A 72,089-nucleotide genomic window follows, 5' to 3' on the forward strand; every position below is an offset into this window, starting at 1 on the left:
GGTTACTACATTTAGCCTTTGATAATAATTTATTTTACTTTAATTAGTATGTGCATTTGTGTAAAGAGTGATATTAATTTGTTCTTGTGCGGAAATACAGCTAGTGTTTAATGCTAACACAAAGTGAAAATATACATATATACTTATGTTGGTAAAAGCGGTCTGTGGAAAAGTAAACTGCTTTTCTTCAAATTTGACAAAATAGCCTCACTAGCTAGCTACTAGCTTTCTAACCCCTTGTGAAACCATCTTTTCGCAACACCGGACACCAGACAGAAAACTTCTCTAACTTTAAAGTAGACCAGAAAAGACCAGAAAACTGAGAGCAGTCTCCAACAAGCAGCTTCTACACAATCTACATAAAACACAAGCTAACGCTATAACATGCTCAGCAATGCAGTCTATCCCTAGCACTAAAATTATGTGCATGTGTTAAGGGGAGTTTCCAGTATGAAAAGTGAAATGAATATCTGAGGTGTCTATGATGTGGATGTATATGAATGTGTGTGTGTCACATGTTCCACCTTCCACAGAGAAAATCCACCAATAGGAAAACCCTCTGCTGTTCAATAGCACCTGTGCAACTCGACCAATCCAATGGTATGAATAAAACACACACACATACACACACACACAGTCAGGCCAGAGATGGAGGGATGCAGGGAGGAAACAGGCAAATGCATCAAAACGTACGGACTAAACATTAACCTGCTAAACAATGTCAGGCCAATAAGCACGGACGCGTCACACACGCACCAAAACAGCAGCACCACGGAAACAACGAAGCAACAAACGTTCCCATCAAATAATAAAACAGCAACGATATCACCGCAACACTCACGTAACCAGGGCAACCAGTGTCTTCAGGTTTCCTACATTTTCTGGCTTGTTTGTTAAATTCATATTTTATTTTTCTTCTTCACTTTTTAATGTGTTCTCTCCATTTTTTTAGAATCTTCCGGAAGAACAGCTGTGACAGCTTGGAGATGACGCCCGGCCGCGACTACCGTGTTTTTCTACATGCGATGTGCACGTTGTTACGGTAACGTGAATCCCTGATCCTCATTGGCTATCTTGGTTTGGGGAGGTGGGACAAGTAGTTTCCTCCTATCGTAACTGCATAGATTAACTGTCCATCTCCTCCCACCCTCCTTTTAACCCTCCTACCCCTCTTCCTTCCTGGCGTTCACCAGTTAGTCAAACTTTTTTATTTGCTGCTGGCCAGTCATATTCAGCAGGACAACGAGAGGTCCTCCCTCCCACTGCTCTTTGGTTAGATAGGTGTGACAAGAAGGGGCAACTATTGTCGTGGAAACCTGTCACATTGCAGTGACACCCCCCTCCCCCCTCCTCTACTCAACGTTTTCCCAGCCAGTTGGCTGGCTCTGGAAACATCTCAATGGGAAGCGTGTCACATTCTTTCCTTGTTGATTTCTAAACGGCATGTGGCAGGTCGGGCTTTGCCAGTTTAAGCTAATTTAATAGGCTAACTAAGGTGAATGACAGGAGTGGGCAACCAATGAGAGGTGGTCTAAAGAGGCTGAGCCAACGGCGAGGTCGGTCCCTCCCTCCCAGAAACAAGGGAACAAATCTGGTTCTAGCACAGCCGGAGGGTGTTCGTCCTGCAGGGCGACCTTTTGCGAAGCTCCAGAGTTACTGGTAGCATTCCAGAACCCCTGTGTGTTCCAGAGCCAACCCCTCTGTTCCAGAACAGAACTTCGGATGGTTATAGAGTTTCGGAATGTTCCATAAAGTTTTTTTTTTTTGCGTGTGTTTGAGATCAATGTGTTCCAGAAGGCGCAACGAGCGACAGAAGCTAATGGACAGATTAGCCCTGCAGAACTCGCACCCAGCAGCCGTCACCATCACTGCCCTCGGAGACTCCCGAAAAACGAAAGAAACCGTTAAAAAATAAGGAAAAAGGCAAAACAAACAAACAAGTAAATGTTATATTATAGGTCATCAGTTTTTACAGGTAGCTAACCCATGTGTTGTTTCATATGTTCAATACATTTACATGTACATCTGTAATAAATAGGTTTATTTGTACCCTCTTTTGTATACGTTAAGTAGTTAAGTCAGCTATAATGTGATGGCGTTTATTGTGTTTTTTTTTCTTTGTTTTTTGAACCCCACCCAGACCCGTGGTGTTTCCTCTTAGCTGTGATTGGATTGTTTTCTCTTCCTAGCTGATTGGTTATCTGTCTTGCATTTGTGTTTCAAGTTTTTGTGTTGTCGTTGGTGTTTCTTTTCTCTGCTGGCTGTCGGTCGGACGGTCGGTCGGTCGGTATAGGTCGTCACGGCAGCGGGCGGTGTAGCGTCTTACATGCCCAGCGTGCCTCCGATGGACGACGCCAGGACCACACCGAGGATAACACAGCAGATGATGATCATGATCTTCTTCTGCAGGGAGACAGGAGAGAAGACACATACATGGGACGTATTACATTTCTGGAAGGTTGGAACTTTCCAAGGCAAGGAACTAAAGGTTCCTTCAGCACATCCAGACCTTCACATCAAAGATCACCACTGGATGTCTCCTTATGCATAAATACTTAATAAGGACTGAACCTGGTCGAACTCTCTGAAGCTTCACCTTGTTGTGTCAAAGCTCAGTGAACCAAAAAATGAAAGCTATTTGCAGTTGCAGGTATTTAAGGCACTGGCACAGGACCTGAGCTCCTCAGGAGCTTCTAGTCCTTGAGGAAAGTTAAAGACGTCTTAAAGGGCAGTGTTCATCTTCAGAGGGTTACTCCCTGCAACAGGTTTACTTGGCTGCCTTCCCTCTTTAACAGTTTTCATGCCGCTGTGATGAACACGTTACCTTGCGAGCCTGGCTCTGGTATTTGACGGCCTTCTTGGTGTCTGAGACGGCTCGCTCCACATAGTCAACGGAGTGCTCCACGTTGTACTCAATTCTGTCAATCATCTCTCCCTGAAACAAACACACGCATGACACAGTTTAACACACACTGTCCAAACTACGTCCGACACGTTGCTGCTGTAATTCCTTGTCGTCACCTGGCTTTCGACCAACATGGCCATGTCGACGAACATGTCGTGCAACTCGCGGATGCTGTTTTCCAGCTTGATGATCTCGGTGTGTCGGGTCTCGATCTCGTTCAAGGCCTGTTTGGTCATCTGTGAGTCCATTTTGATCTGTGGGAGGAGTTTGGAACATTAATTTGCTCTGACACTTTCAATTAAAAGAAAAAAAATGAACACAACAATAAAGTGAAATCAGACATAAAACAAAAAATATATGAAGCTGACGTTTAATATGATGTGACATGATACAATGCTTTTCATTTGAAAGTCTATAACTACAGGTCTGCCTGTGAGTATTTGGGGTTCGATTGTATGTTCAACTGTTACAAATGCGTATGAGGTACTTTTAACCTATTCTTAAAAACGGCTTCAATACAGCCCCTACATTAGGTTCTGGTTGCTGTGACATACTTTAATTTTGAAGGAGTAGTTTGCCGCATTTAATTACAAAATCTGACATACCCATTGACCCATCACTTTTGGGCAATTTGGTTAATTTCTGGATTCATTAGAGCCTGTTCACCAGCTCCTGTTTGCATCCTGGTAATTTTATTTTGAAAGTTTAGCAGACTTTCAAAATAAAAGGTGTGAGTTACACTTGTGTACATGTCTGTGTATGCCATGGTGAGTGTCTCTTTTACAGAAATGCCACCAAATTGACTGTAATGTCTTCATAGTTTGGTGCTTTTATTTTGAAAATCAGGCTTGCACACAATGTCTCTCCTCGTGGTCCTCGCTAGGTAGTGTGTTGTGTATTGTTGTATATGTGCATATAAGACTGGGGGTATGTCTGTCAGAAACAGAACCTATTTATTCTCATGTCCTCATCAGTCATATAAACGTGTGTGTTTCAGTTATGTCCATGAGTCCCAGTGTCTTGTGTGTGTGTGTGTGTGTAGGAATGTGTTGTGGGGTGTGTTTGTATGTCTACCCAGTCAAAGGAGGGGAGGGGGAGGACTCTGTCCTCCTGTGTGGATGTCAGTCTTTGCTTTTTGTGGCAGCCATGATGGATTTCAAGACTGATCAAACAGAGTCCTCTCTGACTTACCTGTTGACCGAGTAACTTCACACCTGCCGTGAACCTATGAACTCCGCTGGTTGAAGCACAATGTGCCGTCGCATCTATGGGTGTGGCTTTAGCCAGAGGAGCTCAGTTCTGGTTTCCAGCTGGGTGTCCAGTTACATCACATCATATGAGAGCTTTTAATTTGAAGTACCACATGAACTCCTTCAAAATAAAAGCTCTGCTGTCTCACCCATCCTCCCGTTGCCCCCTCCCCACTGTCATGTGACAAAGGCCGTATTCACTTGATGTCTCAGCGCACCTCGTGGCCATTCTGCATCCCCTGATGGCGACCATCGTGGGATGCACAATGGCACAGGTTAAAGTGACCCGTAGCTACAGCAGGGCTCAGGTGCGGTGCTTACATCATCGGTGAAGATGGCCAGTTTGCCACTCTCCAACATATCCTCTAGCTCCTCGTTGGTGGTGGTTCTTCCAGCTGCGGACAGAAACAAAAGACAATGTTTAGAGCCGGGGACGTCTGAAGAATCACCTCACATGGAGTATCATGTGACTGCAACTGGAAAACACCTAAACACTGACCAAAGTATGAGTGCCGCCTTCCTCGTTTGCGGCTTAAATTGTTTCGACACGTGGCTACAGTCTTGGGCTGTCCGCACACTTTTGGTCATGTAGTGTATTCCTAGCAGCTGTGGATATGTGTGTGTGTGTGTGTGTATGTGTGAAGGTCAGCAATCGACTGAGAGGAAAATAGCTGCACTACCTCTGCAGTGATTACAGCGTTTATCTGTCTGCATCAGTGTGTGTGTGTGTGTGTGCGCATCCACTTTTTCCTGGGTGTGTGTCCTGCCTGATAGTCTAATTTGTGTGTTGTTCTCTGATGTTTATCTGCCAACTGAATCGACCTCGCTTATTATTAACCTCTGTGATTCTCGGTACCTGCGGGACGAACATGGAACGGTGAGTAAGAGCTCAACTAAAAGAGAATTATTATTTAATTCTAAAACGATCCACATGTTGTGTTTGTGAAGAAAACCATCTCAGACAAAGAGGTTACAACAGCCAGTTACTCATCTGTGCATATAAACCTCTTCCAGCCTTTTCCTCCTTCTTGGTCTTTGGTAACATTTGAGTTTTGTCTCTGAGCAACTCCGTGTTCACCGTTAAACAGCGTGTTTAATGTTTTTGTGCTACGTTGGTTCAATAGAGTAATTATTCATCACTCTCCAGTGACTTCGGATTGTGTGGAGTTGCTCCCTGTTCACTAAACCCTGGAACCATGGTGGAAGCAGGAAGAATAAAGGTGGTATGCATCTACGTGTGCAGCAAGCATTTGACAAATACACTGACTGGCCAAAAAAAAAGGCCACACTCTAATCTTTCGTTGGACCGCCTTTAGCTATGATTATAGCGTGCATTCGCTGTGGCATTGTTTCGATAAGCTTCTGCAATGTCACAAGATTTATTTCCATCCAGTGTTGCATTCATTTTTCACCAAGATCTTGTATTGATGATGGGAGAGTCTGACCACTGCGCAAAGCCTTCTCCAGCACATCCCAAAGATTCTCAGTGGGGTTAAGGTCTGGACTCTGTGGCGGCCAGTCCATGTGTGAAAATGATGCCTCATGCTCCCTGAACCACTCTTTCACAATCTGAGCCCCATGAATCCTGGCATTGTCATCTTGGAATATGCCCGTGAACATCAGGGAAGAAAGAAATCCTTTGATGGAATAACCTGGTCATTCAGTATATTCAGGTAGTCAGCTGACCTCATTCTTTGGACACATAATGTTGCTGAACCTAGACCTGAGCAACTGCAGCAACCCCAGATCATAGCACTGCCCCCCAGTTATCCAACAGGAGGCTCGTACTAATTTGCCTAGTTAAATCCAGGTGGCAACTTTTTTTTGGCCAGGCAGTGTATATAAAAAGTACAGTTTTAGACTGTTTGAGTAGAATGTGGATGGATCAGAAAACTCTACAGTTACAGTATGCCTTTAAGGACCTTATCTAAATCCAGTAGCTTGCTAACCCTGGTGGTGGTGGCTTCCATGAATGATCTCCAGCTCTCTGTGTTGTGTTGCATGTTGTTAGCACGTTGTGTACTAGCATGTTGTTAGCAGGTTGTGTACTCACTGATCTCCAGCTGTCTCTGGATACGATCCTTGCAGCGGTCACGGTACTTGGACTGCGTGGTGTTGTACTCAGTCATCACCTCCACAAACTTACGTGACAGCGTCGAGTGCTGCAGGAAGACGAGAAGAAAATTTAAAACACCTGCACACCTTCCTCTTTTCATTCCTGCTGTGGTTTGTGTAACTGAGAAACATTAGCTCATTGATGTGTCTCTAGCAGCAGGTCTAAATCTTCACCTCAACTTCATCTCAGGCATAAATGACTTTTAAAAATCTGTCTTTCTATAACTTGATGTATCTAAAAGAGTTTTTGTTTTCTGCACCACTTTATATCATGTATGTTTTTGTTTTGGTAGTAACTGGGGCCGTGAAAATGCCTTCCTTTAATGCTGTTATTTATTTTTGACGTGTGAATTACGCACATGCATTCTGTTTTTAATACCTTGGCCAGCAACATGGGGAAATTGGGAAATCAGGAAGTGATCAAAACAACAGAACCCCAAGCAAGCAGAGCCCTCTTTCCCCATGCCAAGGTCAGACCTGGATTTATGCAAAGGAGATGCGGCATATTTCTGAGCATGCTTGTCCTTTAAGTTATGCTGGAGAATGTTCAGCACTCGAGAAAAATAACCTGTCTGCTGAGCTGCTGAAGACCTTTTATCATTGCACCATCAAGAGTGTTTTAACTTCTTGCAACACAGTACGGTATGCCAGCTGCACAGAGAATGACAAGAAATGCCTCGATCTGCTTCCGCCAAGCGAGCGATATTCTGCAGGGTAGAATATACCCGTCACCCCACCCTTTCTCTCTGCTCCCATCTGGCAGGCATTACGTGGCCTTCAAAGCTCGCACCACCAGGTGCCCCTCGGTCAGAACAACTGCACCATTTTTATTGTTTTTAATCACAACAATGTGCAATATGTGTTTTTAATTTGTGATTCCTCTTCTTCTTAAGTATTTACGTATTTTATATGGGTGTGTGCGCGTATGTTTGAATACTGTTTTAGAGGCTGCATGAGCAAAATTCGTGGTGCTGTTTTTTTACTGTGCAGTAACAATAAAGGTAATTCTAACTCCGGACACTTTTGCAAAAATAACAACATATATTTGCATAAAGCAAGCATATTTGTCCACTCCCATGCTGATCAGAGTAATACAAGTATGAAAATAGCCCTTTATGGTACACTTAGAACAGATTAAAAACATGTGATTAATTTGCGTTAACTATAGAACTCATGCAATTTATTGCAATTAAATATTTTAATATATTGACAGTTTAAACAGTTAATTTAAATTTTCAGTTTGTTACACCCCTCTGCACCCCCACTGGCCTTGCAGTGGCAGTGCTTCTGCTTAATCACCTTAACCAGCCACACCTGAGAAGATGTGAATAAAGGGCGTTGCTGCAGAGACCTCAGAGATCACTTTTCAGCTGCAGAAGCTCACCATGTCTCACCTGTCACCTTTTTGTTTTTATTTTTAATAAAATAAACCCTTATCTTTGTTACTCTGCCATGTGTCTCCACTCTATGTTGTGGCCCTCGAGCCACGTCGCAAAAAGTTTAATTTCTTGATGTGGATTTGCTTTATTTAACTGATGAAAGCATAGCTGAGCAACATTATTTAAACATAAATAACTTACATGACTATTTTGGCTGAAAATACAGCTTTGTGACAGTGTTTTCATGATACTGTTTGTGTGACACATGCACCTTTATTTTTGTATCTGCGGACATAGAGTGTGTAATTTAATCTCTTGTGTGTGGAGGTGTCATCTTGACCAAAACACACACACACAGATCTGTAGTTGTGTAAGCTGCTCCTGCTGCTGATGTTGCAGCTGTGAAGCGCTGCAGCTCTCCTTTGCCCACTGGGAGGCAGCAGGGAGCAGACCGACAAAGTAAGGGAGGCAGCAGCCAATGACAAAGCAGAATGCTGCAGGGTCAAATCACACATAGAGGCTGCGAAGGAAAACTGCTGCGAGTCACATGTCTCCTGCTCAAATAAATGATCAGACGATAAAGCTCTGCACATGCTCAGTAGAGACTCTGAGGAAGGAAAACATATGCCAACTAAAAATCCATGTTGAGGATAAAAATGGCTTAATGAGTTCACGCACAGGGCCTCAAGTGGTTGAGGGGTCCCTGGAGACAAACCCCTCTAAAATTACTGCAAAGAGACATGACACAACTGCAATGTGTGTTGTTGAGAGCCTTCAGTGACTCTAAAAACATCCATCATGTTAGAAATTGCTAACACTCCCTTAAAGCTGCCGCTGTGTTGACACTCAGCCTGCGAGATATTTAATCCTTTGGTCATTTGAGCTTTTAAATTACTGTGAAATGTCTATATCGTTATAATAAAGGGGATGATGGACGGCTAGTCAGTTGTCTCACCTGTGTCTTGCGGATCCTGAGGTCCGCTGATGATCTGTTGAGGCCCTCCTCCTGCTCGATGCTCTGCTCGATTGCTGCAGGAAAACAAAGAAGATACGTTGAATAAAGTTGGTTCAAACAGGAGAAAACATCCTCTTTGCATGTCAGCCGATGTCTCTCACATTATGGTGCTTCCTTAAAGCTAATAATTCCTTTTTGCTGTTTTAACCTGTCTTTCTGGAGGATCTTTTACTGCGGGACATAGAAGCCATAACTTACACATGTAGCCTGCGCCAGTGTGAGCCATATATAGTTGTGCACTAACAGCGTCAATTTGACTCAGAAGTCTAAATCTCCTATAAGTCTCGTATTCGGTTTCCAACGTGCCCTCCTCTGTCTCTGAGGAAGGTAAAAGACTACACCTCCCCCCTCTTCCTCCTCCTTTCTCCATCACCATCGCCTCAACACTCACGGTTTAATAATGTGCATGGATATTTTTGTCCGAGGATGCCCGCTGAGCTGAGATCACTGCAGCTCTTCAAGAAAACACAACAGGTCTAAAGCCTCGCAGACTCTGATTAAAGATCATAACTTATCATGTAAACAGCACATTTAATTAAACACTTATTGTCTTATTTTCTATGTTTTCTTTTTCTGACAGTTAAAGGATTTTGGTGACAGGTTTATTTTTATTTAAATTTTGCTTAATAAGAGATTAATTAAAGCAGCGATGCTCCCCTGCCTTAATCAAATTAAATTAATTAATTAAAAGCCTTTAACGATCAATAACAGTTTGTCAGTGTGTTTGTAATGAGCTCTGCAGCCTGTAGGAGGCGCTGAGGGACGTCTATTTGAATCACTGAACGTAATGACAGACAGAGAAACATGAAGGACTCATCTGAACTGATGAACATCCAGGTGTTAGAAACCTCCAAGGAGCACATGATGATGGGACGACCTGCGTCACAGACATGTGTGTGTGTGTGTCTCTGTGTGTGTGTGTGTGCCAGTTTGTGTGTGTGGACACCATGGCAACAGGTCTGTCCTGGTGTCATGTGACTCTGATGTCAGTTTGTCTCCAGTGTGTGAAGAGACCAACTCAAACGCTTACATAATGTTTTCCACTGAGTGTGTATCTTCCTTTAGTCACGTTGTGGGGACCTGCGTCTGATTGGCAACACTGTGAGGACTCGATGTCCTCGTAGTGTGAATCCGTGAAAATCGAAGACTTTAATGTTTGATTATGTCCCCAGGAAGTGAATGCAAGTCAAAGTAACATCCTCTGAAGCAATGAGTCTGTGCGTTTGATAGCTCATTGCTGCTGGATCCATGATGACTCAGCAATATCACACAGCACTGTGTGTGTGTTTGTGTGTGTGTGTGTGAGTGACAGTGAGATGAAAACTGGGTGAGTAAGCAACAGATTGTGAGTCCTCGTGTGTGTTTGCCTTTAGCATCTTTAGTTATTTTTTTTGTTATGTAAAAATCTGTCCTATCCAGACCACAGACTAAGCAATGAAATACAAAAATACAAATATATATTGATAAAAATACTGACCTGCTGTTGTTCTCTTACTTTTGGAAACAGGAAATATAAAGTTGCATTACGCTTGGTTTCTGCTTTCTCAAAAACTGACTATCTATTTTGGGACCAAGGAAACATTTTTTTGCACAGGGAGGACATTAATACGACCATGTTTGTGTTCATTTAGTCCAAATGTCAAATTAAAAGTCGCTGAATTCAGACGAACATCACTGATCTTGAAGAGGCCGAAGAAAATTACAAACCGACATATTCTGAACCATCTGTCCCTCTGAAGGTTTACTCTGAAGGACATATGCTAATTTCTGCATTTAACCGCTGGACTGAGGTGATGATTTAAATGTACTGTCTCTTTAAGAGCTGCACGACTCCACAGCCTGTACCCGACAGTCGGTCAGACATGCTGACTTTTTAAGAACACGAATCTGTTGTGGGCGGAGCCTCTCACCCCGCGCAACACACACATACACGCACTCCTGAGGATGAGAAATCTACAGTGGAAGATGCTGCAGTGTGTGTGTGTGTGTGTGTGTGTGTGTGTGTGTGTGTAGACAATAACACTGGAGGCCTCGTGGGGATTCTAATTATAGCTTCATCTCCAGCATCACTGCTATTCTCAGACTGCCTATGTACAGTCTGTGAGTGTGTTTTCACACACATTTTAACATGGTGTGTGTGTGTGTGTGAGTGAGTGTGTGTGCACAAGTGTCTGCAGATCTGCTTGTGTGTGTGTTTGTGCAGTGCATCCTCTGGCTGTTCAGATTAAAGCAGTGATGTCCTTGAACCCTCAGCATGAACCGACTGTGTGTGTGTGTGTGTGTTTCTATAGCTTTAAGCTCATTGGAGTGTGTACGTATTTGTGTGTGTGTGTGTGTGTGCGTAGCTGTCCCAGCGATTACAGCTTGATAAATTGCCACCACTGTTCCTGAATATTTTCTTCTGAAGGTCAACGCTCGCTTTCAGTAGCAAAAAAAAGAAACATAAATCCTCTAATAAAAGGGCACTCAAGAGTGAAAAACTGGTGGCTTATAGAAATAACCAGCGTGAAAAGATATTTTTACTGACATTCTGGCATTAGGGAAGTGTGGACTCTCCTCCTCTCACCTCCTGACTCACCCGTTTTCAGCCTCCTATTTCTTGCGAAGGCTTTGGTTGAAGGTCACCAACAGCAAAGTTTGCCTTCTGTGCTGGGACATGTTTCATTTAGACGTTCAGAATGGTAAGGAGCAGACTAATGAGTTAATGGCGGAGGTCAAGGTGGGCTGAGTGTTTAAGGGCTGGATATAAACCAGGGTGTGCACCGATCAATTGATAAATTCTCAACCAATCACAGCGACAAATGGAACGAGCTTCTCTGGGAAATTATGTCATTGCTATAAAAGGAGTTTTATTTATATTGATACAGTAATGAAGGAGCCGCTTATATGATTCAGTTTCTTAAATGAAGGAAGCTGCCGAGTGTCAGTCTTACACACGATTTAACAACGTTAAACTCGGTGGACGCTTGTGTTTATTGTCCTGCTGCTTTCAGACGCTACAGAGCTTTAATGAGCAGTATGAAGGAGCTGTGGACAACAGGCTCTTACACTGATTTCACAGATCAATACAGACTGATTCAGTGACATCCTCCTTCAAACACTGTTGAACTCGCTGCAGTGTTGAGATGTCGAAGACAAAGCCTGAGGCATGCTTCTGTCTAACTGATCAACAGCGGCCAGAGTCTTCTGCAGCGTCGTTTTACTGAAAGACGTCCGGACCAAAATTAACCTTGAAACAAATTTAATGTGAATGTCACAAGAGCAGGAACAAAGATGTCTGCGCCAGGATTAAAAGATGCCTTCTAAACTCCCTGTAGTCCTCCTGAATCTGGATCCTTTTTGAAAGTTTTTAGGGATAAGTGTGATTCTAAATGAGAGCGTACCTTTTAATTTTGAGCGAACTTTATTGGCTGTCTTCTTGATGTCAGCTGTGAGGTCCTCCAACTCCTGCTTGGTCTCTGCAAAGGAAGAGAGAGTTTGTTGAGTGTTTTCCGGTCACATCTGATCTGAACGTTGACACCAAAGATAACGACAAAGCTCTTTATGAGCAAATCTATGTTTTATGTTACAGCTTTTATTCACTGGAGCCCAGCGGAGTGATTCAAACATGAAGATCTAGGAAATTCAATTAATTTATGAAATCACTGAAATCGTCATTCTCAGTGATAGCAGATGTACTCTAATCTTTTACTCAAGTATGTCTGCAGAAATTCTCAACTAAAAAGGCAGAAAATTTTATCTCATTCAACATAATTATTTTAATTTTGGACTCCTTCATAACATTTGATTTGGTCAAACTATGACACACATTCTGCTGATAACTGTCTCAATGAAACGTGACATTTTTGTACACTTTTTCCAGAGCATAAATTTCTCATTTTTTTAATCCAAAGCCTTTGTGGACGTCTTCGGTTCTGACGCCGTGAACACTGAAAAGCCTCAAGAAGAAGCTGACTCGTCCGGGAGTGCAGCCTGCGAGGAGGAGGACGATGAGGAGGAGGAGGAAGGAGCAGTAGCATCGCATCATGTCAGCCATGTTGGAGGAGGACGTGCACTAACTGCAGCAGTGCAGTCAGATTTACGAGCGCTGCAGTGCCATTCAGCCTTTTTTCCACCTCTGACTCACGCTGCTCTCCGTCTGACCACTGCTGCAGCTCCACCTTCACACCCGCAGCCCTCGTTAGCATCTATTGCTAAGCTCAGGGACGGAAATCTGCTTCTTTGACATGAATATTAATGCACAAGGAATGCTGTATAATCAGCCTTATAGACAGAGCTCTAGTCAGCATTTTCTAACTTGTTAATTAAATTAAATAACTGATAGAGGTGTTGATGAGTGCAGTTTATCCATGAAATTATAAGTAAATTTGCGATAATTAAAAGAACATTAATCTGATTTGATAATGTTTCTATTAAACGATAGGTGTTACTAAGGCTAAACCGACCTGTTGTGTATTTTATTGTCTATTGATTATCACCTTTAGTGTCATTAAACACCAAAGCTATCAGTCAGTAAACATACTCATTAATAAATAGACGGAAAATGACTATCAGCTGAGTTGATAACTGTTATTTTTGACACTAAAAAGGAAACTGGTTTGTCTCGTCCCTCATAAAACATATTCTGTTGAAGATATTTTGTTGTTTCGGAGTCTGCAGTTCAGAACCACAGGCACATTTAAGGAGATTTTACTGAGATGTTCCAGCTCCGCAGGCGTCAGACGACACGACGCCGCGGGAAGTGTGCGCTTAGCTTGTTGTTCATTTCTGACCAGTCTACGTCGGTCAGAGGAAGAGGAGAATAGTGTCGGAGAAATGAAGCGATGGTGTGAGGGCAAACAGCCTGGTCTTTATGAATGGCTGCGGTCAAGAGCGCAGCGCTCTCACTACAACTCCCATCATGCATTATTCAGGCAGAAACACTGGAATGCATTTTGTATGACGGCCCGTTGGCAGCTGAGAGCGAGCTGACCCAGAAGTGAGTAGAAGAAGAAGAGAGAAAGCGACATGCTTTCACCAGGAGGGAGAAGACGGGTCCGAACGTCGACTCCGATCAACACGACAAATATCTTTTCCTTTTATTCTTCATCTCGCTGCAGTCTTCATCAAAATATCTGATATTGTTTTACACCTCCTTTGTTAACCTTTCTCATTATTTGCAGCTGATTCCTCTTCAGATCACTGTGAATGAACCTCAACACTTCCTCAAGAGGTTTTTACAATAAAAGCTTCCAGAATGGGCGACAAAGAAACTGGAAGAGTTTTAACAATCCTCTATGAGAAACATGCTGAGGCATAATAGCTCTAACGCTAATATCAATTAGCCATCACTGGTTTATTTGTCAGATACTGTACACTCCTAAAGAGGAACTGCATGTTCCCCCCAATGGTTTTACATTGTTATGTTTCCAAAGCTCAAATTGGCCCCTGAGGGACGAGAGGAGTTTTCCAGTTTTCTACATAAACTTACAGAAATGAAGCGAGAGGCTCGTCACTCACATGTCCTCAGTGGTTAACCTCGTCTCCTCTGAGGTTAACGTCACTTCATGCAGTTTAAATACAGCAGCATGCAGCAGACACAACACAACGGCCAGAGGAACGATGACAAACAACACAGGAAAAGAAAGAAAGAAAGAAAGAAGAGGGAGGGGAAAAACAGAAAAAGAAAAAAAAATCACTTGTCATGCAACACCTAAACAAAAACGTCAACATGCAGAGACGTCAAATCATCGTGCAGAAAAAAAACTGAACATGAACACAGAACATGAAGATGGGTTCAGGCTTAAACCTATCGATACTTCCTTTAACTTCAAGTAAGAAATCTGAGCACATTTCACAAAACTGTCCTCAGTCAGAGTTAAAAATAAAAACTAAATCAGATGAAAGATCTCATTGATCTTAGTGTGAAACCTTTTTGTGCTGAAATTTTAATTAGAAATCAAATTTTAACTCAATATGACTGAAAAACCACATGTTGATGAACTATCCCTGTAAGATTTTAGTTTTGACATGACATGGACTCAGAGGTTCAAAGACTAGGTAAGACTGAAACCTGATTGAAGCCTGATTGAATTGAAACTTGCCAGGAACCTGAGTGAAATCTGATTAAAGCCTGACTGAAACCTAATTGAAGCCTAATTGAAGCTTAATTGACATCTGATTGAAATATGGTATATGAACGTGTTCGAAACCTAATTGAAACCCCATTGATGTCTGATTGAACACCTGATTGAGGCCTGATTGACATCTGATTAAAATCCGACTGAAGCTTACCTGAAACCAGACTGTAAAGCCTGATACATAAACCTGTTTGAAACCTGATCAATCGAAGCATGACTGAAACCTTAATGAAACCTCATCAAAGCCTGATTGACATGTGATTGTAACCTGGTACATGAACCTGTTTGAAACCTGACTGAAGCCTGAGTGAAGCTTGCCTGAAACCTGAGTGAAATCTGATAAAAGCCTGGATGAAACCTGATTGAAACCTGACTGAATCCTGACTGAAGCCCAATTGGCATCTGATCGAATCCTGGTGTATGAACCTGTTTGAAACCTAACTGAAACCCCATTGACGTCTGATTGAAAACCGGATTGAGGCCTGATTGACAACTGTTTAAAATCCGACTGAAGCTTACCTGAAACCGGAGTGTAAAGCCTGATTGACATGTGATTGTAACCTGGTACATGAACCTGTTTGAAACCTGACTAAGGCCTGATTGAAGCTTGGCCAAAACCTGAGTGAAATCTGATAAAAGCCTGATTGAAACCTGATTAAAACCTGATTGAAACCTGATCGAAGCCTGATTGACATGTGATTAAAACCCGACTGAAGCCTGATTGAAGCCTGGTACATGAACCTGATTCTCTCTCCGATGATGAGGACGGTTGCAAATAAGACTGTTTGCCGTGCAGCCCTCCGTCAGCACAGACTCTGCTTCAGGCATCAGCGCTGACATTGAGTCATTGTTGCTGAGTCACAGTATGTCGGGGTCAGGGTGAACGCGCACACACACACACACACACATTCTCCGACCAGAGACACTTTTATTTTTTGCTCATGTGTCAGGAAGAGTGGCGGAGTGATGGATGGCAGCGCTCCACAGAGAGCTGCAGTCCTCGTCAGGTTTAGGTTTCACTCTGAGTTACTTTCTGACACAATATTCAACACTTGATGTCTGAGTTTATAGTCCGAAGGCGTCTACTCATCTCTGCACGTCTAACCTCAGCGCCGACACATACGTAGCATACAGAAACAGCTGAATGACATAGATTAGCTTGGCGGATGGATACGTGGTTTCTCATCAAGAAATAGTTCCAACATGTGACTTATTTTTACATCTGTTTTTATATAAATTAAACAAATAAGAAGGACAAATTGCCTGCTACCAGGTAGTGACAGAAACTTTGAGAAGAAGAAACAACATATTATTCCCGTTTCTGCTTCATGATGTTTTAAATGTATAGTTTTTTTCATTTCAGGAGAACAGCTTTTTAGATTTTCGAAGCTATCGCTATTAGATCAAGACATCAAGCGCTGCTGCCACCATCTGTCCCGTTGCTGATATGACAGCGTCCCTACAACCATCGATCAGACACATTTCTACGCTCGGAGGACATTTAGGAAAATCTCTGTTTCTGGGAAAAAAATAAAAATCTTGGCAAAGACTCTGCTTTAGATTGCGCGATAACAGCTGATCGATTCTCTGCAGAGAGAGAGAGTCCGGTGATGACTCAGTGTTTTTCTGGGTTTGTGTCTTACTTTCGTCAGGGTTGGGTGCGGCCAGGATGGCGCTGTGCTGCTTCTTGACCTGCTCCACATCCTCCGACAGCTTTTCTATACAGCCTCTGATCTCCTCGACCTGAGCGCACACAAACACAACAGAGTCGCAGTTCAACGCGGCGCACTGCAGCACGCCTTCCTTTAAAGCTCGAAATGACTTTAAGATGATGTCAAATACAGGAACAAGCGCATCAGACAGACCACATTTATATGTTTGTGTCTACTGTTTGTCTGTGCAGTCAAATCACTTCAATCATGTGGATGAAGATGCTGTTAGAGTTTTTAGGGCAACTGAATGCCCAAAATGATGTTTAAGTTCTTGCACCGCTGGAATTTTCTGACCCCTGTATTAACCTCAGGAGCTTCGTGACTTGACGGCAGGTCCACATGTACCCGAGTGTGTGCGGTCATGTCTCACCTGTTCAAAGAACTCATCCATGAAGTGGTCCCTGTCCACCTGCACCACCTCCTCATCATCGTCGCTGTCCTTAGCCTGCAGACAGGAAACAGTTGTTAGTATCACAACTCTGCAGAAACATGGAGGTTTCATGGATGACGGGCGTTACAGATGGATACACAAACTTGTGCTTTGACATGATGCATTCCCTGGCCCCTTAAGGCTCACTTAAGGTGCTGCGGGACATAGACGCCGTAACCTACGTACATAGCCAACGCCGGTGCGAGCCATTTATACTTGTGCGCTCGTCAGTCTGGCTCAGTCTGTAAAAATGCCACCCAACGCTAGTCGGCTTTGTGTCTTTTTTGCCAGTCGGCTTAATTTTTGTCTCTGCTTCCTGTTTCACTTTCAGCAATGGCGACTGAAACCTTCGCCGAAGATGAGTCGTACAAATGTCTTTATCTCCGAACCTCCTCAGTTAACCTTTCCTTAAAGGGAACTACTGTTTTTTACAACCTGGACCTTATTTCTGGCATAAAATCGTTAACTCACCCATATAACTTTTGTGTAATTTGTAGTCGTTCGGGAGATATTTAGATCTGCGTTTATCCATATAGTGGGAGTGACTGGGCACCGAAACGCATCGTATTTTATGCCAGAAATAAGCTCCAGGTTGTAAAAAATAGTAGTTCCCCTTTAATGTGTTCCATCTTTGTTGAACCAAAACAATCAATTCAAAAATTGTGGAGATGGAGAAGCAGCCGGAAATACTAAAGCGGAAATATGCTACTACCAAGCGGACCAATCACAGCTCTTGCGGTCTGCGTCGCCGCGGTGTGTAGTTACATTTCTTGGGAGATGCACGTTAGCTACAGCGTTAGGGTCTGCGCTGACACCCTAGCTATGGCGTCAAATTGACGCAGAAGCCTAAACCGCCTTTTACTCTAATTCTAATATCTGTAACCCTTAACCTAAAGAAAAGTCTTAACAAGTTTTAGCCGTCACAAAGTTACCACTTAAACCCACGTCGTTAGTATTCCATAAAAAATTGTCCCAACAACTCAACAAAAACAAGACCACACACACAAACGCGACCATCTTGTTCAGACAGTTTCCACATTTCTAATATCAAATACAAATGAGCTGCTCAGACTACAGAAATGTTTCCAGGGGAAACTAAAGACTGATGGACAGTTTGTTGTTGCCACTGTTTTCTCATGTAGTTACCCAAATCAGCTGTTGTCGCGTGCTTTTTTTCCAATCAACAAAAACTTGTCTGTCTACAGGTTTGAATTCAGGGCCGCATTGGATATCGATGTCTTCAAAACTCTCTTACAAATGGGAAATACGTCCATAATGATTTTTATTTGTCAAGTTACTCGGAATAAAACATGCAAAACAGGACCATGGGCATTTTCAAACAGCGCTCCAAAATACTGAGTTCACCACAAAAAGAGACAAAAACCACCAACGAAAAGAGGCGAGACACGTTTCCACATAAATAGTAGAAAATAATTCCATACTACAAGACACAACAGTGACTGTGTGAAGAAAGGAAAACAGAAAAAGGAAAGAAATGAGTGGACGAAAGAAATAATGCAGCTTTACAGTAAATCGTGCTGCCATAGAAGAAATACCGAGCAGGGACTTCTTGATTAACTTGAGATTTTGTTCATTTGTGAGTCTTTTGCAGTGTTCTGCCTTTTATTGTTCTTTATTTTTTTGCATTTTTCCTTTTTGTTGTTTGTGTGTTTCTTCCTTGAACTGACCTCTGCTGTCACGTCCGTTTATTATCCGTATCTGTCTGGATTTTGTTGTTTTCTAAAAGCAGAAATCTGCTGCACTCTGTCTTTAAAGTGTCTCTCTGCCCGAATTCAGTCTGAACCTTACTTCATTTTATCTTTAATGTGTTGACGTATTACTGGGCACAGTGACGTCAGCATCAGAAGTTCTCTCGTACACATTTAATGTCAGTCATGTGAACAGTATATTATATATGTTCAATTCATGTTCCTCGGTCTTCACTGTTACCACGTTCTCAACGTATGCAGCAGACGTTTCACAGTTTATAATAATTATTGTTATTATTAATATGCAGTCAGATTATCATTAGTTGAATTTGAGGGGGATCAAATCAGACTGATCGACGACAGAAGATTGACAACCGCTGACTTTTAAATGCAGGACAGAAGAACTGAAGGTGTCACCTTAATGTCACTGTTTCCTGAGTAAAGGGCCATCGATTAGACTTTAGTTTCCTGGTTTCACCTTGCTTCACATGGACACTAGTATTACACTAATAGTCAGAATAAAAATGCCTCAGTAGAGCTCCCCCTGGTGTCTGGCTGCAGTATAGGTCATAAGCTCCGCCTCCTCCATGTTAGTGGATGGGACTTGGGCTGATGGTTTCTGTCATTTTAGGTAGTTAATATAACGCTAATGCATGTTCAAGAGTCAATTCTTTGGATAAGTTTAGTCTCAAGATGGTGCTGCCCGTATCCCGGGAAAATAGCGTCAGTTTGGCCAATGCAAGGAAGTGGTAATGTGATAAGTAATCTGTTCTGGCTCCTGACAATCATGTAAACACTTGATCTGATCATTTCTCTCTGGTTGAAATAAATCCTTGTGGACAGCACCGTTGGAAACGTGGCTCCATCTTCTTCTACTGAATGAATTCATTGTCGTCAATGACCGACCTTCTTCTTCTGTTGTATTTCCAGTTGATCTGATGCGCCACATCGGGCAGCACCAGACTAAGACCAGAGTCAGCCTTAACTAGAATCATCCTTTTAGGTGTAAACAAGTCCTCTGTGTCCCGACCAGGTGTCTCCACCTGTACCAACCCCCCAACAGAGCCTGATGGCAGCGTCCTCTGTCCTTCCTGCCAACAGCCCTCACTGTGTGTGATGCTAATGATGTCAGCTTACTGCGGGCGCTCACTCCCGATGCCCGGCGACAAAGCGATGCCAAAGACCTGAGGCCACAATATTCCACACAAACACACTGAATACACACTGGAAGCACACTCACACACTAAATACACATCAGATCAGGAGAAAACACGGTGGATATGACTGTGCATGAATAGACTGAGCCCTGGTTCTGATCAAAAGCGAAAAGCGAACACAGCTGATCAAAAGTTATTGTTTGTTATTATCGGTCAGTTTCAGACACATGCATCTGTCCACATGCTTCTGGTAGGACAGGACAAACAGCCGCCGAGCATCATGGGAAAACCCAAAGACACGTCTGCTCCCAGCTGATAAGGTCGAGCGGCTCCCGTCCGCCAATCAGCCGCTGCCATCAACACAACAACAATGACCAGGACGCGCGCACACCTGTCACACCTGTCAGAGTGAAGTTATCTCATGCGACGCTCGTAAAGGTTTCAGCACCTCGGGAGAGGAGCAGGGGCTCATGGGAAATATTTCAGCTGCGCTACATAATATTCCTCTTTCTTCTAATTCTGTTTCATCGCCTCACGTTAGAAGTTCTCAGACCAGCGGTGCTCATCATGCAGATGGTTTGTTATTCCTGATCCCTCGCGGCAGAAAAACGCAGCTCATGTCTATAAGTGGGTCAGCGAGAAAAGAAAAAAAAAAAACACTACAAGAGGAAAATAATAAGAGGACAGAAACAAGTTCATTGATCATTCAGCTTCATGAAGCTCTGTGCCCTCTTCTTCTTACTGTTTACTTCGACTGCACTCAGTTCACATGCAGAACACATTAAAAAGCTTCCTGACCTCAGAGGAGGCCAGAGATCAGTTTGGGTGTTCGGGTCAGAATCAGGGTTAGGCTCTGGGAATGGGTTAGGGTTAGGGTCCTCACAAAGATAGTAGTGTGTATATATGTGTGTGTGTGTGTTTGAATCAGACATGGTCCTTGAAGGCATCGCAGGGCTCCTCCCTGTGGAAATCCTCCACAGAGGTTTGTTCTCTGGATGTGACAGCAGAGGACTCGCTGACCTTCGGAGAACCAACTGGTCTGGGAGACGCCCAAGAGGCAGACGAAGCCCTCACCAAATACAATAAAATTAAATTAAATTAAATTAAAAACAATTAAAATAAAATAAAACACAAAATAGCATAAAATAATATTTATTGTATTGTATACTACCTTTAATTTAATTTAATTTGTTTTAATTTATAAAGGAAAAATACAATATAAAATAAAATCCTACGTAGGCTGAAATCAAGATATATAAAATAAAATAAAAAATGTAACAATAAAACTAATTTTAAACTTAAATCTTACAACATACAAACACAAAGCTTTATAAATATTTTTTTTAAAAAGTGAGTTATCCATCATCCATCATGGGACTCTGGCTCTCTGTGACAAACCTGCCTTCAGTTCAGAATCACAATCATGTGATCAGAGATTTCTGTCACGTGTCCTGCAGCATGCACACACCCACCCACCCACACACACACACGGTAATGCAGAGGTCAAAGGTCAGGGGCTGATGGAGCTCTGGAGGTAATGGAAGAAGTTTGATTAATAATAGATCAGAGTGAAATGTTGTTCAGCGAGGAGCCGTATAATCGTGCAGCTCTGAACTGTGAGGGTGGGCCTGCTGGTCTGCAAAGAGAACCAGGTCTACATGAGAACCAGATCTACGTTAGAACCAGTGTGCGGTCGAACCATTCGTCACTGGAGCTGAATCAGTGGTCGGCTCCAGTTCTGGTTTGTGTTCACACATTTACTGTAAATACTGATCTAAGTACAGCAGATCAGAGAGACGGCAGCTGCACCATCTCTGTGTGATCACTTCATTAATATTTAATCAGCGCTGCACCACATCATGCCTCTGTATGCTTTTACGTTGTGTCCAGGACGTCCTGCATGAAGCGCTCAGACGGCAAGATGCAGTCGCAGCGGCACAAGTTCTTCCAGGAAATAGCCACAAAGATGTCAGCTCTGGTTCCTTCAACTTTTAGCAGCAAGAAATTAAAGAAATTGACATTCAGGGGCCTAAAGATTAAGGGGCCGGGGCCACTACCTCTGCTTGGTGTGATTTACCAACAAGATCACAAAGAAACACAAAACAGCTAAATCAACCATTTCTCTAGAAATAAATCAACCCGATGAAGCCAATTAAAATAAGAGGTTGTTCTCAACCTCACTTTGCCTACTACTGCACTCCACCTTTGACAGGTGTGTCAGCGAACATCAGTTGCAGAGAGGCCGGGTTTAGTCTGTGCCGCTTTGAAACCTGACATTTAAAAATCAGACAGCGGTGAGTCCGGTTAATCCACTCAGAGAAGAGTCTGACTGATCAGATGAATGAGAGCTGCAGTCAGAGCTCGGTTTCTCTTCAGGGTGTAGTTCTTACTGTAATGAGGGGGACGGCACTGACTAATATCTGAACACTGTTACATAACATCAGAGACACACTGCTGTTTTCTCTTCATTCAACCATCTGAGGACTCACTGAGGAGGAGGAGGAGGAAGTGGAGGAGGAGGAGGTGGAAGAGGATGAACAGGAGGCAATTGATAGAAAGCGGCTGAACATCCAAAAAATAAAACATATTCATATCATCTGTCTAAATTCCTTTTAAATTTTTATATAAGATATATTATTATTATTAAATAATACAAATAAAACAATTTATATAACTATAAAATATTAATTAATATAAAATAATATATGATGTTAAACAAGTTATTAATTACAAATTTAACACTTCAATGAAATATATAATATACAATAAGTACAATTAAAATACAGAATATATAAAGCTCAATATTTTAAACTATATAGCTAAACCTATAAATAACATATTAATAATATGTCATAAATATTTTATTATTTGTATTTAAATATTAATGAAACTAGGCAGCTTTGAAATGGCATATAGTCTTTTATGTATATATATTTTAAAATACATCAGTTATAAATCAAATGAAAATATAAATGAATAAGCCACATAACACAACCCAAAACACAAGACTCGTCTTTCAGTTTGGTTCAATGTTAATGCCAGTGATACGAAGATAAAACCTGATAACCCTGTTTTCATGAGGTAAAGAGGAGGAGGAGGAGGAGGAGGAGGAGGAGGAAGGTAACTGAGCGTTTGTAGCGGCTGTTAACACGTCTGTAATATATCAACATGACTGTGTGAGTGGGAACATGTTCACAGTCTGTCAGCATGTTACATGTAAATAAGCAACACACACACAAACACGCTCGCACGCGTCTCCATTACTCCAGAGCACACTGCAGTGTTTTACGTTCACATTCTGGATGAACAGCAGGATGATGCAATGTGATGCGATTCAGTATGATACGATACGATACGATACAGTAAAATACGATAAAATACGATACGATATCATTACTGTATTGGTTTATTGGCTAACAGAGACTTTCCAGACACACAAAAATACTCTTTTAATCTACTCATGCGGGCTCAAATATGTTGATATTAGTTTTATATATTCATTACAGTAACAGGTTTGAATAACACCGCATTTGTTCCATAGAAATGAACTACAATCAGCTACATTCAGAGATTCTGTAAGAAGCAACCACAAAGAGACACAAGTCATGTACACAGAACGATACTTGATATGATTCAACATGACACAACACAATCTGATACGATACGATGCGATGCGATGCGATACGATACGTGGATCCTATAGTACAAACCTGATGTGGATAATGTCTCAGGTTTTTTCGAGTCCTGAGAACTCTGATGAATCTTTTACAGTGTTTATAATTCCGAGAAAATAAAAATTTGCCTTAGATGAGCAAGACAAATGAAACAAACACACTCTCCTGTCAGTGTGTGTGTTATTTATACTAAACTCTGAGGCGAGTCTGGATGGAAAATATTGCAGTCATTGTAACCCTGATGCTCTACCATAGATTCAACCTGACAGCTGAACAGACGCCTAATTTCTGGAGTCCTTTTGGAAGCTGAAAACGAGGTCAGAGGTCAAACGAGGTGAGTGACGATTAAGCACTTTATCAATAAGAGACATGTTTTTTAATTAAAGCCAAAGAGAAAGAGGCGGCGTGTCACTATTCATGCGCCCCTATTGTGCTCTTTACGTCAAATGAGTCAATGTGAAAACACACATGTGTGTTTATGAGCAAATTAATTTGATTAATGTGAGTGAATGAACAGTGACGCCCGGCAGCTCTGCACACTGTGCAACGATAGAGAGAGGTAGAAATAACAGGGAGGGTGAAAGGAGAGAGAGAGAGGAGATGAAGACGATCCAGAGAGACTGGGAGAGATGGGGGAGGGGAGGAAGAGGAGGAAATGATAGGGGAGAGAGAGGAGAGAAAAGGGGGGGATGGGCAGCGGTGGAGAGAGCTGTGCAGGGTGGGGGAGGGGGGAGAGGAAATCTGGTGCTGCTGTAAAATCATTTAAAAATAACAGTTTGAAGACAACTAAATACATTTAAATAATTTAAATTTAACTTTAATATTCAGACACTGAAAAAAAATCTATTTAAATTCTGTCTTGTTTTGTAATTTCAGTTATTTTCTGCCATCATAATAATAATAGAAATTCTCTGTAACAACAAAGTTTCTTATTATTATTATGATACTTTCCCTCGTAGAGGTTTATTCTCCCTGATACAATGGTTAGAATACACAAATGTAGTAATTTATAAATTAATGAATAAAGATAAAGTGACTTAAAGTGGTAAACATGAGAAATGCCTCTTTAAAATCTAATAATAGATTTGTTGTAATGATGTGAAAAGTTTTAATTATTCCTTTTAATTCTGCTCTTCTTCTCTTCACGTTTTATTCATTTAATTCCTTTTCGTCTTTTAATTTGTATTTTTTAGATGCTTTTTATTCTTCTTTCTTCTCCTTCCATTTCTTTTTTCTGCCCCCCCCACCATGTCAGGCAGACTTAAATCAGGACGTTGACCTCAGGTGTCAGAGTGTGTTCTCATGCCAGCAGTGTGTTTGTGTGTGTGTGAGTCTTTGCATGCATGAATACACACACTGTATTTCTGTGTGTGTGTGTGTTAGCAGTAAACCATGCCAGCAGCGAGCCGTGTTACCCACAATCCACTGGGATCTCTGGCTGTACCCAGAGTCCATCTGTGCTCCGTGTGACCGACCGACGCTCGCTCAGCTCAGACTTAAACAGAAATCTTATCTTCGGCGACCGAAAAGCTATTTTAATGTTGTACTCTGATCTTCTCTTGTCACGTGATGCTGAATCAGCAGCACTCAAAATTCAGAGGCTCTTGTTAGCGCCCGAAGGCAGCGTCAGTCTGCAGAACTGCATCAGGATTCGAATAACCAACGATATGTGTGTGGCTGAATCTAAACATGTCATAGCTTCCACTTTATTGTGGAAATAAAAAGAAACATGAGTCCTACATGTGGCTTTACATCATTAAAATGCATTAATTTGTTAGAAGACACTTTTCTTGGTAAGAGTAACGAAGGATTTTCATTTTACCAACTCGTCACTATCTGTCAGTGAAGATTTTTTGACCTAAAGGAATTTTGAATTGCTCTTTGGTCTGCCTTACTGCTTCCTCTTGTCTCTTCATCACTGTCTTCAGGACAACATATAAAATAAATCATCTTATCCCCTGCAGGAACATATCTGTTGTTTCTTACATGCTTTTCTCACTGTCAGCTTTTCACTTTTTGATTTTAGCTCTTCATCTTGTGTTCAGGAATATAAACAATATGCTCATTATCACCGAAGCAGGTCACTTTAAGACTGTAGCCAAGGGTTTGCTTAAATTCTCACTGAATCTCAGGCAGTCAGCAGGAGGAGCTCTGGGTGGATGGAGGGCATTCAGCGTCCCTCCTTGGTTTAGCTGAGATAAAAACTAGACTGTCCTGGATTAAACCAGACCTCATCACATTTGAAGAGCTAAACGACTCTTAATTAAGACAAGTCAAGATGAGTTAGATTGAGATGAGTTAAGATTAAAAGTTACGATGAGTTACGTTTAGATGAGTCAAGTTAAGTCTAGTTAACTTGACTTAATGTTTGTTGTTGCAGTTCAGTTGCAGAGACAACGAGCTCTCTGTTACGACAAGTTTGTTAATTATTGAAGCTCCTTCTTGACCAGTTGTTCTGACAGAACTACACAAAAAGTTAAAACAGCAGACACACACACAAGGCCTGTCGTGTTTTTCTTTAAGTCTATAAATAAACAGTCAGACGGCCGTCGACTTGTCGTTCCCAGCTGAGGAGACGCCAGAGGGACAAACGGAGTTGAATAAAGAGACGGAGGAGAAAAGAAAAGGAAGGACATGGAGGAGGCTGGAGCTTTTATAGTTTGGTAATGGACAGAGGCAGAAGAGGATGACGAGGGAAAGGAATGAAAGGTCTGGGAGGAAGACAAGGAGTTCCTTAACTCTGATGAAAGCAGTAAAATCCTGCGAGAACAGAAGTTAATTTACTGTTGATGAAAAGATATCAATGTGTCTGTCGTGTCTCTATGGGTCAGGCTCACTTTACACTCTCGTGTGATTCACCATGAATCCTTTAAACTTCTGATCTCACTTTATCCCCGTTTGTTTATTAAAATGCACTTAGAAAGAAGTCACAGACTAAAACAGCACACAGTGTCACCACTCTGAAAACATACGTGAGTTTATGATGTACAAGAAAATCATCTTCGTTCCACCCCTCCGCGGTGCTGAGGCACTCTGGGTAATCTAGTCGTTTTCCCAGGGTGCACTGAGTCATGGAATCAATAGATAATCTTCTTTTAGTCTCATGGCGGCTGGCAGGCGGCCTCACGCTGGATCTGTGTGTCCTCACAGCAGCACTCAGAGGCTCGTTACCGTTTCCTGCATTCTTTAAACATCCCCGCACTACAGAAAAAATACATCCTAACATCTTATTTCAGGTCATTTTCATTAAAAGAAACAAATTACTGAGGTCAAAGAATCGGATCAATTTATAGACGCTTTAAAGCTGAAAGAAATTTATTTTATTGTTTTTGCTCAGACTAAGGAGACGCTTGACCACCAACATTCAGAGCAGCTTTGATCCAGTTTTTTCTTTATGAAACAACATCTAAACTGATTGCTTTCATTTAAGAGGCCTCTGGCTGCTGCTGCTGATGTGACTAAAATGGATGCAGAATGGTGTTGCATCAGATTTGGTTGATTTGGTCTGATGGAGACAGATTTATTTTATTTCCAAATTTTCTGTAGATTTAATTTTTTTTTTTGGATTTACAGTTAGTAACGAACCTCCCTTGTTCATACTTGATATACATTCTTAAATTTAGTAAAATGTAAAGACAAACTATCTTATCTGAAGCATCTTTAATTTAAATATTGTTGTAGTTAAACATTCTGAATTCTGCGACTCTATGTTTTGATCTTTCGTTGCCTCGCAGCATTTCAATAAAATGTATTGAGGACAAACGATTTTACACATTTTACAGCCAAAGCCAAGACAAATCTCCATCTCAAGTCTTAATTAGTGAGTTTTTTCAACAAGAATCCAACAGAAATAATGTTTCTTCACTGAACTTAAGGTGCGGTCTGTAAGAGGACAGTGACTCCCTGCATTAAAACAGGAAACTTAAAAATTATCGCAACGCCACTGATTTTTACTGAAATGCTAAATATCTAACCAGAGACCTCCCCTTGTGCCTTGTTGGATCTGAAAACATCTGTTACATTCATTTTGCAGCACACCTGACACAGCATCAATAAAGTATTGATCAGGTATTGTCACCAATAAGCGGAGCCACACAATCAGAGCTTCTCCTCTGAGTATTGATCAGTGAACGTGGTTCAATTATTTAAAGCCGCCAATTTAAATGTACTGAGATTACGTCGCAGTTTAATTTTACCAACATTTTGTTCCAGTTCTGTTTTAATATCTTAAATAAACATTTGTTTTATCCGAGTCAATCTGTCGCCACTTTCCTGATGAACATCACAACTACCGCAAAACAAGTAACCTTACAAGACTTTTGAAAAACTGTAGCTTAACGCTGAGCTCACCTCTGAAAGCAGAAAGTCTTTTAAAAAGCTGCAGTGAAGATTAATAAGAAGTGTCGGTTTCTAATGAGGAGAGAAAGGCCAATTTACAAGATGAAGCTGTATTGGTTTATTGGCAAACAGAGACTCTCCTCACTCACACATGTGAAGACACGCCTGTAATCTACTCATGTGGGCTCAAATATATTGGTAATTGTTTTATATATTCATTAAAATAACTGGGTTGAATAACGCCACATTTGATATGTGGTCTGATTAATAAAGATAAAATAGAAATCAACTACATTCAGAGCTTCTGTAAGAAGCAACCACAAACGTACAGAGAGCGATATTCGATATGTTTCAATACGACACAACACAACCTGATACAATGATACATATCACAACGAAAACCATCTACAGAGAGCCACTAAAAAACTACGGAAACACAAAGTGACTACAAAGAGATGCAAGACATCCAGAGAGATGCAAAATGACCAATATGGCTCCAAAAAGTTGCTTAAGGACTAGAAAAATATGAAAAATTACTACAAAGGGATGCAAAACTACCACAAAGAAACACAATGCGACTACAACGAGATGCTAAACAACCAGAGATGCAAAATGACTACAGAGAGAGATGCAAACCGGCCACAAAATGACACAAAAGATACATACGAAAAATTACATGACTACAAAGGAAAGAAAAACATAATAAATACTACAAAGACGAACAAAATGACTACCATGAGACACAAAGTGACTGCAAGGAGATGCCTATAATTGATGCTGCTCATCTGTAGGAGGTCTGGCGGTCTTTAAACCTGAGTTTAACTAAATCCAGGCGACAATAAAACTGAAATGTTAGCTCGCAGACAACTGAACCTTTGTCTGAACTAAACTAAGCTAAGGTAAACTAAGGTCAACCAGAGGTGAATACAGACTTGTGTATCCTCAAGTGCCCAGGTTTCACACAGTTGGATTCCTCATTAGCAGTGAGGCAGCTCAGGTGATGATGGTAAATGTTTCCTGCCATCTCCCCCAATTTAAACCTGTAAATTCAGATTGATGAGAGGATGTTTGATTCATTCATCTGAAACCTCTAAACAGGTCTTACCAACTAGGTCACCTGATTTCTGTTCCATTAAGTCATTCATCCTCTGCTTCCTTCACTTTTTCATTTATCCTGCCTAGATAAGATGCACAGTTATACATAGTACAAAGCACAGTGAAATGCCTCTATCTGTGTTTAAGAGTATTCAGATGGTTTTTGTTGGTGAAAAATATGAAAATGATTTCATCATCACCAGTTGGACGTTCATAAAAAAAATCTGATGATAAAGAACTAAAATTAGCAACAAACTATTGAATTAATTCTATAATTTATGAATCTGATGACAAGTTTCTATCTTCTTTCACTCAAGTAGCAAGTATTTGGGTAAATCTAAAATGTTAATGTGGCCTTGTTCTTTTTGAATCAAACGTCCTTCAGGATCAATTTCCTGTGTTCCTGAAATGTCCTGATTCCACTTCCTGTTCCCCAGAGAGTGGTAGCATGTTAGTACGTGTGTGTGTGTGTGTGTCGTGTTTCCATCTGCAGGTGGCATTGACCCAAATCTGATTTTTCTCTCATGCGTGACACAGATGTGATTTTACTTAATGATGGTTTGAGCAGAAAGAAACACTTCTGTTTGAATTTGAGTCAGGTTGTTTGTATTTATGACCAATAATCTACTTGTCTTTGACCACAGACATTTCAACTTCTCTTCTGGTTCTAAAAACTACACTGCTCATGAGCCCCCGATATTGGTGAAACTGCTGAAGCCGGCAACCTTGTCTCACAGAACCTGGAGTGTAATTTTGATTATGAGTCCTAAACACGACCAAGAGCTACATGAATCATTTGTCCAATGTTAAACAGAAATCTCAACTGAAAGAAGTCGGAAATCAAATACAATTTGAGTCAGGAGTCAGTCAAAGTCATTTGGCTAAGCCAACTTTGTCACTGAAAAAGTCACAGTGCAGAGTCGATTGAATCAAAGAATTAAAACACAAGACATATCCAATTTCAATAAATTAATTACCCCAAGTCCTTTTAATCAAGTCTATAAAAATTCTTGATTAATTTCAACTTTGATTCAAAGTTGAACTCTCCAGTCAAAACAAATACAAGTAAAGTCTCTTTAGAAAGTCCAAATCATTCAAAACAAGTCCAAGTCACCGAAGTTATTCAGATGAAAAGTTCAAGTAAAGAAAACTCGACATGCAATCACTCACAAACAAGTCCCAGTCAAGTCGAGGTCATTTGAAACAAGTTAGACTGGTGTTTCCCAAGTCTTTCAACATTGAAATCAAGTCCAAGTCATATCTTATGCATCAATTCCAGGACACTCAAAAATAAACGAATCCAAGTTCAAACTCTTCAATAATCAAGTCTGGATTCTTTCAACATCTGAAACAAGTCGAAGTCAGAGTCCCTATTGTGTTTCAGCATTTCAAGACTTTAATCATTTGAAAAACAATCTCTTGAAATCTGTTCAAATTAATTTGTATATCATGGACTGTTGCGTCTCATAAATAACACTGGGTTGATTCATTTTAATTAAGGACTGGATATTCAATCAGACTCAGCAGTCATCATTCCAGTCATCAATCTGTTTGTTATGAGGTAATGGCAGCACGCAGCTTGGCTTCCTGTCAGGCTTTTGCTGCAGGAATCTGTTTAAAGGAAAGAGGTGAGGCAGCGTTAGTGCTTCTTACTTCAGCCGCCCACTAAACCTTTTAATGGCTTAATTCAATTCAATAACTGCTCCTGAAATCACTTTGGCTCAGGACTATTTATACTGCACTTCCTCCACTGGATCTAACACAGGACCTGGGGCAGACAGAAGTAACAGCTGCCAAAGTACCCATGAGCAAGACACCAAACATTGACTGTCTGTGGATTAGACAAATAGAGACTTTTTATTTGAACACAGGTCATAAACAATTATAATATTTTGTTTGCAATTGTTTCCATTCACCTGTATTTATGCAGACCTTCAATGTATATTTCAAAAACTCGAACAATTAAAATCTCCAAATTATGTTTTTGTGATATGACTCAACTGGTTTTGAGGATTTTTTTGAATTTTTTTGTATTTAAAATTATGTAGATGATAATTAAATGCAGTTAACCTGGTCTGGACTTACCGACCTGGACTTCCTGCCATAATCAGAAACCCACGAGACATGAGATTGGTCATTAATTAAAGAATTTCTAATTATTTAATTAATCAGATCATCTGACCTGAACAAACTGTTTAAATTCACCACGATAAAAAGCTCTTCTGACTTGGCAGACAAAGAGAGAAATAATTTAAGGTTAATAAAAACAACACTAATACACAGTGAAACCGGTGACTCAGAGGACACACATGTGATGTCAGGATCGCATCACTGCCTCGCCTACATTTCCCATCAGTCTGCAGCACAAGGACAAGCTTATCCTGCCTTCAGCATCCTGCCAAAAGCTGTCTCTGATTGATCAGAATAAGCTGCCATCTGATTGGTGATCAGGTTCAATATTTATTTGTTTAACGAATAAAAAAATGAGGAGAAGAGGAAGGGGAGGATGTCTGCTGCTGTTACGAGGCTGCTTGCCATGCTATACGTGGGGGAGGGTAACATCTATAATACATGAGGACACACACACACATAAGCAAACACATAAAACGCACACACAAGGAGGAGATAGCAGAGCCATTAAATGGAGATACAGCCATAAATCACATGACCAGCCTCCTACTGACCAATCATCCCACACACACAGACACACACTCAGGATTGTCTTCAGTCAGCAGATACTGCACGGTCAATATTACGTAGGAGGAGTGTGTGTGTTCGTACAGTTGTCATTGTGAGGACTGGTTTTTAGACCTGGTATGTGAGGACATTTTGGTGACAGAACAGACACCATCAGAACAAAAGGACGTCTTTGGAAAGTGAAGATGATTACAACATCATTTATTGTTTTTCAACCTGTGAGGACATTTTCTAAAAAATAAGAGCCTTTTTTGTACTTAATCAAATGTCAGTTTAAAAATGATAAAAATGTGACAAAACCTTGTCTTCAGACAAGATATCTAAATCTAACTTTTTTTTCCAATACTTTTTGCAAAGTTATCTGTAGACATTTCATTTTTAGAACTAAAATCCCGACTATTAAATTTCAGCTTCTTCAAAGGGAATGGAGAAACAAATATTCTATATAATTGTGTGTTTGTGTGTGGACTAAGAGGAGGAAATTGCTAATCTAATCATACCACAACCATCTACAACAACTGCATTTCACCTCAGAAACATTGAAACCCATCAAACGAAACATGTCACGGTCAAATAGCTGAGAACAGCAGAGGTCAGAGGAGGGTTAACTAGTAGAACTCAGTAGAGATCAGTTGAGATGAGTAGAAAAGTACAGCAGAGACTAGTGTAAACAGTGGAGATCAATAGAACTCAGTAGAGATCATTACAGATTGGTAAGGAACAGTAGGAACTAGTGTAAACCAGTAGATACCAGTACAGATCAGTCCAGATGAGTAGATAACCATTGAGATTAGAAAACAGCAGAGAACAATAGAGACCAGTAGAGATGAGTAGAGTAGAGACTATGTGAGCAGAGAATAACGTGACGATGTGAAAGTGACCTCCTGTGTGCAGCAGTAATGGTGTGTTTGTCCTTGACTTGGCTGAAGGAAGGATGGCCTTCGGCACATCCAAACGCACACACCCTCTCACACACACACAGACCTTCAGACTGATGAGCTAGCTATCATTAGCATCAAGCCTGTAGCCAGGAATGTATTTTCAGAGGGAACAGCGACAGCTTCCTCCAGCTGCAGCTCATCCTGCAGTCAATGTCTGAAGTTAAAAACTCCCGTCTTCAGTAAACGAGCTAACAGGAGATTTCACTACCTGAAGTTCAGGTAATCTGCGGGTGGAGCGTTTACCAGACCTGAGGGCTGTTGTTGTCAGCTGATAATAACAGCTACATGTTAGTGAACAAAGCATGAACTCATTAGGACAAAGAAGACCACACAGTCTGTCTCTGTGGTCACTGTGCAGGACTACAGTAACAGTCTTTTTTCTCTGTGTAGTCATCTTATGTCTCTTTGTTGCCACTTTATGTCTCTTTGTAGTCGTCTTGTGTCTCTTTATAGTTGTCTTGTATCTTTTTATAGCCATTGCATGTCTCATTGTAGTTGCAGGTCACTTATTCTTACTGTATATCTTTCTAAAACATCATGCCTGAACAGATTCACACAGACGCTCAGATTCAAGCACAAACTGATAGCAAACTATGAATCAGATGTTAATGAAACATCTTTATATTGTAATCTGTGAATAAAAAAAAACAAACAAAAAAAAAAGCTTTGGTTTGTTCATGAGTCAAAAGTACAAGAGTGCTCTGATACCGTTCTCTCACCATGCAGGTAACTAGAGGCGTGTTCTAACACACCTGGTCTGATGTGTTTCTGTTTCACCAGTTAATTCGTAATAATGTAGAGTTTTATTGTCTGGAAACTAAAAACATCACAGACGACACGTTTTCAGGCCTTGTGCTGTGATTATGACTCATTATTTTAACATCTCATGAACATAACTAAATAAAACAAAATAGACATATTAAGAAATTGCACAAAAAACATGGTAAAATGTAGAGACTTCAATGAACAGGGCTGATTTTCAATTGCTTTTGCAGCATTAATGTGGTTTAATTTTAAAGAGTCACACAGCAGGAAGTGGAGCTCAATGGAACTTTAATTTGAAGGCCATCAAGGTGCCCTTGAGCAAGTCACTACAGCAGGTGTGGGTGTGTGGGTGTGTGTGTGTGTTTCTTTGTGTGTTTCTGTGTGTGTGTGTGCGTGTTCTCTGGGTAAATAAAGCCAAACAAACACAGTCCCGCCCACCTGGTGCTGCCAGGAGGATGAAACAAACACACACACACAGAAACGTGACAGCAGCTGTCTCTGAATAGGAAAGGACAGAATAATGTTGTCAAACGAGGTCCTGATCAGTCTGTTTTCCAAATGCCAACAAATACGATGATTTCTCTTCGAGGCGTGTGTGTGTGTGTGGCTGCAGTGATACTTGGCTTTTCTATTAATCTATACGAAGCCACTGAAGATGAATTATGTTCCTACTTAGAGCTCCACCCAACCCCCACCTGCCTCCCCTCCTCCTGTTATAATCAATGAGACTGAAATGGGATAGGCTAATACACACACATACACGGCCTCTCTGTTTCTCCATTTGCACAGAAAATAAATCTGGCTCTTTAAAATGATGTCGAGGCTCGGCGACAGCCAACAGCATTCTGCAGCAGAGCCCCTGAACGCATCATCAGCAAGCTACTTCAGCACATTTCCTCTACTATTAACTGACTTGTCAGACGATCAGTGAAGCCACTATTTCTCTTTCCAGATGCAGTGACTACACATGCGTTCACAGAGCTGATCTCCTGAACCTTGGGAGCCAGCGAGATGCCCTGAAACGTGCGACCGAGCCGTGAGGCGGCGAACGCCACGACAACGTGACTGTATCCGCCGCTGAGTGAAGCTCTCTAACGTGACAAAGCGTTCTGCTGCAGCAGGTGGAAGAATGATGCAGCACTTTTTAATTCCCTCAGTCGTTGTAGTGACGCCGCTGAATCTGCTCTGCATCGCATCTGTTTGAGTTTTATCTCAGTTTCTGGTCCGGCTGTGAAAGAACTGAGAACCCCTTTAGCACTTGAACTCATCAGATTCATCCAGATTATAGCTCGGATCGACAAAAATACGAATCAGAAATTTGGAAAGTCGTGAAACTACTGAGGGAGCTGAACGTCACGAGAAGTTAGTGCGTTTTACACTGTTAAAAATAAAGATCATTTAAGAGAAAGAATTAATGTCAAAGTTTAAATCAAGCATAAAGTGATTTGAAGGTGATTTTCTCTGTGAATCTGTGTGATAATATGGCTTCAGTTAGAAGGATTATTATTATTTTTTCTTGAAGAATCTGTATAATATATTATAGTTTGCATTTTATTTTCACAGCCTGATGTTTAAAGTGCACAACAAGCACAACATCATGCCATATAATAGAGTCAAAAGTATGATACTTGCATTTTTGTGTCCTGTTTTAACTATGTGAACGTGTCACAGCAGCTTTATTTTTGTTTCTACACACTCACAGTGTTCGGTCAGATTCGGAAAAGCTCGGCGGCAGAGGAGGAAGAGGAAGAGGCGGAAGAGGAGGAGGAGGAGGAGGAAGAGAAGGAGTGGAGGCAGCGTCACTGTGATGTGTACGATTACATAAAAATATAATTATTACTACTGAGCTGCTACTGCATGATACAGCAGCATCTGTTACCGGCAGGATTACGTGAGCCGGATTTCACTCCGGTGATCATCCAACATGGCCGACAGGAAAGGAAGGATTCGGTAACAATAAAAAAAAAAGAAGAAGAAGAAATAAAGAAATGCTGCTGACACCGAAGGAACAAAAAGATTTAGTTGTCAGGAAGCAGGAATAAATCAGGTATGGAAATAAGTGGTAAACAAGAGAGGTAGAGTGATGGAGGGACTGATGATAAAAGGATGGAGGAGGAGAGGGATGAAGAGATGCAAGAAGGTTAAAAAAGGTGGAAATAAGTAAGCGTGACAGGAGGAAAGCAGAAAGGGAAACAGGAGGGAATGTGGAGGAGAGTGATGAGCAGAGGGACGGAGGAAAGGAAATACATGATAGATGGATGGAGGAAAACTGTAGTAAAGGAAGGGTGGAGACGGCAGAAGGGTAAAAAGGAGGCGGGAGGAATGGATGAACGACTGGGGGATGGAACAATAAGATGCAAGAGAGAGAACAGGAGGCAGGAGGATGAAGAGAAGGAATGAAGGGGGAGGTGATGGCAGGATGGAGGAATGGGAGACAGGGAGAGAAGTGGAAAAGAGGCACAGGAGACAGGAAATGGAGGAGAGACAACCAGGGGGTAAAAGACGGACACGCCAAGTGGACGGAGGGATGAAAGCTGGGAAGGTTGATGAGGACAGGGGAGGGAAGGGGAAGGCGAAAGTAAGAAGTGACGGAGCGAGGTTTTTACTCCATCCGACTGAAACTCAGCAGGAAACTGTGGCAGCAGTTTATTTTACAGCATCTCCTCTGCCATGTGGACGCCGCCGGTGTCTACGGTCTGTTTCCATGGAAACTGACGTCTGTCTCAGACAAAAATTAAACCAGAAATATGTGGAATGAGTAGTTTATCGGTTTAGCTGCAGCTGGACACACCAAACCGACATGAAAACTACAGTAGGACGACTGTGATGCTGTCAGGACCACAAAGTTGCACTTGAACGCACCACGAAGACTGTGGCCAACCACTAGCCGGTACGTACAGTCTACGCCCGAGAGGAAATAACTCTTCACACCAGCAGGTGGCAGTAGTCTGGGTTTGTCGCTCAAAAGGGGGAAGGGGAAGCGCTACTATTAGCTAGGAGGCTAAGAAGAGCTATAAACCATCATACAGAGCTGTTCTCTCCTGAATCCCGTCGCTCTACAGTTTATTAATTCTACATGATCATAATTCCGTGAAAATATCTGAAAGACGACTTCTCTGTGTGACCTTTGAACTTTGTCGTTTGTTTGCTTTTGTCACTTGCGCCTCTCCTCTCGTGCTCTGGTTCTCCGAGCTCCACAGTCAATCAGAGTGATTTCTTCCGACTAGTGCCAACGATGCGGGGACCCGCACGCAAAAAAACACGCGTCCCCGCCAACGGCCCGGCGCTGACAAAGGCCGACTGCCTACTCGCCGTGTCACGGTCTTATGTTCATTTCTCATCAGCTGACTTCATCACGTTGAAAACACTAAACGTCAAACTGAACTGTGGGGTCTCTGAGTTCATTTAGACTCACTGGAAAACAAGAGGGAGAGCAGTCAGTGCAGTCGCTTCTGTTTTTGGTATCTGTTTGAGCTTCTTCTGGCTCAAGAATCAGCAGAAACGACGCTTTATCGAAGCCGCCGTATTTAATTCTAGCTCCTGATCGTTTTTTTGTTTTTTTTTTGCCGATTGATCAGTGTGTCGATTCAAATTCAGAGCATCACAGCTTTTCCAGAGCCAGTGTCTGGCCTATCAGACAGCCTATCATCTGTGTGGACCTCTGTGAGTCCCGTTTAGACGAACATTTTTCATTTCCTTCTCCGTTTCCACTCATACCGACTCTTAACCTTTCTTGTGGTTTTCACATCGTGTTTAATGCTTCATTGAGCACCTGGCCACACTGACTTGTTGACAGCGGCGGTGAACAATCGTCCCTGACAAAGGAATAAACAATCGCGGCCTTTCGATAAATCCATTTTTTTTTTCCTCCCCCCCTCTATCGGCACAAAAAACAGGAGGATGGAAACTGATGGGTGGATGGATAAAGGAGGTGGAGGAGAGGGAAGAAGTGATGGATAAGGATGGAGGAAGGGACAGCAGTGCGGTAAACTCCGGGCGCTGCTGAGCCTGTCACTTTTCTAATGCAAATTACCTCCTCACACACACACACACACACACACACACACACACACACACACACAAACACACACACCATTCAGCTGTTGATTTATTGATCAGATATTATTGATCAGGTTCGGTCTGCCTTTAACCCCCAGCCTCCAAAAAAAAAAAGACATATGTGTGAAAGCTCTCATAAGAAAAGGAGAAAAGAGCAAGACATTCATAAAATGTTTAATGGATAGATAGATAGATAGATAGATAGACAGAGGTGGTGTTCAGTTTGTCTCTGTCTGACGCGAACCCGGTTGAACCCGGGTGGCGGTGGTGGTGGTGGCGAAGGGAGGCGTGTGGAGCTGCTGCAGAGTTTGACCAGCTGATGTGACACCCCACACATCTCCTCCCCATCCCTCCCTCCCTCCCTCCCTCCCTCCCACCACCACCAAAAAAAATCCCCCACCACGTTCCGCCCAAACCGCCGGCATCAGCTGTTCGCCCGAAGCGGCCGCAGAAAAGCCCGCATCGCTCCGCATACCGCACACGCGTCAAAGCCTCCGCTCTCACCCGGTGCAGAGACACACAGTCATAAAATGGGTGAGGCTTTGGTACAATGACACCCCCCCCCACACACACACACACACACTCTCCCCCATCATCCACCCCCCACCCCTATCTTCCTACCCCTCCCTCCCTCCCCACTATCACCCGTACGGGAGGAGCGGCAGAGAACACGCGGAAAAGCAGCGGATAAAGCTGCATCCTCCGCTCCACCTGCACCCTGATTCATCCAATTCATCCATCCAGCCGCGTATCGATCCCTCCCCGCCTGATCGGCACTGATGCCCCCACATTCACGCGGCTCTCTATCAGGGAGGAGGCTGGCTGCAGGATGCGGCCTCGAAAAAAAAAAAAAAAAAAAAAAAAATCACTGCATTTTGGTCCGCGGCTCATTTCAGAGTCAGCTCTCCTCCTCCTCCTCCTCCTCCTCCTCCTCCTCCTCTTCCTCCATCCTCTCCATCAGGTCACCCAGGCACGCATGCATGCACATGCACGGCTGGGTCGGAATTAGCATGGATGGGAGCGTTTGAAGCCGTTTTCCCATCATGCATGCAGCGCTGCATGAGGAGAGAAAAAACGATGGAAGAGCCGAGCAGGGCCTCTGCGTCTAAAACCGCCGAGACGCGCTCAAATAATGGGCAATTAAAGGCGGAAAATACCGAAAATAAAGGTGTCCGTGCTGCAGCCGTGACCTCCAGCCGGCGCTCACCTCACCACAAACCAAACATCCACTCATACTGACAGAAAAATCAATTCAGCGTCTGAGAAAAGCCTCCATTTCAGGCTCCATCCTCACACAACTCTGCAGCTACTTTCGCACACTCTGTATTCACAGCATGAAGAGCTCCGAGCTGCGGCGCAGCCCGCCTCCAAACCTCCGCAGAGCCTCCGAAAACCCGCACGAACGAGGCTCCGAGCGGCGTTTTCCCCCTCCGCACCGCTCCTCCAGGATGCAGTGGAGGAGAGGCGGCAAGGCCGTGAAGCTGCGGCGGCTACAGGAGGAGAGGAGGTGGAGGAGGTGGTGGTGGTGGAAACATGGAGGCCAACAGGGATGGAAAGATAGAGGAAAATTTCATCTTACACTTCGCAGTTCCGCCGTACGGTCCTTCATGGTGTCGCCGCGCCGAGCTGGCTGCTAGAAAACGGAGAATCGGCCCTGGTCCGGGAGGGGAGGGGGGGGAGGTTTCCAACACCGCGTCGTTCGTCGTTTTGCGCTCCGAGATTCCCCAACAATTTTTATTTTTTTTCCTGTTTGTCCCCCTCTTCGGCTTTCACCTGTTCTTCAGTTCCCCTGGAAAGCGGAGACAGAGAGATGGAGGGAGGAAGAGCGCGGTGTGACGCGTCTCCGCCTTCTGCTTCTTCTTCTTCTGAGGTATTTTTTTATCCGTGCGCTGACGGCGCGTTCAAACCCTCCTCCTCGGCTTTTTCTGCTTTTTGTAAATCGTGCCTCTCCGCCGCTCTGGCTCAGGCTGGCCCCCCGTTCAGTCCGCGGCTTTTTCCTCTTCCTCCTCGGTGCGGTCGCAGTGTGGCCCCGCAGCGCGCAAAGCAGCAGCAGCCCGGCAGGAAAACCGACCGAGAGAGATAGGGAGAGAGAGAGAGAGAGAGAGAGAGAGAGAGACAGGAGGGAGGAAGAGAGGGAGGAGGAGGAGGAGGAGGAGGAGGAGGGGGAGGGGAGGGAGTGTGGTACTGATGCTGCAGAAAAAGAGAGAGGAGGGAGGGGGATGGGGGGGAGCGATGCGGAGGGGATGGAGAGGCAGAGCGCAGGCGCCAGCTCCTCCCGCCCTCCTTCCTCCATCTCTACCTGCTGCTGCTGCCTCTCCCCTCCCCCCTCTCCTCTCCTCTCCTCTCCTCTCCTCCGCCCTGTGTCCCCCCCCCCCCCCCCCCCCCCACACACACACACACACCCCTCTCTCTCTCACTCTCTCTCACTCTTTCCCCGCAGCAGCAGGGAGGTGTGTTTGGTTTCAGGTGAATGAGGATCAGGATCAGGGAGAGGGGGGAGGACGGACAATCTGTTCACTCTCCCTGTCCTTATATGGGTGGTGGTGGTGGTGGGGCAGTAACACACTGATTCATGGTCACAGATGAATATTAGAGCCCATACTATAGAAGACACATGTACTCACAGTATTACAGAAAGAAACAGTTTAAACTTTGAGATGAACAAGAATGCAATATTTTAAACATGTTTTTAAACAGAAAGTATCAGCAGAAAATAACAAATAAAAGAGCCAAGATGTGACATAAAAACTGAAATCCCTACATCACGGTGTAAATGATTTGACGTGCATGTTTGCTTGTAACCTGATGACTTTGTGTGTTGAAAGTCCCTAAAAGAAAAAAAGAAAAAAATCTGGAAAATTAACTGGTGATCATGATCGTGGTCTTGGACCCAAATGTGAGCCTGCTCTTGATCCTGATTCTGATTCTGATCTTGATCCTGATCCTGATCCGGATTCTGATTCTGTTCCTGTTCCTGATCCTGATTCTGATTCTGATTCTGATTCTAATTCTAATTTTGTTAGTTCCTGATCCTGATCCTGATCCTGATGCTGATGCTGATCCTGAACCTGATTCTAATCCTGATCCTGATCCTGATTCTGATTCTGATTCTGATTCTAATTCTGTTCCTGATCCTGATCCTGATCCTGATCCTGATTCTGATCTTGATTCTGAATCTGATTCTGATTGTGACTTTGATTCTGATGCTGATCCTGATCCAGATCCTGATATTGATACTGATTCTGATTTTGATCCAGATCCAGATCCAGATCCTGATATTGATTCTGATCTGATTCTGATTCAGATCCAGATCCAGATCCTGATATTGATTCTGATTTTGATTCTGATTCTAATTCTGATTCTGATCCTGATCCAGATCTTGATATTGTTTCTGAATCTGATTCTGATTCTGATTCTGATCCTGATCCAGATCCAGATCCTGATATTGATTCTAATTCTGATTCTGATTCTGATTCTGATTCTGATTCTGATCCAGATCCAGATCCAGGTCCTGATATTGATTCTGATCCTGATCCTGATCCTGATCCTATGAATACGGATTGGAAATCTTCATGTTCAAACTTTATGTTGAATTGTAATCCTGATCCTGATACCGGAACCATGGTGACATCTCCACCTGGTCCTCTTCCCTCTCTGATTCTGATCCCGATTCTGATCTTGACTCTTATTCTGATCCTGGTCTTGATTCTGGTCCTGATCCTGACTTTGACTCTAATCCAGATCCAGATCCTGATATTGATTCTGATCCTGATTCTGATCCTGATCCTTATCCAGATCCAGATCCTGATATTGATTTTGATTCTGATTCTGATCCAGATCCTGATATTGATTTCTGATCCTGATCCTATGAATACGGATTTGAAATCTTCATGTTTGAACTTCGTTGAATCGGAATCCTGATCCTGATACCTGAACCAGGTTGCATCTCCACCAATGAGATGATGTTGGATCCAAAATAGTGCTGCTTTTAATCTGAAAATCCATCTGAAACTTCCTGTCCACTCTCGGGCGATGAGAGTTTTATTGGGTGATAAATGACAAAATTGAGTTTTAATGATGAAGATGGAGTCTAGAAGCTCCGGCAGGTTGGCTGGACGCCCAGAGGAAACACCCCACACCCCCTCTTCATGCTCGCTTGTAAAAACTTTATTGAAATATTTGTTGCTCGACAGGGAAAACAAGCCTTTTGTGTTCAGACGTTTGAATTGATTTTCTCATTTCCACAAGTTGATACGCTTCTTTCATGACTTCATGGAATCTCTGTTAGATGCTTTGGTTACAAATTCTCAATGATTCAATTCCCCTTTTAATTAGAATGAGCCATTTCAGCGTATCGCAATGGGAAGCTCTGAAGCCACATCAGTCTATTTATCTGTGCTGGAGCTGAACCCAGAACAACAGGAGACCCCCAAAGATGTTCAGCAATAAAAGTTTGAACAAGACGTTTCTGAATGTTTGGTGAACTTGCTACTTTGAGCTGCTGTTCACAGGCCCGCCGGATAGCAAACAGCTGGTAAATCGAAGATGAAATGAACTAGATGTTTACTTTAGTACAATTTATTGACAGCTAAACCAGGTACAAACTCTTATTGTTTGAAAGATTGCTGCACCAAATACCACAGAGCTCTTTAAACAGTTATCCCATACAACATCATGAACAGCGCAATTGATTGTCTATGGATAAACAGCATAAAAATACAAAAATCAATGAACAAGTTACAGAAGCTTTGTATGCTGCTTTTAGGGCTTACTGGGCCACGTGGAATCAGGGTGGTACTGCTCTCCGAATAAGGACCCTGATGTTCGCAGAAGCTACACAGGGTCCAGACCAGCCCTTCATTAAACAAGAGCAACAGGCCACAGTGAGTATAACAAGTGTTTCACTCTCTCCAGGACATTTCCCTAAGCTGGCAGCCAGGCCACACACACACACACACACACACACACACACACACACACACACACACACACACACACACACACATAACTAAATGTAGAACAGGCTACAAAAGTGAGAATTTCATCCAGCGCCCCCGTACAGGCATCAGAGAACTTGTTTCATCAATAATTCACTTGTTCAGCTCTGTCATTGGAGGTTCAACAGGACAGTGGACAGAAATATTGTCAGTGTCTCCATTTAAGATGGAGATCATACTTCTCATTCATACTTTTATTTTGTTATTGCAGTAGATTCTTTCAGAAATGAAATAATAAGTAGATATATGTGCTCCTCATTCAGGTGTGGTCACCTCACTGTCATGGTACAGACTTTTGAATATGTTCTACGTTGATCTTTTGTTTTTGGTTCCTCTGTTGCAATCCTGTTTGGTTTCTTTGTTTCCTGCTTTTATTTTGTAAGCTTTTTGTCCTGTGTGTCTTGTTGTGCTTTACTTCCTGTTTGTCCAACTTGATTGTTTGATTGGTTTCCATTTTTGTGCTCCGCCCTCATTTGTTTCACTTTTGTCACCCATGTGTATATATAGTCCTGCCTTTCCCTTTGCCCTTTGTCAAGTCCTCTGTTATGTTTTTTTTCTGTGTGAAGTCTTCCCTTTCAGTTCTTCGTGTTCTCGTCTTGCCTTTGGATTTTGGATTACACCTGTTGTTGGGATTTTATCTGATTCACAGCTGCAGCACTTTTTGTTTTTTATTACTGTTTTTTTTATTAAAGTTATTTTGTTTCTTACTACTGCCTCCCTTTATGTCCTGCATTTGGCTCCTACCTCCCAATCTGAAGGTAACACTTATATTTCCAAGTCGCACGACTAGCCATGTCTCATTTTCTTCTGCTGGAGACCGAATGAACAAACTAATCTTCGTACACCCAAGTACACAAGTACGTACACCCAAAAGTGATACGGCAAATAAATAAATGACTGAAAATTGATCAAAAACAAATGTCAGTTTTGGCCAAAAAAGAGAATAAATAAATATGAAAATACAGAAAATAAAACTTTTAAAATGGGTATATCAACTGGGATGTTTAATGGAAGTAAATGTGTAAATAAAAAATAAACAAATGACCATAATAAATTAAAAGTAAATACTTTAGAATGTTAACACGTAATCTCTTTATCTCTTGTGTACCGAAAAAAATAAAAAATAAAAAAATTCATCAAGTCACACCCACTCTTCTTCTTCTTTCTCTTTGTGAATTGACCCTCTCAGGCCTCCATACCTCCAGATCAGGCTGTCCTTGTCTCTTGGTCACATCCTTATTCTGCATCAGTGAGTTGAAGGAATCAATCGGCCAATTGGAGCGAACAAGTAAAACCCCAACTTCAGCTGTGTTGATGTGAAATATTTAATTTATTTTAATATTTAAGACTTTTTAAGACTATCAAGTTACAACTTTTTAAATGTCCAGTTTATATCTCTGTAAACTGAACATCTCAGGGTTTTGTCTGTTGTCTTTTCATTGCTTTATGACTGTGTACAGGCTAAAAAAGACTCAATGTCAGCGAATCAGATGAGAGACAACGCTGCAATGTTTGAGTAAACAAAGTAGCCTACGCATTTTGTATCAATCTTTATTAAAAAGAAGCCAGTGAGCAGCCTTTGAGTTTCCAACCGACCAAACCCCATACAAATAAACTGAACTTTAAAAAGATAATTCTTACAAACATTTCAATACAATTCAGTTTAATTTATAGAGCATCAATAATAATCTGAATAGTCTCGAGATGCTTTGCGGAACCTGAAACGTGCAGAGCGGCACTAAGGCGACGGTGGCAAAAAAACTTTTGAGCAGAACCAAGCTCATTTGAGGGAAACCATTTGCTTGAAGCTGGCTATGTTGAGACAGAAAAAGAGAAGAGATGAAGGGTTGATCGATGTCTCCAAAGGGCTACAAGTAACCAGTGAGTTGAGTATACACTATTGTATATATAGTAATGTATGTTTGCATGTTACATGATCTGGATATTTGGATATTAAAAAATTCAAAGTATTTATATGGGATGCTGTACATTTTGAACTTCTGTTTTTTCTGAGCAGTCAGTTCTTGAGATACGTTTCTGCATCAGCAGTGAATAACTGTTTACTACAGCCTGTGTGTGTCACACTGTCAGCAGTGTGTGTTTGGACAGTTTATCGGTCAGGACTGCTGACAGCAGCTGGAATTTTCACTGTTTCATTCTAGCTGTCATTAACGTTTCAGCCTCCCATTTCACCTTTACTATGCGCTCCAGCGTGATGTTGTCACAGTCAGGTTTGAGGTGGAGTTCAATGCCTTCTGAGGTCTCGGTCAGGTTTTCGGTTCATTATCGTCTCACATCACTCATGTAAAAAGTGTATTTATAAGGTTTAATTGATCCAAAAGTTACTAAGGAAGAACAAGTTCCACAAAGATAAGCTTGAAGGCTCGAGATTCGAGTCCCTTGGCCGAATGGGGCCTTTCTGTGTGGAGTTGCATGTTCTTCCTTTGTCTGCATGGGTCCAAAGACATGCTGTGTTAGGTTAATTCGTGATTCTAAATAGGCCTAAAGTGTGAGTGTGAATGGTTGTCTGTCTCTCTGTGTTAGCCCTGCGATGGACTAATGACCTGTCCAGGGTGTACCCCTACAGAAAATGAATGAACGAATGTCTAAAACAAAGCAGCTGGACTTTTCTTGAAGACGTTTCACTGCTCACTTTAGGTTTTTGTTTGTGGTGGGGCACACCTGAAACTCAAACAAGCCCAAACCCCAAGAGGTTTGGACTGCAATAAGATGTTCATTTCTGCAGAGGGTTATGATGGGGAAGTTCCTTGATATTAATTCTTAATACATTATAGATTACAGAACTTTTGGTGGAAAAGCTTGAGGTGTTGTCAATTTACAGAGAAGGCGAATTTCCACCAGAGGAATCGGGGTCTGAATAGTTTTTCACTCCAAAGAAAGTCCCTGATTGCGAAAGTTGGTGTATTTTCTGTAGGTTTAAAACTCTGCAGCTGCAAAAAGGCCATTCTGCTTGTAGTTGACAATACCAGGAAGCAGAAGAACAAGGGATGTTACAACAACAAAGTTTTTTTCACAGGACACTTTCAGTGCGTAAGTCTGTACTTTGGAAAAGTTCATGACAGAAGTTCTTGGGAAATTCAAGTTTGGGATATGTGGAAAAAAAACAAGCAAACAGAAATATCTAGAACAGCAAATCTCAAACGGTGCAGATACCATGACAAGAAATTCAACAGAAGGAGCTCCTGTGGATGCGTTCAGCATTCTGTCACACACTCCCTGATCCCCAGTGGTCCTCCTTGTCTTCCACGTATCCCATCGTATCCTCATAGGTTGGCGAGGCGTAGTAATGCTCACACAGTGACCCCTGCAAGCTGGGGGCGCACACCGCAGAAGTCCGGACGTGCAGCCAGCCGTGTTTCAACTTGTACTTCTTATTGATGTTTTGACCCACTGTGGGGATGAGAACCGCGGTCCCCAGCCAGTCGTCGTTCCAGACGTTGTCCCGGTCCCAAACCTCAAATTTAATGGGTCTATTGGAGAAATGCATGAAAAGAGCTGAGGACACGTGTTTATCAAAATGTAGGATGATTGTCACAAATTTATCTTATCTGCTCTTTTTACTTCCTGAACATAGGGTGACCAGATCCCAATTCACCAGATGTGGGACAAAGACTACGTTTGCGTGGGACAATGTGGGACAATGTGGGATACCAATGCCAAAATAAACATTTCTATTCTGCCCCTTTGCTTATAACATCACTATGCTTTGCCATCTGGTTGATTCAGTAGCACATAACAGCCTGCAAATAAAAATGTAACTCCTTTTGAGCAACACGTTTTCTGTGAAACGGAAAAATGACTCCAGCAAACTTCACAGCAACCTTTACCAGACTCGCCTTGCACTGGTTTCACCCAGGGATAGATAGTTTCCCAGTCTTTATTATAGCTGCATTTCCTCTTCTTAGCCGTACGGGTTGTGCTTCCCTCCATGTCTCGCGCTGCATGGCGTTCTGATCTGATTTGCATTTTTTGTTGTTGGTGGGCGCGCCCTTAACCTGCGTCCGTGTCCCCGTTTGATTGACATGATCAAACAGCCCGCCCTGCCCCCTGATGACAGCCCTCACTGCTTTCTCCAAACAGCTATTTGATAAATGCCAGATTATAAAACACGCATTTCAAAACTGGAGTCTGACTGTCAATAACAATGCGGGACAACGTCTCAATTTGCGGGACGTGTGAAAAGTAATGAAAATGCGTGACTGTCCCGCACAAAGCGGGACATCTGGTCAACCCACCTGAACACCTTGTAGAGGAACCACCTTCACTGTAGTTCCTGAATGCCTTATGCTTATTTTAGTTTTTAGTTTGCTAACACCTCAGGCTCATGCTAACCTCAGGTCAAAGTAACTGTGATGACTTCAGATGTACTTAGAAGAATTGGACTCACGTTCTGTTTCGTAGGTTGACGGTTTCAAAGCGGATAAGGTAGTTCCACTGGGGGAAGTCATTGTTCCAGATCACCGGTGTAGCGTCTCTGTTACTCCCGTAGAAGACCTTAACGTATCCGTCTGTTTTGCTGAAATAGTCGTCCCACAACCCCTCGGCTCTGACAACTGTCACGTTCATGCGGGCTATGCCAGGTTCATCGGGGCAGCAGTTGGAGTCAACCATCCGGTGTCCTTGGCATTGGCATGCACAGTTTGGTTTCCTGTTGCCCATCTTGCAGCGGGCGGGGCAACTGAGTGGTTTGGCATTTCTGCGGATGTAGTCACTGATGGCTTCTCTCAGGCTGGACCTCAGAATGGGATTGTCTGTCACCTACAGAACAGAAGCAAATACTGCCCTTTCTGTCTGCACACCATTTATCTTTCTGAAGATGAGTATTCATTCCGGTTCAATTGGTAAATTCACGACTAGATACTACTAAAGCCTACACGCTGATCTAATTTAACACTTAGCAACTGAAGGACTGAAGGAATGAAAACTAAGTATATGTCCACAGTGGTTGCAGATTTACCATCAAAGGTTTCAGCAGCAGATTTTCCCTGGTGTAGCCAACTAGCTAATTAACCCAACAGGGGGTCTAGACTATGAATTTTATGGTCCTGCATACCTTTATGAATGGTACCATGCTAACAGTCTAGGGCTAACAAGTCCTAGGACATAGTATCATTTTAAGAAACTCAAGCTAAACCTAACAAGTCCCAGGACATGATTTCATTCTGGGACACTCAAGCTAAAGCTAACAAGCCCCAGGACAAGATACAGTATAATCCTTACAAACTCGGGTTAAAGCCAACAAGCTAACAATTCCCAGGATATGATATCATTCTAAGACACTTGGGCTAAAGCTAACAAGTTCTAGGACCTGATATCATGCTAACAGTCTCCGGCTAAACCTAACAAGCCCCAGAACATGATATGCTAACAGACGCAGGCTGAAGCTAACAAGTCCTATGACATGATATCATGCTAAGAGACTCAGGCTAAAACTAGCATGTGTCAGGTCTTGGTAATAATAGGTGACAAATTTTTAACAGACTGAGACTAAAGCTAACAAATCCCAGGTCATATTACCATGTAAACAGACTGGGGCTTAAGGTCATGACACTGAGCAAACATAACATAATTAGCTGTTTCGCTCAAAAATATCTCTGTTATATTATGATGGGTCATAGCAGATGACATAAAACTGTGAATAATAATTTTTTCAAGTCAATTTGCCCTATTGTTTCTCACCAGCATGTGCAGGGGGCTGATCTGGTAGGACACCACACCTGGGAGCATCTTCAGGGAAGTGAGCCACTTCATGTATGCTGCAACTCCGTTGGGTCTGAAGAGGATGTCTTCCAAACCTGCGTCTCCTCCATGAACCTCGGTGTGCCGGTCAGAGAAGGCCTGGCTGAAGGTGGAGCCAGCTTTAAGACTCTTGCTCTTTTTGCGACAGAACTTGGTGGCAGTATTGGAAGTGATGCCTGCCATGGTGAAAGTGGCCTCTACAGAAAGACAGGTACTGACTGTGTGGGCAGACAGCTTGCTCATAGCAGCCTCACAGGTCCGGATAGCTGTGATGGAGTGCACTCTGCCCCCGAGCTGAACTCTGCGGATGAAGTGGGTCCCATACACGGAGATGAACTGTAGGTAAGCCGAAGTGTTCTTATGGTGGTAGGTGGAGGGAAGGTTCTTGAGAGAAACTTCAAACTCATGGCTTAGTTGAGGACGGGAGTGAAGACGAAAGCTGAAGTAGCAAACAGTATTTGAATAAAGTGTCAGATATGTTAAACGGCTGAGTTTCTAACTGTGATGGATGCTAAAGTTAACAGGTCACAGGTTGCAATATTATACTGAGAGACAGATGCTATAGTATGGAGGGAGGAACATTTTGTAGGACGTCATAATGAAGACTGCACTCAAACTCACGTGTAGTATTTGCATTTGACTTCATGGGTGGTGTAGGAGAACTTGTCTTTTTTGCTGTGACTCTCTGCAAACTTTGATGATGTGGAGTGCGATCCTCCGGTGGCAAACCCAAAGAGGCTCCTAAATTTGAGTCCCACCTGGGTCATATCACAACAGGTACAACAAACAACGACTACAAGCAATAAATCACAGAGTAGTGTGTGAAGTGTTGGCGTCACTGAAGCCTCCTACCTTCCAGCTGGTTCCCAGAGAAGAACTCGTATCTTGCATCACTGACTGACTGGACTCGAAGACCTTACTGGTCAGACTGCGGTGGCAGTGCACCTAAGGCCAGAGGAGCATGATGTGTAATACTGTTGACCTAAATATGGTCACATGATTTACAAAGTTTTACCAGTTCACAACTCTATTCAAGGAAGCAAAGTGTCGAACCCAGAGGCGTATATACTGTTTCAATGTGATAAAGATCTCTAATGTAGTTAGCAAATGGGCTAATTTCAGGCCTTTTGGGAAAGCTGTTCTGATGTGTTCTGTTTTTCACTCATTGTTAAAGACCAAGAGGACCATAAAGACACAAGACCAAGAAGACAGTATGTTGGGTTACCAAGGTCGCATTCTCAACAATCCTATTGGTCAACATCACAGAAGAAGTCATATGAGGTAAGGTACAGCTTGTTTTTTTGTAATGACACATCCAAGACAGATCACTGGTTCTTGTCAACTGATCTTAATGAATCTTTCTAATGAAAAGTTGCCTATACAGCTTGTATTTCCTCATCATCATTGCCTCAGTGTCAAGAGGGTGGCACTAGTCCAAGTGTGTCTGTTCACATTTGGAGGTCGCAGGCTTCAGTATAGCCAAAACTCAGATGGCAGTGCACATTTCTGACATGTATTGGCTTCATTTTTGTCTTTGTTTTCAGTCTACCGAGACAAAACCACCAACTATGGAACTTTCACAGACATGACTGGACAGCCTATACTAGATAGTGGTAGATTAAGACTGAGAATTAATAAGCATTGGTTCTGGAGTTCTTGTCATGTCAGTGTCAGCGATCTGGATTTAGGTTTTAAAAATAAAACCAGAACCAGGAGTAAGGACTTATGTGCTTGTCAATATAAAAATAAAAAGCAGGCAAGTTACTGGATTTTAAAATAATACTAATCAATGGATTTTGTTTTTACTGACCTTGATCCTCCAGTCGAGCACTGACACTGGCAGTTTCTGGGTCTGTTAGAGGAATAAATAGTTTTTGTCAGTGTGTTGAAACAAGACTGAGTGAACTATCAGATGGAAGTGTAGGTGACGAGGCACCTTGTTGAGGAGGTGGTTGTGGCACACAGTGCAGTTCCCTTTGACCCCTCCCACCATGTAATCCCTGACGTTGATCACGCTGGCTCCACTGGTCTTCATTGTAACCACGTTGAAACCCTCACCGACCAGATTGTGACCTGGTACGAACTCAACTTTCTGACACTCAGTGAAGGAGCTTGTCTGACAACCGAGGCAGCGAGGAAGGAGGAGGAGGAGGAGAAGGACGTAGGAGAGCATTGCAGCTGAGAGGAAGGAGGTGAAGAATAAAGTCAAACTGGACACTTTGTCTGCATTTAATCTGAATTTAAACACAGACCAAACTGAAAAATGTGATTTATGTATTAGGTGATATACGTAAGGGCACTGACTACAAGTTAATGTCATTCGCATTCTTCATTTGATTAACCGTTTAAAACATATCAGATAAAGGTGATAAATGGAAACTTTCAAAACTATGAACTATAAACTACAGAACTATGAACTAATATGGCTTTTTCTTCGCAATACCTCATTCTGAAGTTTACATTTCAATAAATAATTTGAACTGACCTTCATTTCTTTTATTTTTACTCTTTTAATCATTAATACTTTTTCAATATTAACAACTTTTTTTTCTTGAGTTGAAGCAGAACACATGCTACAATCGGCTGTAAAAATGAGATGAATAAAGAAAATGTAACTCAAACATTTAAAATACTGTATAAAAATGAATTATTAATTAAGACATTTCAGCCAGTATTATTCTTTAATGCCTTGTGTATTAATTTCATTTGTTTATTCTTTTCAAGATATTTGAGGTGCAAATTTGAAATTTTCACTTTTTTAATTTAATTTAATTTATTTAAACAAATGTTATGTTATTGTCTGAGGTTTAATCCAACAAATATGAAGCTGTGACATGATAAATTTTCCTAGGCACAAAATTTACTTTTTTAATTCAGTCAGTTGTTATTCTAATAAAACTATAACTAATGCATATTGCTTCCCTTATTAGATATTTATTTATTATATATTATAAATAAATAAGAAAAATTAGAGCATGTACTGTATGTTGAATAATTTTTTTTATTTTTTTGGAAAGTCAGATATTTGAGATTAGTTTAGATTATACGAGGTTTTTTTTTCTTTTTATTCACTGTTTAAATAGATTATAAAAAAGTTTAAACTGAAATTTCATCAACTTACTTTTTTGTTGGCTCTTTCACCCTGAAGCTTCAGAGATGATTAATAAATCTTCTGCTTTAGGTCTGGACATTAATCAAACAATTCATTAATAAATAATTTTACAGTTCTGTGATGTGCAACTTTGACGCTATTGTGTGTAGTTTGTGACTAAAGTAGAGTTGATGTGAAGAGACTCACCTGTTGACGGGGACGGAGGTTTTCAGTGAACTGAGTCTAGATCAGAAATGTCTGTTGAGTGACGAGAAGCTCTGTGGAGGATGTTAAAAACACTTTGTCAGAGTGTGACCACACCTTTAAACAGAGAAAATGCGGCACAGCATTTTCATTAAACACAAACTTATTAACAACTGCATTTACAGGAAACTTGACCACTGTGTCCACCATCCAAAGACATGCTCATTAGGTTCATTGGTGATTCCAAATTGGCCATAGGTGTGAATGTGAGTGTGAATGGTTGTCTTTCTCTCTGTGTTAGCCCTGCAATAGACTGGCAACCTGTCCAGGGTGTATCCTGCCTTTCACCTGAAGACAGCTGAGATAGGCTCCAGCAGACCCCGCGACCCTTCACAGGAATAAATGGTTACAGAAGATGAATGATTGAATATTTGTAGTTTCAGTTTGGAACAAAAATTTTGAATTCAGTCGTTAACACAACTACAAAGGGAAAGTCATAAAAATGTATGTATTTAATATTTTTATTATTCTTTTCCCCATTCTCAGAAGAAGTTCTGTCAGTAAACCTTTCTTGGCATGTGATCACTGCAGAAAAAGGGGGTGCGTGTGTGTTGGAAGTTGTGTGTAAACCTCCTCCTGTCTCAGCAGAAAAGTTGCAGTTGAAGTCAAATTGTTATGAAACCACAGCGAACGGCTTCCTGTAGAAGTGACGGCTGAACAAAGTGTCGTTCAACAAATGCTGAAAAACAATAAAAAAAAACTATTTATATATTTTAAAAACATATAAATATTTTACTTCATTTCATAAATGTCATTTCAATTCACTTCAGTTCACACGTGCCACTTGGACTAAAGTGAAGTGAAGTGACACGTATGAACTAATTTTTGCTGCCCGTTGGTGTTTACTGATGTTGTGAGTTTTTGCAGTCTGTATTCAGTTGTTCTTTGAGTTTGAGTATTTGCAGTGCACCTGTTGTCACATGGATAAAATTTGCTTGTGTTTTGTCTATTTGCATGTATTTTCTCAAATTGCAGTGCGATAAGCTGTCTCACCCACTGTATTTCGTCCCCTTAATATATTTACTCTTTAATAATTTTTTTTTTCTTTTACCTTGTCCTAGTTGGTATCTAACTTGTATTTTTTTCTTCATCTTGCCCTGCTGCTGTGACACCCTCATTTTCCCACAGGGATCAGTAAAGTCTGAGTCTTATCTAAACATAAACAACAACAACACTGCAGCTATTACTATTGTTATTTTTATTATTATTACTGATGTTTCACTGTTTGTTTTCTGCACTGATATAGAATATTGTGTGTTTTTTCCCTCTCTGAGTGCTGCGCTGCTGCCCGTGCAGGCCCTGTAGTGACTCTTCAGCATCCTGCTGCTGCTGATCAAGCACAATTCAGAGAGACGAAACACAAATGACAACAAATCCAGCATTGCTCTGGATAGTCTATCCCAATGTTTCTTATTTTTCTCTCCTTCTTTACATCCTTTGGTCAGGCTCTCATGTTCTCTTCATTGTCGTCAAACGTCATTGAATTTAATTACTAAAGAATACTTTTAAAACTTTTTAAATGTAATCTCTCTGCTGTACTGCCTGTTGCAGCAGTGAAGGATTAAGTTGAAAATAAAATATCAAATACCATACACTGTAGGAAAAATAACAATAAACAAATCAATAAAACATTAAGTGAAATGGGAAAGATATGTAAAATATTCTATAAATACACGTGAAATAAAGATAAATATGCTGAAATGTCAGAATATATATATATACATATATATATATGTGTATATATATATATATATATATATATATGAATTAAAATTGTTGCATAGATAATTCCTAAACATGAAATGATCATTACAAATAAAGTAAATTCTTTTTGAGTTAATTTTATAGAATATTGAACAATCAGCAGAGAGATGAATGTGTCACAACGTTTTATGTAAATTAATAAATCTAATGATTCAGAATCTGATCTGTGTACTGAGAGTCAACGAATAAATAATCAAAAAAGTTTTATTAGCAAATTAAGACCTAATTACCCGCACCAGCATTACCTGCACATAATGTCATGAATTGATATGGAAACTACAACAACAATGCAAATGCTAAACACAAGATACTACATGTATCTTCTCTGTTGTCTCTTCCTCCCCCTGCTGGTCGCCGGCCAAATTGCAACTGATGGAGAGCTTCACCTTGGGTGGAAGGTTGAAGGGCAGCTGTGTGTGGGGGTGTGCGTGCATGCGTCTCTGTGTGTGTCTGTGTATCTTTATGAGGACCCTCCGTCAGAGGGTCGGATGTCTACTCAGACCTGAACCATAAATCAGCATATGAACCCGTAAACCTATTCAGGTCTGTCCACAAATAGTGAAATATTTTTGTTGTTGTTATTAAGTTTGAACTGCATCTGGTTCACAGTGAACATGTTAAATAAATTAGTTTCTTTCATGAAACCAGATCGATAATCACTCATCTGTGTCTTCACAATCTTTTCTCAAAGCACCAACTCTCTTTAGGAAAAACTCCCCAATAAAAACTTTAACGAGGCAGCAGAGCTCAACCCCCCACCTCCAACTCGCTCTGCTTTATGGAGACAGTTTGACTTCTCGTCTTTCTTGTCTTCAAACTTGAAACTTTCCAAATATGTTTTTAATGGGAGGAAACGAGTCTTGTTCTCTGAAATGTGTTTTACTAAAACTAACTGAAAGAATGAATAAGACACATACATGTACATACACTTATAATTTAACTATTTTATTTTATTTTATTTGTTGGGATTGAAGACAGCTATAGACCGATGTTTAAAAAGCCAGTAAAAACTGCTGAAAACTGCCTCTGTGACTGTAACGGAGAACAGAGAAAAGTTAGACTTCCTGCTTCAGCTCATCAATAATTCAAACATCCTTTAGAAAACAAAACCGTTTTCTGTTTTTGGTTGTGATGAAAATTTAATTTCCTCTACGAGTATCAGCAGACGTCCAGCTGCGACAGATGTTCGTCATCTGTTAACGTTCATGTCTGTGCAGACGACAGGTACAGACATGCTTGCTTAGCTTGCGAACGCTGGTGGAGGGAAAATTGAACCCTGAGGCCTTCAGTGATGCAGCGCTCTGCTGTAAGATGAAACAATCAAACTGTAATGAATCAATGGTTTCAGAGTGTGTAGCTTCAGATATAAAATCAGCAGTCAGAAATTCAAGTTAAATTCAGTGAAAGCAGAAAAATCTAGTTTTTAGATTTTACAGATTTCTGCTCCAAGTCTTTTTGTCTCTGATGCATTCACAGGCCTTAGATGTGTCAGCAGGAAGTACCAGACTGTATAGAGCCAGACTGTGGACGCTGCACTTTCAGCATGTATTCAGGTCCCTGAATGAAGTAAAAGCACTAAAAGTAAAAACTTAACTTGAATGGTTGAAGCCTTGTTTGACAGCAGTGTTAAAAAGAGCACATACTCAGGTATGAATCTTCTTCCCTGGCCCCTCTGACCTGTGGTGTTCCCCAAGGCTCCACTCTGGGTTCCTTGTTATTCTCTATTTACAGGTTTTTATTAGGCCACAGTGTGTTTACAAACACATCTGTGACCCATTTAAAACTGTGGGGGAGAAATCTACAGCAGATAATTTCCTTAAATGTCCAGCTAAATGAAATAAACCTCAAACCTAAGACAGAGTCACTCATGTTTTCATCCTTCCTCCAGTTAAAAAACATTTCAGAGATCCTCTCTGACCTTTTACTGTGTTGTAATTCTCTGCTTTCAGGGTGTGAAGCCCCCCAAACTATTTCACACGCAGTGCAAAATAGTTTTACAGAAAAGATCATAGTGATTCTGTAAATTAAAATGATCAACACTCATCCATCCACATTTCTAGATTCCCTTCAGGACTGTTTTCTTCCTGGATATTTTCTGAGCGGATCTCTTAAAAACAAGCGTTCCTAAAAACAGGCTGGTATCCAAGGCAGACACAATAAAACCTCTGTAGCAGCAGCCTATAGGTTCAGTAAATACAGGCCCATACGGGCACACATGCCTCATAAAACCAAGCTGGGCCCCTCGGCTGCAGGAAGAAGGGCGACTGCCTCACTCACAGCAGCCAAAACCTCCAGGCATAACACCACCGCTCAAGGTCAGCCCGTCTTTGTTTGAGGAAGACGAAGCTTTGAGTGATCCCTGAGGGTAAACATGGAGAAACCCCCAGAAACATCCTGAAAGAAGATCAAGAAAACAGGAAATAAAGAAACAGCTGAAAAGTCTAAAACAGAAAGAGAGGTGGCGTGGTGGTTGGCACTGATGCCTCACAGCAAGAAGGTTCGAATCATCGGCTGACTTGGGCCTTTCTGTGTGGAGTTTGCATGTTCTCCCTGTGTCTGTGTGGGTTCTCTCCAGGTACTCCGGCTTCCTCCCACCGACCAAAGACATGCTTGTTAGGTTCATTGGTGATTCTAAATTGGCCGTAGGTGTGAATGTGAGTGTGAATGGTTGACTGTCTCTCTGTGTTAGCCCTGCAATAGACTGGCGACCTGTCCAGGGTGTACACCGCCTCTCGCCCAATGACAGCTGGGATAGCCCCCCCTCAACCCCCGAGGCCCTTCACAGGACAAGCGGTTACAGAAAATGAAGATGAATTATCTATAAATTTTCTCGGTCATTTAACTTCTGTATCTCTTCTTGATAATCTGATGGTTTTAAATGTGTAATTTGCTTTTATTAATCCCAGACTGTTAAGTTAAAACTAAAATTTAATATGTCAACATCTTAAATCAAGAGTCAGATTTTGACTAAAGAAGCAACATTTTTGAAAGTTATGTTTTCGAAGAGAAAAAATGCAATAAAAGAAAGTAATAATATTTGTACTGACTTACAGACCCTTGATTTGGGTTTTATGTCCCACATTTTCATTGTGATCTTTATTTATATTTACGTTTTTTCTTTTCTTATCAACAGCCTTCTATTACATATGGTCATTATATGTCAACATACCATAAACAGAAACATGTGCGGGGTTTTTTCAGCCCTGCATGTTTAATCTTTTAAAACTTTTATGTTCACACAGGAAGTGAAAAGTGTCAGTTTGATCCTCCACTCGTTGCAAACTTGAGATCGGTTGTCAGTTGAGATTAGAGTGATTAATTCATGTCACGAAGATGAACTGGAGGCACCACTCATGTGTTTTTAAATTCGCAGTCAGGGTCGGTGCCATTTAACAGAAATGGGCAGGAAATGATGAAACCACTTCCCCGCTGCAGGAGCACGAACTGAATCGACAGCATTTACAGCGGACACGTCTTCCAGCTTCCAGCCGTCGCCGGAGCTCTAGGGCGCCGCTCGGCTCCATGCTGCCTGCCGCAGAGGGAGCGGAGGCCGCGGGGAGGGGAGGGGAGGGCAGGGGTGGGCAGGTGCAGCTCCGCTTCCTTCAGCTTCTCACGACAACAAAGCCGCAGATGATCGACGTGAAGACCCCGCCCACTTCTCAAACTCAGGGCTTACCTGATTACCGTAATATCTGGAGGTGAGGCGCACCGCTTTTTAGGGGGAGTGTCGCTGCGCTGCGGCATGCGCTCAATCAGAGGAGGGGAGGAGGAAGGGAGGAGGGGGAGGGTTGCATCGTGTTGTCAGTGATGTAATGCTGAATTAAAGGGCCAGCGAGGCCCCAAACAAAACCACCACCATCGCTGCATTTACGTGATACCTGATCATTATGGCTCAGCCTGAACTCATCTGGCCTGCATTTTCCTGGCGCCTGCACTCTCAGAGTGCATCTTAAATATTCAGCACAAACAAGTGACTGTCTGTAATGTTTTATTCATTTTGTACACCTGTAGAGTCTTCAGATCAGACAGGTAATTAATGCTGCTGCAGGGGGGGAGAAAAACAGCGGCCTGCGGACCAGACCTGGTCCTCAAATGTAAACTTTCAGTCCCTCTTTGAATGTTTTGGTTTGTTTTCCTGCTGTACGTGTCCTGGTGAACTCTGTCGATAATCTAATGTATTGACGTATCATAGTTTAGTGCTACAGTAGAAAGATTATTTTCCTTTTTTCTGACATTTACCTGGTGCACAGAAAAAAATGACATCAAACAACAACAGTACATGGATGTTGTGCAGGTATTCATAGCAACACGATGGCTAAATATATGTAACTAAAATGTGACAGGTCTGATCATCTCTGCTGGTTTATCATCGAAACAAAAGAGTCAAAAGAGTGACTGGGCCAGACATTAATCACATGTTGCAGACTGTAATCAATACATGCTGCACAGGGCATCAGAAGCTACCCAACATATGCAGTTATTGATATGAACAGATGTGGGTTTGACAGATTCATTCTGCAGACGTGGCGTTCATTCATTCTTACTGTGAAACCAGAAACCAGTTTGTAACTGAAGGCTGTTCTTGTTTCATATGTTACATAAGCATCATTTACTGTGTGTCCCTGTACAGAACTCACACTGAGGAAACAAGGCCATCTCATTTACAATGCAAAGCTGAATGACACACATTGCATAGCAACATGTACAATATATACTCTACTGCAGGTGGTGGCAAACAGAGGTTTGTGGGCCAAACCTGGTCCTCCAACACTGCACTTGCACTACAGTAGCTGTCTGTGCCCAGAGATGTTGTTTGTTTCCTTATTGTAATATGTTTTCAGGAACTGAAACAGGAAGCTAATGCAGGAAGTGCCAACAACTGCATTTCCTCTAATATTCACTACGGGCTGGCACCAAAAGTGACTCAATCTCTGTCAGTCTGATTTTTATATAACTCACCTTTTTAATTCTGCCAAGGCTCTGATAACAGATAAATAAGGGTGTGGCTGCTTTGAGTAACAGATGGGTGTCTGCACAGTTTGCTGACTGTCTGCCTCAGCGTTACCCGTAGCTCCGCCTCTTTGACCTTTTTTGAATTAGTCTGGCGTTAGGCGGAGTCAGATACTGTCAAGATGGAGATGACAGAGGACACCACAGTGAGCTTCAAAACGCTTCAGATAAATCAAACCACAGTTTGATTTATATTTATATCTAAATTCATATTTTTATTCATATTTATATTTCATTCCCCTCTAATTCAGATTTAGATCACATGTTTTTTCCTTCTTTTTTTTAATATAGTTTTAGTGTTTATGGGGCATCTTACAGAGCTTTAACAGAATCTCATTGTACAACGTGTGTTCTGCAGTGACGGTAAAGACTATTCTCATTCGTGTGTTTCTTATCCATCAGATGATTCAATAAAAAACTTGAAACACAAGCATGGACTAGCTTCAGCTTTAATCTCGAGCCTCCTTATATATCAGTGATTAATGTGGAAAGCAATTAAGAATTATGAAGCCACGTATTTGTTTGATGGGCTCTTTAGTGCAATGACGGCACCAAGACCATGACTAAACATGTATTAGCTTCTTTAAAGAGAAAGACGCCTTTATTGGGAGCTGGTGGAGACCAAAATCAGAGCTAAAAGAGAAGAGAGAGAATACTGGAGTGTTGAGATGTCAGGACAGACAAAACAATATATGTAGCAGGATTAACTTTACGTTAACTCCAACAACAATACAGTATATTTTAACAGCGTCAGTGTGAATGTTGACTCAGTTTTTACTGTTTTTCGCTTTTGGGTCGGTTTATATTATTTGATGATTCATATTTTTTCTTTCTTATAATTCACAAACACTGTTAACAGTGTTGGATCCTCCATCTTGAAGAGAGATGACACATGTGTGAAAACTGCAGCCTGAATATTCACCAGTAAGGAGCGGATCAAGAGATATTACCTTGTTTCCTTTAAAAGGACTGAATGACTGATGAACAATGAAAGCCCTTGCAGATTAATTTTCTTTCTATGGACTAATTATTTCACTTTATACCAGTGTAAACACGTCCTGTGTGATAATCAGCTGATATTAACTCTGACTGGTCTGATGTTTTATCCGGGGCCCCTCCGCCTCAGTCTGCGGATCTATGCGGTCCTTCCTCGCCTGCAGTCTGACATTTGGAGTGACTGATGTTATTTTCTGAAAGCCAAAATGGCGTGGCTCACTGCAAGGGCGCGAGCGTGCACGGACGGCGCGGGCCACGACATGTGGGCGGAAAAAAACCGGTGCGCCTCTACTCGGGTGTTTCCGGTAGACCTCTGAGGAGGCTGAACACGCGCGGGGCACCGCGGCGGAGAGAGCAATAGAAACCGAAGGAGCCTAGCCGAGCACCCGCCGGAGCAGCGCAGCGACCTGGGGCCGATTTTCAGCCAGATTTTCCGTCGGGGATTCAGGGCAGGGGGGTGGGTTGGGGCGCGGGCACAGAAGAATGAGAAAGCCCTCTTACCAGAGGGGGCAAAAACATGAACGGGGCCGTGTACATTTCGTTTTTCCAGGGCCAGCTGGAGTCCGTGCTGGAGCAAGTCGTTCAGCTCGCCGTCCAGGAAATAAGCAAGACGGTTGGCTGCAGCCTGAACGCCCTGCTGCTGGAGACGGCCGTGAAGGAACAAGAAAACCGCCGGCTCAGGCTCCAGTTGCAGTCCAGGGAGACCCGGGGCAGGGCCAACGCAGACGGCGGAGACACCCCGGCGGCTGGTAAGAACAAGGCGGCGGGCGACGAGAGGACAAAGCCCGAGACGCAGCAGCACCAGCAGCAGCAGCAGCAGCAGCTATACGCCCCCGGATGGCAGGGCACCGAGCCCGGCGTACCCATCGACACACGCCGCCTGGAGCAGAGAGGACGAGTTGTGGGTAAGGGCCCGTTATACAACACACACTGACACGCAAACAAACAGGCGGCGGACACTCCTCCCTACGCCCGCCTCAACAACACAGCAACGCGGCATTGCGTAACCTGCAGGCCGACGAAGGCTCCCTGAGTGTGGGGAGCAGCAGGGAGGTCTGCAGGTGACCAACCAGGGGTCATCAGGGTGAGACCTCATCACTGCACTGTGGAGGTATTTATTAGAAGGAGGCGTCTGGACCGTGGAGACGTTCCTCCCCATAAATACCATGTCAGACATATTTACTCCGAGACTTTGACAGAACAGGTTCATGAGAGACAGCAGCAGGTCGAGCAGCCCATGCACAAAGAGCTGCTCCATCAGAAATTAAACCAGAGGCCTCGGATCTCGTAAAACGAGGCAGGGGCAGGGGCGGCGGCGTTTGTGGTTTCAGGGAAGGAAAAGGCTTGACGGGATGAAGGAAAAGGCTTGACGGGATGGAGGGCCGGCGCAGGGATGAGGTTTATCCACGGTGAGAGAAAGAGAGGGCAGAGCTGGGCGGCAGGTCCAGGTGAAGGACTCCGGAATCAGGTTTAGAGGAGATGATGGAGAGCAGAGAGCCGAAACGGGGATGTTCAGAGACGGCTGGTCGGGACGAGAAGCTCCAGTGATGGTGCAGAAATATAGTCTGAACAGAGACACCCCAACAAGAACACGTATTTATTAAAGCACAGATCGCAAGGAGCCATTTTAAGGCTCACCTCAGGAACATGTAGGAACATGAGCGAGCGTTTCTGCAGCTTCACTTGACGCTAAACGATTTGACCCTGTTGGCAAAGTTTCAGCATTTCTTGTCAGGTCCCGATTATGCTAAACAAAAGTCTCCTTAAATGTAAACGGAAGCAGCCGAACAACAGCTTGATGAAAACAAATGATCCAATCAGATGCTGAGTCGACTTTACTGGCGACGGTTTGGTCACATGCAGGTTTGGGATACGCCAATGCGGCGGCCTCCAAAGTGACTGAAACGGCCTGAACCCGGAGAAAGAAGCGGTTTGTGGGAAACAAAGCGGCCGACCGGCGTGCACGAGCATCTCATCGGAGGCGACGGCAGCGTCTGTCCTTGAGCTTTCGCCAGTGAGTGTTGTGTTTCAGACAAGAACTCAACAAAGACCCTCCGGAGCGGATGCCAGCACGGAGCGACGCTTCCCTGTGCATTTACGAGATGTTTCAGCGCGCGCAGAGCTTCAACATAAACCTGCACAGATTTCCGTTAACGTCAAGCTCTAAGTGGGTGGAAGGAACCGCCAGTAGACTAATAATACAGCTGTGTTTCACATAACGGTTAAATCGTACTCAAGGCTGCTCCACGCTTCATACATCATCTTTCTTAATTGCGCCGATTAAATCTGACCTTCTTTAGTATCATCAGGCGAAAGATACAGTTTGAATCTTCAACGGGCAGATTTCACGTTTGAACAAACTGAACTTAAATAAATCAGGAAGAGACGAAACACAACCCTCGGCTGACGTCAGACGTGCTGTTTGTTTGTCCGCCTGTTTGTAGGTTTGTTTGGGTGTCTTTCAGCTGCACGGCTGCGGCGCAAACGCACGTCCTCATGCAGGGACACGTGAGGGAGTAAAGAAAGAAAGACGCTCTCGCATGCATGCACACATCTGCTCACTCGAACGCGAACACACAGCTGACACGCAAAGCCTCCCTCCCTCCATCCCTCTCTCCCTCCCTCCCTCTCTCCCTCCCTCCCTGAAAAACCAGGCCACCGCCATGACGCGCCGCAGACGTGACCCGAGGGCCCCTCTGGTGCGGACCGTGATGTCAGCGGCGGCGGCGGCCAATCGCGTCCGTTGCCGTCTAGTCTGACAAACAAAAAGAGCGGCTGCGTGCGTCACGATGTTCAGGCACACACAGTAGCGTAACGGCGCTAACACACACACTAACACTCTGAGGTCAGAGGGCACGAGGCTTCACGTGAAGAAAGTAGGCTACGCTTTCCCTCCGATGTCTGACACAAAGGACGGACGGGGGGAGGAGGAGGAGGTGTGTTAGTGTAAATTATTAAATGAAGCTGTACAGCCGCGAGGAGGCCGGTCTCAAACGAGAGGACGCTTCAGTTCACACCGATTTGTTCACGCCGTGATGTCTGTGGAGCTCCTTCATCCGAACAGGAAGTCACCCGGCAGAAATGCTGACGAACATTCAGCCAGACATATGAAACGGTCTGAAGAATCTTCCTGTTTTACAAGATGGTGGAGCATTAAGCACTGTTGTGATAGACTGAAAATATGTGTCCTTTGACTTAAAAACCTCTGAAGACGTTTGTGATTCCTCAGGGCCGAGCTGATGTAACAGAAATAATTCCTTCCCGTTAACTGAGCTTTGTGTTTTCTTCCTGTTCAAACAGGACGTTTGATTCAGTTGTTTTTCAGAATAAAAGAGCGTAGGTTGGCCGCCTGGATCTGTCCAGATGGCAGAACTGAAGCCGCCTGCTGCTCCGGCTCTGATTAAAATGGACGCAGATTTGTTGAGTTGCATCAAAACGTGGCCGAGTTTGAGATCCGGGAAATTTATTTTTTCCACTTTACTTTTTGTAGAGGTGAAACTGCTGACAGACGCACAGAGACTTATTGTATTTCAAAGAGTCTCTGTCCGGGCCTCACAGCCGCGCAGCTGTTACGACTGAATCTGCAGCTTTTACAGGCGGAAATTCCTAGAACGTGGCCCGGGGCTCAACGGGTTAACGCTGCTCTGAAGTACGCCGACTTTAATAAACCGTCTTTATTTGTGAACTTTTCTTTCTTTTTTCTTTCTTTTTTTTTTTTTTTTGTGTACTCCTCACGTTTTCAGGCGAGTTTAATGAGAACCAGATCAGCCCCGGGTCTCTACAGGTCGGAGGTGTCGGCCCTGATTCGTGTCAGCTGATCGCTGCTGGACTCTGCGAATGAAACACTGGAGTTATGAGTGAAAGTGAATCTGCTGCAGCAGCGCCAACAGACACAGGTCGATCGCAGGATCAATCGGCTCTATTCATCCAGTCGTTGATCCAGATTCTCCAACGTGAAGATCTTTTGCAAATCGTTGATCAACAGAAAATACGTCTGCAGATGTTTAAATGATCTAATCATAATTTGCTCCAAAGAATCAAAGAAATAATCTACAAATTAATCAATAATTAATCAGTAAATGTAAGGGCTGGGTGTTGGACCATGCTCTGTTGCTGCTTTTCTGACTTAATCGACTGTGAATGCTGTCGTTAATATTTTCATGCTAATTGGACGAAATGAGAATTTTCTGGATGACCGTGAAAATAATAGTGTTGAACCACTTTTAAGGAGACTTAACAGTTTGAGGCAGAAAACTGTTATCTTAAACTACGAATGATTATTTAAGTTTGTACAAACCGAGAGAAGACCGTCATGTGTTCAGCCTGAACGTGATCTGAACAAACCCAGAGGTGACGTCTCCTCTCCTTCAGTCTGAGGAGTTTCCTCTTCACTGTTGTCGCCGTTGGAGGATGACTGTGGCTGTGAATGAAAGCCCTGGTTGTCTCTTTGTTTCTGGGGCAGTGACGTGTCGCTGATAATTAAAGGCCGACGCGCCCTCGGCCAAGTTTTCTGCGGTCCGACTGATGGTGGGGGTGTTTGTTGCAGCCTTGAGTTAGTGATGGTTCAAACACACGTCTGTGCCCCATCTGTTCATTCAGTAACTTCTCTTCTTTTCGTTTTGATCCAATAAAATGAAAGTCCAACACTAACTGACAATAAACCTGAAAAATCTTTAACTGTGATCATCAATGCAACAAACTTTTACAAATATTAAGAAATAACCTCAGAAATGTGAGGACTTGGTTTTTGATATTTAAGGACATTAAACTTAAAAAAACACTCAATGAATGAATAATAGTCAGTGAAAACATGTTCAGCTGCAGTCTGAGAAAAAATGGGAAGAGAAAAACCTAAAAGTTCAAAAAGACATCACATCGGTGGATGTCTTATTTCGGGCATAAAATACGATCGTTTACTCACCCATATAACTTTGGTGTCATTTGGAGTTGTTCGGAAGATATTTAGATCCAGCGGAGCGCCACGTATATCCATATAGTGGGAGTGACTGGGGCACCGGAACGCAGCCTCTAAATCAGTGGTTCTCAACCTTTTTTCAGTGATGTACCCCCTGTGAAATATTTTTTCAGCCAAGTACCCCCTAACCAGCACAAAGCATTTTTAGTGTCAAAAAGTCAGGTGGCTTACCGACGTGACATCCATGTTTTGTATTAAGATGACGCTGCAGATGTGCTGGCTTCATGCAACTGTTAGCTAATTTCTCCCCACAGAAAAAACACAGTGCACTGGGTGGGTTGCAACTTGTGGACGTAAATCCAAATAAAACATACTCTTCAAGATACAGCCGGAATTTTGCCGGCTGTGGTTTGGCCTTCTTTGCCACTTGTCCCTCCGTGTTTTCAAAAGAATTGCCGCTACGCTTCAACCACGACTCCATCAGTTTTAACAGTGATTGACAGGTGATGGCAGGTACGTGACAGGTTGGGTCAAACCATCCTGGTATGGGGGGGACTCTGGGTTTTTAGGATAATGAAATTGAATAGCCTACTGAAATATAAAATTCATTTTATGAACTTATATTTTCCTGAAATATTTATTAAATAATTATTTTTAAAGGATTTTTGCATGGATGCTACTTTTTAAATATATGTATATTTTAAAATCTCAAGTACCCCCTGGAGTGCCTTCACGTACCCCCAGGGTTACGCGTACCCCCATTTGAGAACCACTGCTCTAAATAACCCATTATCTGCCGCGAAACTTGTTCATTTCACCAATATTTTGTTATGATGCGCTAGTGCTATTCCCCGTTGAGTCCAGAGTTACTTGGTGAAATGAACGAGTTTCGCGGCAGATAATGCGTTATTTAGAGGCTGCGTTCCGGTGCCCCAGTCACTCCCACTATATAGATATACGCGGCGTTCCACTGGATCTAAATATCTTCCGAACGACTCCAAATGACATCAAAGTTATATGGGTGAGTAGATGATCGTATTTTATGCCAAGAAATAAGGTCCAGGTTGTAAAAAACGGTAGTTCCCCTTGAAACGGCTGTGTAGACGATCAGTAAATACAGTGAGATTCAGTTTTATTTACCTTACAATGAGTCTGTCCTCTCGCCTGTCTCTGATTTATCTGTGATTCATGAAGCGCTGAGGGGAGACTGTTCTCACTGTGACCAAACAACAATCAATAATCGTAATCGCTCTCATCACAGATTCCAGCTTAACTGTTTACACGGACGCTAAGTGAAATGTCCTGATAACATATCTGTGTCTACATGCCCCACAACATCAGTGATTATATCATTGATGCAGGTTAGCGTTCTGCCTTGTGTGCTGCGTAAAATCTGCTGGAAATATAACAGAAGAAAAACTTTACTGATAATAATTCACTCGACAGAAGAAGGTGACGAAGATGTAGCCGCGTTTTCAAGGTTGCTGTCCATATGGATTCCAACTTTGTTCATATTTTCAAACCATAGACTGTTGGTGTACGACAGAACACCTCCTCAAAAGTGAAGCCAAAGCATGTAGAGCTCTCCCTGCATGGTGTCTGGCTGCAGTATAGATCATAAGCTTCACCTCCTCCATGTTAGTGGATGGGACTTGGGCCAAACTAAAACACGTAATTTTTTTTTAAGGGTGGTTTCTGTCCTTTTAGGAAGTAGCACTGATGCAAGTGTCCATTTTTCTGATAAGAATTATTCATTAGTTTGTTATTTGACGCTATAAAAACAGGATGTGACATCACGATGACTACAAGTTGCCATGCCAACCACTCCGTCAAGTTGGTTTCATTCCAACCAGAGAGAAATGATAAGATCAAGTGTTTACATGGTTATTATGAGTTTATACTTTTTGGTTTACACCACCCCTCTTAATCTGATTGAAAGGTCCTTCTGATCAGACCGGTCTGTTCTGACTGAGGTGATTGCATGAGACATTTTTATTCTGATTATTAGTAGAAAACCTGTTGTTATATCACTACGTGTCCTTTAGGTCTGTTTGAGTTCTTTACTGTTTCCAGCTGTTCTTTCAGTGATGATCAGATCAGATCTGGGTTTTATTGATTTCAGTTCTTCTCGTCAGTCACATGACTCCGAGTTCGACTGGTTTTCATCATGTTCTCCTTGGTGACGTGGTGATTTAATGGCAGCCGTCTTAATGAGGAGATGCTGCTGTTGTTTAAAGTGACGTGAGGAGAATGTGATCGTTTCAAGACAAATCATTCATGGGACGTGCTGCGTCCACTGTCTGTCAGCTGTTCAACAGTAACCACCCCTCTCCTCTCCCATCCTGCAGACCAGCTGAAGTGCGTCATGAAGCAGGTGCTGGATTTCGCGGTGCATGAGCTGACGAAGATTGTGGAGGCTTCGTTCGACGACCTGCTTCTGGAGATCACCAAGATGGAGCGGGAGCAGCAGGTCCTGGAGGAGAGGCTGGGCAAAGGCTCCGACCGAGGGGGAGGAGAGAAGGGGAGAGGAGGAGGAGGAGGAGGCGGCGGCGGCGGTGGTGGTGGGAGGAGGAGAGGGTCGGAGAATGACTCTGTGTCACCCAGCGGCTCGGAGGACGCCCGGGAGGAGCTGGCTGAAGTCACCGTGTCCAAAGATAAGGCAGTGACAAGCAGTGAGTGATCAGATGATCAAAAGTAATTAGACACTGCTTCAAAGGATTTCAATTTAAACATGTCCGGCTAAACATCTTCCACCTTTTTCTCCCTCATGCCTTTCACTACATCTATTCCTCCTCTATCTACCACCTACCACCCTCAGACTCGGAGCGTCCCCCTGTCCTTTCTGTCTCCCAGGACTGGGTTCCCATCCTGGACAAAGTCTTCGGTCAGAAGTGGTGCAGCGACGTCTGGCAAATCAAAGGAGGAGGGGGAGAAGTGGGGGGGCGAGGCCCGGGTGAGGAACGGTCACAGCCTGCTAACCCTCTGCCGGCCCCCTCCGTGACCCTGGAGCCCTCCCCCTCCTCCCCTCAGCAGGACCCCCGATGGACTCCTCTGGAGGACATGGAGGTGTTTTCTCCCGACGCCGAAGACGCCACAGGGAGTAAGAGGAGCAACGCATCCAACGCCACGACCGCACCTCCACCTGGACCTCCCCTCAGCCCCACAGGTAAGGGCGAAGCTTTAATTAAAGGTAGAGTTGCAGATTATGGCAAAACATTAGGTACACTGGTGAAAATGAATACATTCTAATATAAAGGTCCTGCACTAAATCCCCCTTCATGACGGTTATAATGTTCAGTTAACGTTCAAACAACGTCAGAAAGGTGGTGATTCTACTCTATGATAATTTTAGAGGATGTAGTTTGTGGTTCTGTTTAACTGCGCTGAATTAAATACAGCAGTGTTTCTGTTATTAAACTAGCCAACTGACCGTAAACCACAGCCTCCAAAATGAAAACACAGATGAATCAACAGCTCTCAATTATTTAAAGCTAATGCTGACTACTATAACCTTCATGCAGCTATGATTTAGTGCAGGACTGTTAATTCTGTATTAGATTTTTTACTAGTGTACCTAATGGACCGGCAAGTGAGTTTATACAAATACATTTAAAAAAAATAAAATAAAATACTCCAGAAAGTACAAAAAAATAAAAAAAAAGGAAAATATTCAAATATTTTTAAAAATTACCGGGTATAAAAGCAGCTAAAACTAGCTGTAACAAAATAAAAAACAGTCACATATATATATATAAAATCATGTATATAAAAAAAAATGAATAAATGGAAAAAATAAGATATAAAAAATTATATATATAACCTGATATTCAAAGCAAATTATATTTAGAAAAATAAAATATATTTAAAAAGTTCACATGATAGAAAATATAAGAAGACGTTAATATATGTATAGTATACACGTCATTTGTTACAGGTAATGGTAAAATACATTCATTTTTAAAGAAACACAATCTTAAAAAACAACTTGATACAAATAATTAAAAACATTTATAAAATATATATAAATCTTTGTGACATAATCATCACTAAACTATCAATTATGATTATTTTTTTTAAAGGTAAAACTACAGGTTCATCAGCTCTGTTCATAACACTGTGGTGTATTTTAGTCTATGTGTCGCCCCCTGGTGGACTTTCTAAATATTGTCATCATTGATCAATCAAAGTTCAGAAAAGAAGCTTTGATTCTGAGCGAATTAACAATAAATAAAGTCTGATCAGGCTCTATTGATTAATTCTACAGCAAAATATTTTTATTTCTGATACCGATTCATGCAATCAGCTTCAGTTATTGATCTGTTGAGGCGTGAGGAGAAGCTGATGGTTTACTCACCCTGCAGGTCGTTGCTCCTCAGCCTCCATGCTCCATCGCCTCCTGACTTTACCGTCGCAGCTGCTGGAGGACGACAACGAGGACGCCAAGGAGACGCTAGTCGCTCTGGCAACCGACGGCGCCGGCGACCGCCAAGACGGCATCGAGCAGCCCGAGCGAACAGGCAGGGAGGAGGAGGAAGAAGAAGAGGAAGAAGAGGAGGACGAGGAGGGCAAAGGGAGGAAGGTGAGGATGTCGGTCGTCTAGTTTGAGATTAAAGAGCTGATGTTTCAGATCCGCTGCAGCCGAGGTGACAGAACATCAATAATAATATTTGTTGTGATGTCAGTTTTATTTCCGGCTCTTGATTTAAATTTAGATCCAGACTGAAGGCTACAGCTCCATGTTTGCTGGTTACCATGGTGACAGCTTGACCATGTGCCCTGTAGCTCAGCTAGCATTAGTTGTAGCTAGCCGTCCTCTCTCACCTGTCCTGTTTCTTTTGTTTGGCAGAAGAAGCGGCGCAGGGTTTGGTCGGAGTGTGAGGAGTGCGGGCGGAGGTTCAGCCGAATGTCCCTCCTGAAGGCTCACCGCCAGACTCACGCCGCCGGAAACGTGGCTGCCGAAACGTCATCCCCATCCTCTCCGTCGTCTCCGCCCACCTCGCCGCTGCGCTGCTCCGAGTGCGGCAAGAGGTTCTCCTCGTCCACCCGCCTGCACAGCCACGTCAAGACGCAGCACCCCGGCAGCCGGTCCTGAGCCGGTCTGGAATCCGGCGGGTCGCCAGGACGCTGGTAAACGTCGCAGATCAGAACCAGAGGTCTGAGTCAGCTTCTTCTTAAAGAAAAACTTCTGCCAAAGTTTGTGTTGTTTTACAGAACTGAAGATTTTTCATCAGTTTGAATATTTAACATTACAGAAATTAAAAAAAAAAAAAAACACATTTGAACTTTATGCTCAGAAGAAACGGATTTTAAAAGGGAAGAAGAAGAAATCGATTCAATGCTGAAACCTGAGAACCAGATCTGAAGAGCTGCAGTGATCAATTGCTGCCTCGATTAGTCAATTAATAGATCAGATTCATTAATATCAGACAAAGAAAAATAAATTCTCACACTGGACTGGAAACAAGTTTTCCCAGTGTGACTCAACTGAGCTGCCTGACTTTGACATGTCTGATGTGATCGGGAACAAACTGACACGCTTCTGATGAGGAGGCCTCAGGCCGGAGGTGATGAAGGGAAAAACGCACACACCACCCTCTTCTTCTTCTACTCCTGTAAAGTAACCCTAAAGGTGGACGGGGAGTGAGCTCCAGCTACTGCAGGTGAGTTTCGAGCCCCCGCAGGTGAATTGTTTTTTCCGCAATAACGTGGACACTGCAGCAGTCGAACACTCGGAGCAGCGTTTCCCGTCTCTGCTGGTTTCTCGTGTTAACGTCTGTACAGCGTGGACACCAGAAGACGTTCTTGAAGTGCCCTTTGTTGTTTTCGGCAGACACTTTTCTGTCCTTCTCTGTGACTGTTTGGATTATCGTCGAGTGCATTTCTGTGGTTCTATCTGACTTTTTTTGGGACGTCACTACAGGAAAACGGACGAAGATGAACTTCTTGTGCATCAGTGGCATCTTTTGTTTGAATGTGAATCTCAGCGGTTTGTAGAGTTTTTACGTTTGTTGTACAGTTTTTAAGTTTTAGACGCAAACGATGGTGAAACAAGAGAAAAGAGACAATTTACTCCTCAGCTTGCTTCCTCATTTCCTTCCTTCCTTCATTTTGTTACTGCTCAGTTCGGTTCAGAAACCTCACGTCAACACACGGATACCTCCTGACAAACACAAACATGTTTCCGCCAGAAAGAAAAATGCTAAAAAGAATCGGCTCTAAATGCGAAACAGAGTCTGTGGAACAGAGTTTCCCCAGATGTTCAGAGGGCCCAGGAGGTTGAAATTTAAGTTTCATTTTATTTCACATTGGTTCTTTTCATATTTATAAAAGAAAGCCGACAGCACTTATCATGCAGCCAGAAATCTGCTCAGTTCACAAAATTAATGTCTGAGATTTAAAATTTGGATTACTGGAATAATAAATCTGGCACATAGAATCATCAAAATTATGTTGATTAATTATATTAGTTATGTTAAGTATGTGATGAGGAAAAGTCGTAACACGTGAACACAGACGATCTTTGTGAAGCTCCCAACCCACATCGAATATTAGTATATACCATGACCTGGATGACTGAGAACCTTCACAGACGTCAGATATTAGTATTTTAACGTAACGTCGGCTAGCATTGTGGATAAACCATGAATGCAGGTTCATTTCTTTAGTAAAATGGGCTGCGCTAGTTTTATCTTCTCACTATTGCTAATGTTAACATCCACAAAACAAACAAAAAAAAGGTTTTCTTAGTCGATGATTGGGGGTACCATCCACAGGAATATGTCCGCTGTTTGATTAGCCATTAGCATCCAACACACCGACCACATACATGTGTTTATTTATTTATTTATTTTTATATGAATTCAGCTAAGGCGTTCTGAACCTGAACTCTTTCTTTTTTTGTTGTTTTTGGGGCATAACTGGGCTCCCATATACTACAGCTACAAATGACAGACCATTAAACATGATAATACCTTTAGTTCCCAGGTGACCAATCTCTTCAGTCGACTGATAAATTCTGATCACCAGATCAGAAACTAAATCAGTTAATCAATAAACTCTCTGCTGTGACGTGTTGTGTGTATGGGAGCCCCATATTGCCAAAAATAAATGAATAGATTTAATGATTCTGTTTGATTCAGTTGAGACATAGTTCTTTAAAACTACAAAATGATATCAGTTCCTGAACAGTTTTCACTCAAGTTTTTATTTCGTGTTATTTTTTCCCGTTGGACTCACGCTGGGGGTTGTTTTTATTTTAATCATTCCGATCTTTTCATCTGTCCGTGTTTTGTACAACACGAGGAGAGGGATGCAGAACTGAATGAAAGGATCCAAGTACAGAAAATGTGTCAGTGATTTATTTTGATAATTCTTAGTGTATCTGTGAAGTTTCTCCTCTCCCAAGCTCCAGCACAAATATAGTTTTTAAGCTTTGTAAATGTGCAAACGTTTTCCTAGCCAGAAGGCGATTCTCTTTTTACTCGTTTGAACAAAAATGTCTCTTAAAGCAATATGAAGCCCAAACTCTGCAGAGGAACATGAGTTTGATTTGTTTACGTAGAAGAAGAAGAAGAAGAAGAAGTTAACGTTTGCAAAATAAGCAAAAATAAAAACGTACAAACCGCCACTGAAATAAATCAGGAGTTAAAGATCTGAGGCTGGTTTAATGTTCGCAGGTTGTGAACCTGGGTCTTTTGATGAACTGTTTCATTTCCTATCTTTGTCCCTGCTTAAATAACTAAAGCTTGTCTGCATTGCTAACATCTGAATTACCAACCGCTTCTCTACAAACGGCGATCATCTTATGTTTATTTTGACTCGTCGCACTTTCAGCCTCCATACATGATCACATACCTCAGTCTTGTTTTATTTTTTGTTTCCTGTTTTCTGCGGACCTCATTACCTCAGCAGACGTACAGCGCTGATATTTGA

The 72,089-nt window shown here is 42.4% G+C and overlaps 3 protein-coding genes across 3 annotated transcripts in view; 1 reads left to right on the forward strand and 2 right to left on the reverse strand.

The window, feature by feature from the left end:
• Positions 1–2,322: 2,322 nt before the first annotated feature.
• On the reverse strand, positions 2,323–38,969 carry stx1b (syntaxin 1B; the record flags this gene model as incomplete). Its single annotated transcript, XM_084570470.1, has 10 exons — positions 2,323–2,403; positions 2,825–2,935; positions 3,022–3,159; positions 4,477–4,550; positions 6,209–6,317; positions 8,605–8,678; positions 12,048–12,122; positions 16,427–16,526; positions 16,866–16,940; positions 38,940–38,969. 10 exons carry the CDS (start codon positions 38,967–38,969, stop codon positions 2,323–2,325), a joined length of 867 nt encoding a protein of 288 aa, XP_084426596.1.
• A 6,244-nt stretch (positions 38,970–45,213) lies between these two features.
• Positions 45,214–51,501, reverse strand: prf1.3 (perforin 1.3). The gene is made up of 8 exons (XM_084570473.1): positions 51,239–51,501; positions 50,054–50,295; positions 49,928–49,969; positions 48,970–49,062; positions 48,739–48,875; positions 48,058–48,556; positions 46,766–47,136; positions 45,214–45,848 (listed from the first exon to the last, which is right to left on the reverse strand). The coding sequence occupies exons 2-8, from the start codon at positions 50,288–50,290 to the stop codon at positions 45,584–45,586; spliced, it is 1,644 nt and encodes a 547-aa protein (XP_084426599.1). The 5' UTR covers positions 50,291–50,295; positions 51,239–51,501; the 3' UTR covers positions 45,214–45,583.
• An 8,232-nt stretch (positions 51,502–59,733) lies between these two features.
• The window catches only part of LOC311506498 (uncharacterized protein), a 14,566-nt gene continuing 2,210 nt past the window's right edge, over positions 59,734–72,089 (forward strand). The window contains exons 1-5 of the mRNA XM_084570475.1: positions 59,734–60,147; positions 66,506–66,829; positions 66,976–67,323; positions 68,519–68,736; positions 69,004–72,089. The exon at positions 69,004–72,089 is cut by the window's right edge and continues 2,210 nt beyond it. Of these exons, the coding sequence (XP_084426601.1) occupies positions 59,760–60,147; positions 66,506–66,829; positions 66,976–67,323; positions 68,519–68,736; positions 69,004–69,249 (1,524 nt within the window). The 5' untranslated portion in view covers positions 59,734–59,759 and the 3' untranslated portion in view covers positions 69,250–72,089. The remainder of the gene's footprint in view (positions 60,148–66,505; positions 66,830–66,975; positions 67,324–68,518; positions 68,737–69,003) is intronic.

The sequence above is a fragment of the Chelon labrosus genome (assembly GCF_963514085.1).
Source record: "Chelon labrosus genome assembly, chromosome: 21".
NCBI classification, from domain to species: Eukaryota; Metazoa; Chordata; class Actinopteri; order Mugiliformes; family Mugilidae; genus Chelon; species Chelon labrosus.

Coding starts and splice junctions, on each gene's coding strand:
- prf1.3 (XM_084570473.1), bottom strand. CDS start 50,290: ATGCTCTCCTACGTCCTTCTCCTCCTCCTCCTCCTTCCTCGCTGCCTC. Junction 49,970..50,053: donor ACAACCACCTCCTCAACAAG/GTGCCTCGTCAC, acceptor TTCCTCTAACAG/ACCCAGAAACTGCCAGTGTC. Junction 45,849..46,765: donor GTCAACCTACGAAACAGAAC/GTGAGTCCAATT, acceptor TTTCTCCAATAG/ACCCATTAAATTTGAGGTTT.